This window comes from Hibiscus syriacus, unplaced genomic scaffold, assembly GCF_006381635.1.
Source record: "Hibiscus syriacus cultivar Baekdansim isolate YM2019G1 unplaced genomic scaffold, ASM638163v2 tig00112759_pilon, whole genome shotgun sequence".
NCBI classification, from domain to species: Eukaryota; Viridiplantae; Streptophyta; class Magnoliopsida; order Malvales; family Malvaceae; genus Hibiscus; species Hibiscus syriacus.
In genome coordinates, this window is record NW_024063397.1 from 1 (window position 1) to 64,509 (window position 64,509).

Consider the following 64,509-nt stretch of genomic DNA (forward strand, 5'->3'; position numbering starts at 1 on the left):
GCTCAGGAAAAACCCGGGATAGCCATGATGGGCGGGTAATATGTCTAGTGTACTGACCTACATCATCGTGTCCGAAGCGTAGACCGTGATTAAGCAAAACTCCTCCCGCCCAAAACACGTATACGCGGTGGAAAATCAAACCATATCTCTTCATCATGACGTGTATAGTATCTGGTAGATCGCTAGTCATGGTTTGAAGAAATAGGTGTGTCAACATCACATCTCCACCGGGATGTTGTACTTTCAGCCATGGCCCGATGCAAGTATCCTCAAACATTTTTCTTTGTGCAGGTGAAAGCTTCGACGCAATTGTTTTGGCCAGACTTACTTTATTTCTTAAGGTTAATTGAGCCGAATAAAAGTTCTACAAAAACAATAAACATACTAAGTTAGATATACCAAAAACTACACTGTGAAGATATACCAAAAACAATAATAAACATAAATAGTAGTAGTTTATTCTTCAAACTTAAATTTGCAACACTGAATTTCGTATTTGTCTTTGTTTTTTGGTTGAAGTAATGCAATTCATTCAAGTTTCAATTTGCAGAAGAAGAATAGTTTCTGAAAATGAAAATCGCAACACGAAAATGACTATCGCAACGCGAATTTGACTATCGCAACGAGAGAATCGCAACGCGAAACTAAAACCGCGTTGCGATTTTCATTTCGCGTTGCAATTCTCGGTTGATTTAATAAGCAATCTAAGTGAAATGGTTAATCTATTATTGAAATTACCAGTAAACTTATCATCAATTTCAATATGAAAAACCTAATAATAATGCAAAAATTTCAAAATGAAATAATTAAAAAACTAACCCTCGGTGGTTGATTTGGTTGATTTTCCATTTCTGATTATGAGGGTGGCTCTGAGAGATGGAGATAGACGGATTTCGCCGGAGATGGGGACGGATTTCGTCGGAGATGGGGACGGATGTCGCCGTAGAGAGTGAGAGATGGAGATGAGACTGAGTTGTGATTTTAGGTTTTAGGTTATGAGTTGCGATTACGGGATATACTGTGGACGGTTCAGTGTTCCAATATATTAATATTCGTGTTTGGAATTTGAAAATAAAATACGCGTTGCGATACTAATGGTGCTTTGAAAATCGCATTGCGATTATGTATTATCGCGTTGCGAAAGTCAGTATCGCGTTGCGAAAGTAAGTATCGCGTTGCGAAAGTCAGTATCGCGTTGCGATAGTCAGTATCGCATTGCGATTTTCCAAATTCGCGTTGCGATTTACTTATTCGCATTGCGAATTGGGAAAATCGCAACGCGAAATTGGAAAATCGCATTGCGATAGTCATAATCGCGTTGCGAATCTGGAAACTGATTTGCGATAATGGAGATCGCGTTGCGAATTAGCGATCGCATTGCGATTTTGTTGGTCATTTTGGCAAATCCGGAAAAAGTTGGTTAAAATCGTATATTATTTGAGATTTTTGATCACTGAGGTTATTTTCTCTTATTATTATTATTTATAGATCCAACAAACCCATATCCAAATCGAGCCCTGCTGCCAGCCACTCTCCCGCCACAACCACTGCGGTCCACTGCAGGTCATCCCACGTGAAGCAACATCATCATCCCTGCAAAAACAATTTGTCAACCAATATTAATGTTTTACTATATTTAGAAATACAAAACCGGTATAAAACCAACAAAAACAATGTAAACAGGGGTTCCTCCCTTCGAGATTCAAAAGGCAATAAAAGAGCATAGGTTAGAAATTTCTTTGAGGTATTTTTTTTACAGATTTAAAACAAAATAAAAAAATAAAATATAAAACCTTGCATGTAAATAAAACCGAGAGCCTAGGAGATTGATTAACTTACCTGAGTCGGAGCCTCTTTGTGGCGGCCAGAGGTCCAAGAAGCCGAAAGGTTAGGGACCTTTGGGGGTATTTAGGTTCATTTTAGCCTAAGGTAGGGTCCTAGGACTGTATATCTAGACGAAGGTTGGTGTGGTTCGATGTGGCCGGCAGTGGGCTGACCGAACTTTGTTGGGAGAGTGTTCTCTCTCCCTCTCTCCTTATTGATATATATAAAGGAATAATTTTGGAGTTAATTACATTTTAAATCCCCCTTATTTTATGCGTGTTTTACAAAAAGGTCACCTGTAGGGACCGAAAATACTATTTATTCATTTTACGTGTGCCTTAATTTTTTTGGTTTAATCACAGTTTAGTCCCTATAACTTTAGCGCATTTTTACATAATAGTCACCGAGGGGGACCATTTTCATAATTTGCTCATTTATATTCATGCTTTGCAATATTTGGTATAATCTTAATTTAGTCCCTGTATTTATTTTTTTATAATGTTTTTTGAATGTTTATTTTCATTTTTACCATGTATATTTGGATGTTTCCTTTATTTATTAATATATCTCTTCCGATTTGGCTAATTTCTCTTTGCACCTCTTGAATTTGTAGATAGAAATAAAATTGGAATTCTATCTCTTAGATCTTAAATATTTGTGCTAATTACATCAATTACATATCAGTTTATTATTGAATATATTCTTTATGGTATATAAAACCGTTGACATATGTTTCTATTCTTTGAATATTAAATTTTATTATATATTTATTTTACTATTTGAGATTTCTTAGATAGATTTGTATACATTTAAGTTCGGTGTTATGAGATTATAGATAATTATATTATTAAATGTGTTTATATATGGCTTTGTGTACTTTACGTATGTATGGTATATTTATATATGTTGGTGTATCCCATAGATGGATTTTGTATTTTATGAGAGGTTGTGACCTGTACGTATATGCATTATTCTAATTATGGTAATATGTAAATATACGTACTAAACACGTAAACATGTTTTTTTTGTAGGTTTACATTAAATATGTAATTAACAAATAGGCTCAATTTCCATCCATTTTAGAATCATGTTAACATTTACTCTCATTTCCTTTAATATATGTCCATTAAAAAATTTATTCTCCATATTTACGTGAATATTTACTTCATTACGATATATAACATTAATTGCATAGTATATATATATTTATACCATATATATATATATATATATATATTTGTATTAATTGCATAGAATTAAAGTTTTCGTATATTGTTTTATATGTAAGTTATTTGTTCCTTCATGTATATATATTTGAAGCATTAATTCATAAATAGATTTTGACATAAACACTACTTGACTCGAAACGAAATAAATTGACTAAGGGTAATATTCGATCATTTTAATATTGTCGTAAAGTGAATGTCTTAACGTATAAGAAAGTTACTTTCAATAATTTTAAAATGAAAGTCTATCCCACTAAATGACACCAATTAAATCGAATCCATTTTTAAAATTTAGGAATTGAGGAAAAGATTGTATTCTTTTAATTAAATTCATTGAGAAAAGATTGTTAGATCGAATTTAAGGTATCGTCTCGAAATATTTAATTAATTGAATATCCTTATTCTCATTAAATATTAATAAAATAAATAAACAATTTTATTTTTTTACGTATGCCTTTTGCTTTATATTTGCATGGGTTTGCCAATTGATTTTTAAAACAATAACATTCAAATCGACATTGAAAATAGTATTATCTTTTCATTTCGATCTAAGTGATAAATGATTGCTCTAACATATGAGAGATTATTTACTCTCGATTGAAAATCATTAGATATTATTGTTTTCAATTGAATCGTTGTTGAACTTTAGAATGGAATTTGAATATTTATTATTTCGATTGGAGTAAGAATCGATTATTTCAAAATATGAAAGATCGATTCTCCTCGATAGAAAATAATTAAATATTATTATCTTTCATCCGAAATTTCAAATAATATTATTTTAGGGGATCTTAAATTAAATTAGACTTGAACTTGTACATTTTATTGCAAAGACAATTAATTAATCGACTAGGTACCGATTTAGGGCGTTGTGAGGTGCTAATCCTTCCCCACACGTAACCGACTCCCAAGCTCAAATTTTGGTAACACAGACCCTAAGTTTGTCGTTTTAATTAAAATTAATATTTTATTAAAATGACAAATGCGTTTTGAGTGCCCAATCACACCCTAATCAAAGATTGGTGGTGACTCCGCGAACCACGTTTTTATCAAAACCGATCGTTCCAATGATCATTTTCTAAGCGAGACCCCCCTTTTCCTCCCTTAGGGAAAAGACCGTTTCGATAGCTTGGCGACTCCGCTGAGGACTTTTTTTAGAGAGTCAGGCCATTAGTCGACTAATAAATTGTCTTTGCAAATAAAAATTACAAGTTCACTCTAATTTGATTTTTGACCCCTGTCTGGTTTAAATAAGTGTTTATGATTTGATTAACCACTAAATAGTTGTATTGATCTGTTTGCTAATGTTTTCAGAGTAAATAATTGTTCAGGGTTTTAAGTTTTATGTTCAGTGTTATTTTCGCTTTTCCTCACACACTGCACAGCTGCATTTGCATAACATGAGCTAAAACCCCGCTCAGTCCAATTTAATTAGGAGTGAGAAACTACTCCCTCGTGTGGTTTTCACCTCCGTACGGGATAGTGGATCGCTCCTGGGCTCACGCCTTATGGTCATCATGATGGTTTTCACCTCCGTACGGACATAAGGAGGTGTGTCCCCTCTAATTGAACTTGATCCGAAAGCCTGTGATGGGCCAGGATTGAGGGTTCGGTAGCCCAAGGGGCATCGACAAAGGATAATTAGAGGACCTCTTATTTTAGAACCAAACCCGACATATAGTAAACTTAGAACCAGATAGAGCCTTACTCATATCATATGATCATGTGAGGAGTACATAAGGAAAAACTTATTTGAGCATTTTTAGTGTAATTTTAATTTCCCGAATAAATGTATGCGAACTAGAGATCATGCGATTAGGTTTAATTTCTCGAATAAGCATGCGAACTAGATGACATAGGTTAGGATGTTCTATAATCGAAGTATGTAGGTAAATCCTGTCTGGGTAGGATCTACTGAAGCATGATTGGGTAAACCGCATGTGGGGTAGGTTTTATCAACAAATTATATTATATCTGATTAACTCATTTATAATTACTAACCAATTTTATCTTGTCCTTTTGTTTAATTTTGTTACCATTTTGCATTGCATTATCATCCCATGGTGTTGATCCTTGAACGATGTTCATAGAATGCTAGTAATATGGAACGAAGGATTCAAAAGAGGTAGAAAACGATACAGATGTTCTAAGATGGCCCGAGCAGTCCCTGCTAACAAATGGAGACAATTTAAAGATTGGCTCAAATCTGACTGGGCACACATCAATGACTATCAAAATGACTTGATCACTAGCTACCTTCAACATGCTCAAGGAAGGGCTCAGTACTTGGTTGACTTATCACATGATGTTGATGTTGTAAGCGAAGGATTGTAGCCCGAGACTAAAGAAGCTCATAGGATCCTGGACTTATTGGGGCACATCCAACAATTAGGAGAGATAGCTCAGATTTATATGTGATCTGTTTAATCCTTGTAATTGAATTTCGTTTCTAATATGAAAAGTTGTTCTAAGGACTCATTCTAGAATCAACACCTTGCATTGCATTCACGTTGCATTCACATCGGATTCACATCATATTTACTTTTTCGCATTGTATTTTAATCATATTTTTTCACTCATTAACAAAACACCAATATTAATAAAAAGATTGCGTGGCAGAATACTGAACACTTCCAAGCATCCGTACCACACTCGAAAAAGGGCAATGGATGAGAGAATTGCCCAAATAGAGAAGACTCAAACCGAAATGCAAGAGAATTTCAAGAAAGCCCAAAAGGATATGCATGAGTAGATGATGAAAGCTCAAAATGGCATGATGGAAAAACTGGCCAGTTTGATACAAGGAATTAGTATAAACCGAGAAGAGACTCCAGTTATCGGTCATCCTACCGAGGAGCAGGTGTATCCCCCAGGTTTTGAATCATGGGCTAACAGTGGAAAAGCCCCAGTTGGTGTTCTTCCGAGGAACTCTTGTATCCCACCGGCTTTACACCACTACATATCCGAACATAATAATCAACGATTGTTCAACCAGAAAAAATACAAGTGAAACTACCTAGCTCTTCTATAAACCCGCAACCGGTTGAAGACGTCCCTGATCTCGATGAGGAAGGCAAGAAAGAACATAATAAGGAGCTTAAGAAAGAATTAGAGCAAATAAAGCATGAATTCTGAGCTATGAAAGAAGATGCTAGCCTATATGGAATCGACACCAAAGAGCTAAGTCTGGTTCCCGATTAGTACTGCCACCAGTTCAAAGTTCCAGACTTTGAAAATTTTGATGGCACTCGTTGTCCTTCAGCACACATTACCATGTTTTGCACAAAAATGATGGGCTACGTGGGAGACGATCAACTGTTAATTCATTTCTTTCAAGAGAGCCTGACAAGGTCAGCTATCCGTTGATACAATCTGTTAAGTCGGGCTCAGATTAAATCCTGGAAGGACCTAGCTAAAGCTTTTCTAGAACAGTATAAGCACGTAAAAGAGGTAAGGCCAAACCGAATCCTATTACAGAACATGGAGAAGAGGTCCAACGAAAGCTTCAGGTAATATGCCCAAAGGTGAAGGGATGTGGCTGTGCAAGTTTATCCACTACTAGAGGAAGAAGAAACTAACATGCTCTTCGTGAACACTCTGAAAGCCCTATTATTTGGCCATCTCATAGGAAATTCATCCAGGAACTTTGTTGATGTGGTCACGGTAGGAGAAATGATCGAGATGGCGATTAGGAGTGGGAAACTAGATGGAGGAGAATCTAGCAGAAAACCACCAGTAAAAAGGAATGATAGTGAGGTTAGTAACGTAGGGAAGTATGACTCCAACAACGTTATTGTGTCCCGACCTCAAGCCACCGGGTCATCCATGTAGAACCATGTCTAACAAGGGACAAGTGAACTAAGGAATGAAAGGAAATGGATTCAATTTGACCCCATCCGTATGACCGACAAAGATTTGTTCCAAATCTTGTACGACAAGTGTGTAGTGTCACCTTATCATACTTCACCAATACAACCTCTTTACCCAAAATGGTTTGACATCAATACCTAATACGAATATCACGCAGGGGTTCTTGGGCATTCAATTAAAAATTACTTTGCCTTTAAAAAGGTTGTACAAGGATTAAAGCAGAGAAATGTCATCAACTTCGGTGACAACGAGCAACCCAATGTGGCTCAAAACCCACTACCAAACTATACAGGGGTAGGTGTCAATGCAGTTATCGAGAAAAGAGTAGCAAGTGAGGGTAAAAACCCTAATACAACTGGGCACCCATCATTATAGGAGAAATAGGGCGTTCTGGCTAAACAAAGGAAGGTTGTGCTTCACCACAATCGTATTTTCCTTTTGCAGCATCATGTTTGAACTTGTTTTTTGTGCTTTCTTATCTTTCTTTTTGTAAGTATATTTAAATAAATTTATGCTTCTTTTAAATATGGAGATCATTTAATCAAATTTGCAATCTTGCAGTTCTTCAAATATCAACTGAATTAAAAACTCTTTAATTAATCAGAGTTATAAATCTTTGACAAAATGATAAGATTAAAAACTGATAAAACAATGACCCTGGACCTTACCCTAAAATATACACTCGAACACCATACCCTTATCTTGCAGGGACCAAGCTAGTTTTCTCTCTCGCGTGAAGCAACAATTAAGGTCTTGGCATTCAGGTATATAAAGATGCGGACAAAATGGGGCATCTTACACATTAGATTGCAAAGTTGATTGGTTTCTACTTTTGTTGGCGACGTTCAATGATGATCTTGATCTTCACAAAGGGAATAGTCGAGTGGGTGAATCTAGTTTAGGTCAGTTGCTTAGAAATTGAAATCTAAAGAGGAGATTTTCTGAATTTCAACAACACCTAGACTATAACATGTTCTCCTTGACAAGCTTAAGAAATTGAATTCGTATACCCATAATATAATTATATATGTATACAATAAAGTTGAGTTATTTCGCTAAAGCAATTGGTTATAGAGGAAACTCGAAAGCCCTGGCTTTATGAATAGATTATATTCAAACCATGACATTGATCGGGTACTTGAAATTCGTGTTTGCTCCATTGTGTTGTCAATTCAATCTGTGATGACATGGGTAGCCGAACAATATATATATACAATAAAGTTGAATTCAACTAGTCAAACAATGGCAAATTAAATTAAATTTACTAAATAAGGAGTTTCGGTAAAGATGGACTAAGGGAGTTAAAGAACACCTGTTATAGTCAATTTCACACAAGCACTCAGAAATTTTATTTTTAGACCGATATTTATGTACTGTCTTTGTTAGAAGAGTCTACAAATCTTGAACAAATACAAGATTTCAGAGAACTGAAATAGAAGTTCCAAAAAGACGAGCGATTAAATATGCTCTTCATTTTGTCTACGTACACTTAATATGCCAAGCCGAGAAAAAAGGGCATGTCACAAGGTTCACACAGGCGTATAAAAAAATGAAGATGTCTCAAATAACTGAAACCTTAGAAAATAAGAAAACCAACCTGAAGTCAACGATCAATTTTGATACTTGTCAAAGAGCTATAACTTTGAAATGTTAAAGAGCAATTGATTCTTTTAATATTTTGTGAAGTCATGATTGTGGGCCTGAATTAAGGGGTAATCCTTTACAAAAAATTTTCATTATTTGATTTCTAAAATAAAAGAAATAAGAAAACATTTTCAAATAGGACAGTCTCAATGCGAAAAGTCCTTGAAGCAGTGATCCATCAAATAAGCATATGAATGCCTTGTTTGAAAGAGGCACGTATCCCAACGCATAGCAAAAGTACAAGAATGCGACCAATCAAGGATGAATTTTGGTACCCAAGTAGGGAGGAGCCATGAAAATACCCACTTTGGGGCATGACCAGAAACCCCGATCACGTTGAGATAACAATTTCAAACTGAGAAGACATTGAGAGTGTGTCTCACAAAAAGTGTCAGAGGCAAACCTTGGATATGAACAGAGCTTACCTTGTGAAACAAATCAGTCAAGCATCAATTAATGGCAGAGTCTTGAACAATAACTCTGAAGCGCATTTGAGCCAAAAGTCAGAATGGGACATCAAGATCATATTACTAATCACAACAAGAAATGAAGCATATCTTCTGAGACAAATGCATATGAGGGGAAAATAAGACACAAAGCCCAAAAGATGATTGGCCAGATCTTCAGAAGTTGCAAGATGTTACACTGATATCTACGTGAACCCTAGAGAAGAATAATCAAGAGGAATAAGGCCTGGTTCCCCATTTTGGAGTCAAAGGAAAATTGAATCAGCATTTACAAATGCATGAGAACATCATTTGCATAAAAGAAAATGCATTGCATTGCATTTACATTTCACACATAAACATTTGGTTTTTACATATATAAGGAAAAAAAGGATTCATGGTATTAAAATCCCAATAAGTGGAAGCTAGAATTCAAACCTCAAATACAGGATATCATGTTTAAGAAGACAAAACTTGAAGAACAAGGTGGGTCCAATCCATAGAGGAAACATTACTTTGAAGTGAGGCATGCTCCCCAACCATTAATTGTTTTATAAGTAAAAAATGAAATGAGAAAGGTTTCTCATTCAAATCTGAAAATTAAAATTGTTGAAAAATAGAAAGGTTTCTTACCTAGTCAACTATTTCTAAAATTTATAAACCCTTCGGGTCATCAGTAAGTCTTTCGAGCGTGATGCTTAAATCCTTCAGGCCATCTGTAAGTCTTTCGAGCAAGATGATAAGTCCTACGGGCCATCCATAAGACCTTTGGGTAGGATGTTTTCACATGTCTATCAAAATATGAGAAAGGTTTCTCATTTAAATTTGAAAATTGAAATTTTTGAAAAGTAAGAAAGGTTTCTTACTTAGTAAACTATTTCCAAAATTTATAAGTTCTTCGGGCCATCAGTAAGTCTTTCGAGCATAATGCTTAATTTCTCCGGGTCATCTGTAAGTCTTTCGAGCAAGATGATAAGTCATTCAGGTCATCCATAAGTCTTTCGTGCAGGATGTTTTCACATGTCTATCGAAATATGAGAAAGGTTTCTCATTCAAATTTGAAAATTGAAATTTTTGAAAAGTAAGAAAGGTTTCTTACCTAGTAAACTATTTCCAAAATTTGTAAGTTCTTCGGGCCATCTCTAAGTTTGGTTCGCTGGAATGTTTCTGAGGGAATTGAAATCTGAATGTGAAACCTGTTTGGTTGGCAGGAAATTGAATTGGAATCCAATTCCATATTCTGTTTGGTTCACAGACATGTCAGATGAATTTGATTTCAGTAATGTAAAATGACAAAATTACCCTTCTTGTTTTTTTTTTTGCTTAATTTTAGTTTGTTTTATAACTTACATGTAGCAATATATTATGAAAATTAGAAACCCGACCCGAAATAATAAAAACAATATTTTTATTCAATAAAAACAATGACTTAATTGAAAAACATATATATAGAGAGGGGTATTATTGTAATTATTCCTAAATATATAAGGTAAAATTATATATTTTTTTCGGGTCGGGTATTTCACCCTAAACCCGAACCCGACCCGACCCGAATATTACACTTAAAAAAACCCAACCCAACCTCGATTTTTTTTTAAAAAAATCCGACCCGATCCCGAAATTTTTTAAAAAACCAGACCCGACCCTGACCCGAATATCACACTTAAAAAATCCCAACCTGACCCGAACCCGACCCGAATATCAAACTTAAAAAAACCCGACCCAACCCGAACTCAAAATTTTTTAAAAAAATCCGACCCGAATACCAAAAGATTGATGAGGATGGTCAAATTTCATATTCCCTCCTCAAAGAATTTCAATTCGATCATGTTATGGATGGAATTTACTTTCCCTCCCTTGATGGAATTGGATTCCAATTCCCCCTTTGAAAACTTGAACCAAACATGTGAAAGTGGTGGAATTGGATTCCAATTCCCCGTAATTCCAATGGATTCTAGTGAACCAAACACCACATAAGTGTTTCGAGCAAGATAATAAGTCCTTTGGGCCATCTATAAGTCATTCGTGCAGGATGTTTTCACATGTCTATCGAAATATGAGAAAGGTTTCTCATTTAAATTTGAAAATTGAAATTTTTGGAAAGTAAGAAAGATTTCTTACTGTAACATCCTCAATACCGGGTTAGTGACTAAATTGTAAAATTTCAGAAATTTGGTGATAAAAGTAGAATAGTTGAATAGTTCAATGATTTATGTGGAGATTTCCTAGAAGTTAGTAATTATTAAAGGAATTAAAGGGCAAAATGGTCATTTGACTTAGAAATGAATAAGATAATGATATATATGGGGATAAGGTTGAGAGATTTCTCCAGAAATCTCTTCACTCTTCATTCTTCATCTTCTTCTCTTCTCCAACGTGCCCAAACTAGAGCAAATGTGAGTTTTCTATTTTGTTGATTATTTGTTAATTTTAAGAGTAGGTTTTGATCATTAGATGATAACTAAGCTTAAGGAAAGCTTAAGTTATCTTAAAATCAAAGATGAAGAAGTTATGAAATTAAAGAAAATGGGTTTTTAAGTGAATTCTTGGAAAAGAGTTGATAAGTTGAATTTAAAACTAAATTTGACTTGTCATAGGTGTGAATAAGAAGTTATAAGTGTTAAATCAAAGTTTGGATAACATGGAAATTTTGGTATGATTCTTAGCCTTAAGAATTTGGATGAAATATGGAAGATTATAAGGTGTTGGAATGATAGGAATTTGTTAAAGTTGTTATAGATGAATTTTGTAGCATAATAAGGATTTTATACATGAAAATTGGTGAAGTGTTGATGATTTTCGGATGAAATAGTCTATTATGGGCAAGTGCATCGATGCATTAAATGGTGCATCGATGCATGGGAATTTCGAAGCTATTTTGTGTACCGATGCACCCATAGTGCATCGATACCCCCTAAAGGAAAAATGGAATTTTGGTTCATTAAATTAGCCTAAGTTATTAATACCAAGTTATAAGGTTTAGGCTTTTGATAATTGTCTCGAAAATTATGTTTATGTAGATTTTGAGCCTAAACAAGTTCCGGAACAATCAAAGAGTTAAGATCAAATCAAAGCAAGGCTAAAGTGAGTGCAATTTAAATTGTACTTATGTGATTGATCAAACATTGGCTTGCGATGAGCCAATGATGGAGTTACTATGGTAAGAAGTAACTTATAAAATGTTATGTGATTACTGTGTGCATTTGTACATAGAAATGGATGTATGATATATGTTACTTAATATGACATGCAAGGTTACATGAACAAATGAGAAATGATAAAAGCCATATAAAATGATCTATGTGAATACATGCATTTGTGATACGCGTTATATGATATTAGATATATGTTTACACATACATGTGGTATGTGAGATAAGAGAATGAACATGTGATTATAAGATCAATGATTACACGTACATGTGATACGTGACTGAAAAGAAAAGATATGTGTTTATAAGAGAAATGATATGAATAAGTAATGTGAACTATTATAAATGATAATGCCCATGTTATGTGATATGAGAGCTAGGGGTATAGTTGGCATGCCAAGAGTCGAGGGTTTACATATGTTCTACGGAACATATGGACAGAATTACCTATGTCTTTCGGGACATTTGGACAGTATACCTATGTTCTAAGGAACATATGGACAGTTTACCTAGGTTCTTCGAGACCTATGGACAGTTGCCGAGGTTCTTTATGACCTCTGGATAGGACCTTTGGGACAATTATACGAGCTGTGGTGACAGCATAATAGTGCACAACCTCAATGTACTCACATACCTTAAGTTCTCACTGGTGTACATGGGCTAATAAAGAGATTAAACAAATATACTGAAGGTGATATGCATATGTGATTTATTATATGGAATAAATTACAGGATTCATGTATTGGTTATATGAAAGCATATATGTTTCAATTATATAAACTGTATTACATGAATTATATGATGTTATGTGTATTTCGTTATGAAATGATATATGATGTGTACAAATGGTAAGTATATGATTATGCAATAAAGGTATTAATGATAATAATAGGATAATGAGAAAGAAGACATATATGTACATGTGTGGATTTGATATATGAATAGAAATATGATAGTATATGTGCATGTATGTAATTTAATATAAAATGTTTTATGATTTTTATTATATGTTTTATATGCCTCACTAAGTCAACGATTAGCGTGTGATTGTTTCACACGTAGGTTCAGAGAAGAGGAAGATTGATAAAAGTTATGCAAGACAGGTCAGTTCCTCATTTCCAAAGATCAGATCAGAAAAGAAATGTATATTATGTATTTTGTAAGGAAAGTGGTCGGCATGTAAATAAATGATTAAATCTGATATGTTCTAATCGGTTTTGAAAAGTCATACGATTGAGTTTTGTAATGTTTTAAATGCATATGTATTTGATAAAATTTATACGAATGAAAGCTTAGATTTTTACGAGATTATACGTATTTTTACGAAAGTTACTGTAGCAGTGCATCGATACACAATTTATATTCAAAAATTTTCACTGTTCATGGTACTGTTCACGGTATTGTTCATAGCGTATAGTATTGTTCACAAATATGTATTTTTTCTTAAATTTTTATAATGAAGCATAATTAATAGTATTTATGTATTTTCTTAATATAAGTTTCAAATTTCCAGTTATTTTGTAAAGAAATTGTTTTAAAAAGTCAATGTGATATCTCAAACTCGTATCTGGGTCGGGTACGGGTTGGGGTGTTACACTTACCTAGTAAACTATTTCCAAAATTTATAAGTCCTTCGGGCCATCAATAAGCCTTTCGAGCATGATGCTTGAATCCTTCAAGTATCTCTTTTCCAAGATTTGATATTCCCTTCAGAGTAAATGGAAAGTCTGCCCCGATTCAATTGATCAACTCCCTCAGATCTGATTTTCCCTTGAGAGTAAGCGGAACAGGTCTCTCTTTTCCAAGATTTGATAATCCCTTCAGAGTAAGTGGAACAAGTATGCCCCGATTCAATGGATCAACTCCCCCAGATCTGATTTTCCCTTCAGAGTAAGCGGATCAGGTCTCTTTTTTCCAAGATTTGATATTCCCTTCAAAGTATGTGGAACAAGTCTACCCCGATTCAATGGGTTGACTCCCCCAGATCTGATTTTCCCTTCAGAGTAAGCGGAATAGGTCTCTCTTTTCCAAGATTTGATATTCTTTCCAGAGTAAATGGAGCAAGTCTGCCCCGATTCAATGAATCAACTCCCCTAGATCTAATATTCCCTTCAGAGTAAGCGAAACATGTCTCTCTTTTCTAAGATTTGGTATTCCCTTTAGAGTAAGTGGAACAAGTCTGCCCCGATTCAATAGATCAAATCCCCCAATATCTGATATTCCCTTCAGAGTAAGCGGAACATATCCCTCTTTTCCAAGATTTGATATTCCCTGAGTGACAGTGGAACAAGTCTACCCTGATTCAATTTTCCCTGAGTGACGACGGAATGTATCAACCTCCTCCAAATTTGATATTCCCTTAAGAAGAAGCGGAATAGATCCTTCTTTTCTAAGATTTAATATTCCCTGAGTGACAGCGGAACAAGTCTATCCCGATTCAATCTTCCTTGAGTGATAGCGGAATGGATCAACATCCCCAGATCTGATATTCCCTGAGTGAAACGGATCATATCCCTTATTATATTTCAAACCATGAAATTGACCGGACGAAAAACGCATTGTCTCTTTGTCTTTTCCTTATTCTTGTTGACAAAAAATTGGACAAAGAAGGGCAGCTGTCGATACTCGTTTTTCCATCATATTATTATTATATTATTATTATTAATATTATTATTATTATTATTTAAAAATACTAACATAATATTTTATTATTATTATTATTATTTACAGATCCAACAAACCCAGACCTAAATACAAGCAGCCACCCAAAATCGGAGGCCCAACAGAAGTACTATGGGCAGATCCAGGCTCAAGAAGGAACCCAACAAACCTTAAACCCATTTAGGGTTATTACTAGGGTTTCCCAAGCACCTTCAGCCTCCTCTTTGCTCAACCTTCGGATCTAGACCCATCCAACGGTCCAGATCGAGCCCTACTGCCAGCCATTATCCAACCACTGCCACTACGGTCCACTGCCGGCCATCCCACGTGAAGCAACATCATCATCCCTACAACACCAATTTGTCAACCAATATCAATGTTTTACTATATTTAGAAATACAAACGGGTATAAAACCCAACAAAAACAATGTAAACAGGGGTTCTTCCCTTTGAGATTCAAAAGGTAATAAAAGAGCAAAGATTCAAAATTTCTTTGAGGTATTTTTTTACTTATTTAAAACAAAATAAATAAATATAACATTGCATGTAAATAAAAATGAGAGCCTAGGAGATCTATTAACTTACCTGAGTCGGAGGGTTTTCGCAGCGACCGGAGGTCCAAGAAGCCGAAAGGTTGGGGGACCTTTGGGGCTTATTTTGGGGATATTTAGGTTCGTTTTAGCCTAAGGTAGGGTCCTATGGCTGTAGATCTAGACAAGAGGGTGAGTTTGGGAATTTTTACCACCGCATGCGGTGACTAGAGCGGCGACCGGACGAAGGCCGGTGTGGTTCGTCATGGCTGGTAGTAGGTCGGCCGAACCTTGTTGGGAGAGTTTTCTCTCCCTCTCTCTCCCCATTTTTTAAGTTTGGTTAAAAATGAGGAAAAAAATAAAAGATTAATATATATAGGAATAATTTCGGGGTTAATTGCATTTTAAATCTCCCTTATTTATGTGTGTTTTACAAAAAGGACATTTGTAGGGACCGAAAATGCTAGTTATCCATTTTACGTGTGCCTTAATTTTTTGGTTTAATCACAGTTTAGTCTTTATAACTTTAGTGTGTTTTTACATAATGGTCACCGAGGGGGACCATTTTCATAATTTGCTCATTATATTCATGCTTTGCAATATTGGTATAATCTTAATTTAGTCCCTGTATTTATTTTTTTATAATGTTTTTTGCATGTTTATTTTCATTTTTACCATGTATATTTGGATGTTTCCTTTTTTATTATATATGTACCGTTTGGCTAATTTATCTTTGCACCTCTTGAATTTGTAGATAGAAATAAAATTGGAATTTCATCTCTTAGATCTTAATATTTCTATATATATACTTAAATATTTGTGCTAATAACATCAATTACACATCAGTTTATTATTGAATATATTCTTTATGGTATATAAAACCGTTGACATACGTTTCTATTCTTTGAATATTAAATTTTATTATATATTATTTTACTATGTGAGATTACTTACATAGATTTGTATACATTTAAGTTCGGTGTTATGTGATTAGTTAATTATAATATTAAATGTGTTTATATATGGCTTTGTGTACTTTACGTATATATGGTATATTTATATATGTTGGTGTATCCCATAGATGGATTTTGTAATTTATGAGAGGTTGTGACCTGTACGTATGCATTATTCTAATTATGGTAATATGTAAATATACATACTAAACACGTAAACATGTTTTTTTTGGTAGCTTTACATTAAATGTAATTAACAAATAGGCTCAATTTCCATCCTTTTAGAATCATGTTAACATTTACTCATTTCCTTTAATATGTCCATTAAAAAATTATTCTCCATATTTACGTGAATATTTACTTCATTATGATATATAACATTAATTCCATAGTATATATATATATATATATATATATATATATATATGTTTATACCGTATATATGTTTCTATTAATTGCATAGAATTAAAGTTTTCTTATATTGTTTTATATGTAAGTTATTTGTTCCTTCATGTATATATATTGAAGCATTAATTCATAAATAGATTTTGACATAAACACTACTTGACTCGAATCGAAATAAATTGACTAAGGGTAATATTCGATCATTTTAATATTGTCATAAAGTGACTGTCTTAACGTATAAGAAAGTTACTTTCGATAATTTTAAAATGAAAGTCTATTCCGCTAAATGACACCAATTAAATCGAATCCATTTTTAAAATTCAAGAGTTGAGGATAAGATTGTATTCTTTTAATTAAATTCATTGAGAAAAGACTGTTAGATCGAATCTAAGGTATTGTCTCGATAAATTTAATTAATTGAATATTCTTATTCTCATTAAATATTGGTAAATAAATAAATAATTTTATTTGTTTGACGTTTGCCTTTGCTTTATTTGCATGTGCTTGCCAATAAATTTTCAAAATAATAACATTCGAACCGACATTTAAAATAGTATTATCTTCTCATTTCTAAATGATTGCTCTAACGTATGAGAGGTTTTTATTATCGATTGGAAATCATTAGATATTATTGTTTTTAATCGAATCGTTGTTGAACTTTAGAATGAAATTTTAATATTTCATTATTTCGATTGGAGTAAGAATCGATTGTTTCAAGGTATAACAGTTCAATTCTCCTCGATAAAAAATAATTAAATATTATTATCTTTAATCCGAAATTTCAAATAATATTATTTTAGGGGATCTTAAATTAAATTAGACTTGAACTTGTACATTTTATTGCAAAGGCAATTAATTAATCGACTAGGTACCGATTTAGGGTGTTGTGGGGGTGTTAATCTTTCCCCATACGTAACCGACTCCCGAACTCAAAATTTTGGTAACGCAAACCCTAAATTTGTCATTTTAATTAAAATTAATATTTTATTAAAATGTCAAATACGTTTTGGGTGTCCAATCACACCCTAATCAAAGATTGGTGGCTACTTCGTGAACCATGTTTTTATCAAAACCGATCGTTCCAATCATTTTCGAAGCGGTACCCCCTTTCCCGTAGGGAAAAGACTGTTTCGACAAATAGGTTAATGTTCAATTGAGATTGACATCATTTTTTTAACAGAAAAAAACGAGTTTTGGAAATTTGGAGCATATGGATAGTCAATGACTATTTTGTAGCTTTTAATAATTGTAGGACTCAACAAAGTAACACCTTATAGTTGGGTACTCGACAAAGTAACATCCTATAGTCAAAATACTATTTACCTACTTTACCCTATAAATTAATAAAAGTTATATGATTTTGCCTTCTACGCTATGTGCCTATTAGTTTAGTTTCTTGCCTTGTATTTTCTAATTAGTGGACTTTCGACAACCCTAAAAGTCCAAATTATTTTACGTGAGGACACGATCAACGATTTCAATTGTTGAAATATTGAATTAACTGTTTAATTAAGCAAAGTAAAAACACTATCTTGATTAAATTTAGTCTTACACGTGGACTAATGAAAATCATGGGGCATGCATAGAGGTAGGTAAGAGGGGCAGAGGATTTTGGTTCACTTGGAGATAGCCTGAGTTTATCCCAATGCAGCCAGCCAGTCCCCTCAATATCTATATATACACCATTGAACCTTATGAAGAGATGAATCAATACCATCTAAATATCTCAACATTTTTCAGGAAAAAAAAATGAAAGCGTCAATTTCCACCATTTCCATTGTTTTGATGTTCGTTTTGTTACCAATTTCATTGGCGAAATGTAACGCGTCTCTTGATTTTGATAGTTTTCTTGGATGTTTCCGACACATTCCCACCCCTTTTTCGATTGCAGATGCCATATTAACGCCCAACAATTTATCTTTCGAAACTATATACCAGCAACGAGCTAATAACCTTCGAGTCGCCTTGTCTACAACCTCAAGACCTGCGGCCATTATAACCGCGCTGCATCCATCCCATGCTCAAGCCACCGTCTTTTGCGCCAAGCGTCATGGCTTTCAAGTAAGGATTCGGAGTGGTGGCCATGATTCGAGGGACTTTCGTACACTTCCAGCGTCCCATTTGTCATTCTCGACATGTTCAATCTCCATTCGATCAATATCGATATGGAGAGTGACGGCATGGGTTCAGGCTGGGGCCACAACCGAACTTTATTACAGAATTGCCGAGAAAAGCAATGTCCATGGGTTCCCATCTGGTGTAGGCACCACTGTCGGAATTGGTGGACACTTTAGTGGAGGTGGCTATGGGTTTCTATGAGAAATACGGACTCTCCATCGATAATGTCATCGACGCACAGTTAATCGATGCCAATGGTAGGATCCTTAACCGTGAAGCAATGGGAGAAGATGTGTTTTGGGCGATCAGAGGAGGTGGAGCAACCAGCTTTGGGATCATCCTTTCATGGAGGGTCAAGCTGGTTCGTGTTCCACCTAGGATTACAGTATTCACAGTGCAAAGGACATTGGAACAAGGCGCAACGGAGCTTGTTTGTCGTTGGCAACAAGTTGCACGAAAATTATCAAAAGATCTCTTTATTAGACTGCAGCCTGAGCCTATAAACAATGGCGGCAACAATAGAACCGTTAGCGTTTCATTCATCGGCCATTTCCTAGGGCAAACTGATGAACTTATACAATTGATGAACGCAGACTTTCCCGAATTGGATTTACAACGAAGTGATTGTTTAGATGAGTTGGGTCGAATCAGTTTTTATACTGGGCAGGTTTTCCGAACGGAACCACAATCGATGAGTTGCTCAATAGAGTGCAGGTTACCGATTTTTTTCCAAGAGCAAGTCGGATTATTTCAAAGCAGTGATTCCTAACAAGGGTTGGAGACGTTATGGGAGGCATTGATGGACACTGGAGATATTTCCGTCCAAATGAACCCTTACGGCGGGAGAATGGAAGAGATTTCGGACACAGAAACTGCTTTTGCGCACCGTGGCGGAAACCTTTTCATGGTGCTATATAGTGTGACATGGTCCGAGTCAGATGGAGGAATCAACGCCACTGCACGATACGTCGAGCTATCGAGGAGGTTGTACCGCGCAATGGCGCCGTACGCATCAAGCAACCCGAGGGAAGCATTCCTCAACTACCGAGATCTCGATCGGTAGCAAAGAAAGTAACGGGACAGATTTAGAGGATGCCAAGGAATATGGGGCAAAATACTTCAAGAACAATTTCATGAGGCTGATGAGTTTGAAAACCAAGATAGACCCCGAAAATTTCTTCAGAAACGAACAAAGCATACCGCCATTGTCAACACGATCAGACCATTGAACAATTGTCTTCTACGACTACCAACAACAATAAACGAAATATCTTCTGGAATTTAAGTACTTGCTATTGTTGCTTGTAATTTAAACACATGGTGTTATTCCATGTATAATAAATAAGAATGTATTTTCATTTCTTTATAATTTGGTCTTTAAAATTCTATTTCACTTTTCAATTCTAAATTAAGATCATGGATCGAACTTCATTTAAATTAAACAAATCAAAATTTTGAGAAACAAATTTTTAATATTAAATGATAATAATATTTAAATTATTCTTTTCAGTTATCGTTTTGAAAAAATTTTAAATTTAATTTAGGGAAATTACAGAAGTGGATTAAGATTTTGTTAGTTATTAAGGATTCAGATTTGCAAACTACATGGAAGATTTGACTAGAGAAGTTGGAAAAACTTTGAATCTAGGCAAAGAATCGGGGATTCAAATTCAAGGGAGTGAAGAAGAAGTGATTCGAGATATTGCTTTATTAGAAGAGTTGAAAAGCGATTCACTGGTTGTTTTGGTAGCAGAAGTGCAAAAGGTGAGCGTTGATTGAAGAATTTGTCATGGTTTCCAGACGTACAGGTTCGGTGTTTAATAGCTTCTGCATTTTATAAGTTTTTAAGAGCTTTTAACGTTAATGTGGTTTAAACAAGACACGGAGGAGTTTAAATTGGAAGTCATCATTTGGAAAGTTTGGTTATTGGTATGATGCTGAGTTTTGAGCTCTAGGTCTCTGAAGCACCTCGAAAGACAAGAGGATAGTTACTATATGGGTTACAAGCAAGCTTCATTTCGTGGTTTCCTATGAAAGCTTGTTCCCGAATCCGACAATTCTCTGGTAATTCGCAGATCTAGTAATTGGGCGAAATCAAGGTATGAGATCTGCCTCATTCGAAATTATCGGTGACGACTCCATCATGATTCCAAGTTGAAACGTGAACTCGTGACCACCCCGAAGGACTGTTGCGACATTTATGATAAATGATTTTAATGATAAAAGAAATCATATGTTTAGATCATTTAAGTTCAAATAAATTCTATGTAAACTTATACAAATTTATCTAAATTTAAAATTAAATATAAGATATGTAAAAAATGTAATTTGTGTGTGTATATATATAAAATAATCAATGTATGCATAAAGATTTGATTTATTAATAATATATAAAACACATAAATTAAACCATATATTTATATTTGTCGGTGTAAAAGGTATTATAAAGTTTTTATTAAATTTAAGAAATTTCAGAACAAAATAATTTCTGTTTGGCCTTGATTCGCCGTCGATCGTGTCGCCATGAGTCTCATCGCTGGCATCATTGTGCTTGTCCCATTTTCGTTGATCGTCTGGTGGTCTCAATGTGTCTATCGTCGTCGACGTAAGCTTTTTTGAAGGAGGAGAAATTTCAAGTTTTTCTAAAACACCATCTCCCTTGGTCTTTTCGAAAAAATGACATTTGTAAGTAATTCCCCGTAATCTAACATACTTTTTTGAATTTTTTGGAATTTTTTTTCAGCGTAGCTAGCCCTACGTGTCGCTGTGTGTGTGGGATTGTTCTGCTGGTTCAGACAATGAATCAATCTGATCTTGAATCGGTCTGACCGAATCGTAGATGCTGACTTTGACCATTGACCGTTAGCCATTGATTACTACCCCAAAAATTTGACTAGTGGCTAAAAGGCAATTTTTTAAAAGTTTAATGCTAAAGTAGAAACTTGGAAAAGTTTATGGACTAAAACCATAATTTTTAAATGATATATATTTTGTCCCCATAAATAAATAGTTCGTCCTTAATAATATTTCCTATATGGAATTCAATTTCAATCCGGAATTTGTGTAAAGAGCTATTAAACGATAAAATTCGGTAAAATATTCAGATAATCGAATCGAATTAGAAGTTTACAAAACTTTAAAGGATGATAGTATGAAATTAGTAATATTATTTATATTTTAATCATAATTTGATGTGGATCAGTGAAACTAAGTAGAATTTCCATGTTAAAGTAGAATAGTGCAAATTAAATGACTAATTAAAATTTTAGAAAGTGCAAGGGCCAAGAAAAAATTAATCAGATAAATATTGATACTTATATATGATGATGAGTATGAATGGTGATGAAAGCTTGGTAAAGTGGTAAATATCAAGACTCATTAAGGGTAGAAATGATTTTTTGACTAAAATAAATTTTTAAATTTATTTTAATTAGAAATTTAAAAAGTGTCAAGAGATATTTATCATGAATTGTCTAGAAAAAAAATGGCCTTCTCCCTTTTAAATTGCCGTGGGGTTCATGGAGAGAAGAATAAGGCATGTTTTCTTCTTTTCTTCATTTTAGTCCTTTTTCCTTTGTAGATTAAGTTTTGAAAAGGAAAATAATCCATACCAAATTATCTTTCATTTGATGATTATATTTAATTTTTTATATGCTTGAATCATTGGATTGATTATTAGAGTGGATAATAAATAAGCTGATTTTTTTATGATTTAAGGATATATTTTTATGTGTTGTCGATATTATAGAATTGTTTCTAAATTTAAATAATGATCAAAATCAACTAAAATTCGCTTATATATTATTCGGCTAGTATGAGAAATTCATGGAAATGAGTTGTTTTAATTATAAGTTGATATGGGATTGAATTGAATTGAATTGAATGGAAATTTTGTTAAAAGGGTGATTTCATGCTTGAATCTAATTGGAAATTTCTTGAAATTTTACTTTATACCATTCGGCCATAGGGAGGAAAATTAGGAAAAATTTTACAAAAATTTTCTTAACGGATATAATGGATTGAAGAATGATGTTACATACTTTGAAATAGGTTTGGACCATTTGGAACATTGTAAGTTATAGGGACCTTATTACAAACTTTGAGGAATTTAAGGATTAAGATGTAAATGATTAAAAGTTGATGAATAGAAGTTGAATATGATGATTGGAATTTTAGGATTGACCTTATGATGTTTAAAATTGGGATCAAATGGTAAAAAGATTATATTGAATAAAATAGAAAGTTAAGATGAATTTTAAAGAATTTATCCTATGGTTAAAATTATGGATTTGGAATCGAATTTGGAAAGGTTATAAGAGTAAAAGGACTAAATTGTAGAAATAAAAAAATAGGATTTAAGTAGCAAGTGTGCAATTATTTAGATACTGTAGTGAAATTGAATATTAAAATGTTGATTTAATATTGAAATGTTGATTTTGGACTAATTTATAATTTTGTTAAAGTTTAGGAACTAGAATGTAAAATGTTTAAATGGTGAGCTTAAAAATTACATAATAAATATGAATAATCAAATTACTTGAGTAATAAATAATAAAATGGTGATTCTGATATTAAAATACTAATTGAAACTGATTCAGAAATATGTATAGTCAAATGATCAAATTGAAAAAATAGAGAAATTGTGGGATTAAAATAGAAAGTGAGTGTAAGAACTAAACTATTTAAAGGACACGGAAGATAAATTTGTTAGAGCCAAAGTTAGTTATAGATTTGGTGGAAGAAATTAATATTTAATATACATTAATGATATTTTAAATATATTTATACGAATGTGAATTTACTATGTTAGTTAAATGTACTAATATGTGATTGAAACAATATATCAATGTGATAATTTTTTGTGATAATTTTTATATAAAAATGTATAAGATTTAAATAAAAGTCCAGTGTATAAGACTTGAGAGTCATTGGTATATGACGTGGAATGATTCTGTATATGCATTTGTGTACATCTGACATGCACTATATGTGCATTCTAGCAGTTTATGTGCGTTTTGACACTATTTATGTATTATGGTTTCACGATGTTTCGACATTGTGAGATACCATATCAGATTCTGATTCAGTATACTGATGTTGTGTTCTTCAGTACTTATAATTCTATTTAGCACTAAAAGTATTATCTATTACAGACATGTTTATGTTGCATATAGGGCACCTGTGGTGCATATAGGGCACTAAACGTGCCATATTGATATAATAGTTATACTGCACACGATGTCAAACACTTGTTTTTCGACTCATATACCACGTATTCCCATGATTATACATTGGGCTATAAAATGAAACTAAAAGTTATAGTACAGTAATAGATATAGTACAATGAAAGGAATTGCATTGGAAAGAGGAACAATACAGTGAAAGGGACAATATAAGAAGAAAGGATTGTATAAGTTTAATTATTGTATTACAATAAAGTCTTATATGCAAAGTTTGATTTATATTGAATGATTTATAAATGAAAGACTATCTTGGTTTGGATTGAAATATGAATGATAAGTACATGTGCATAATATGGATATTATAGTAATAATTGTTGTACGCGTGTCGTCGTGTGGCGGTAGTCAATAACTATAAAGGTTGTGTGTTGAATAATTATGATTATAGACGATACAAATATTTTACAAATAGTTAGATAAAGGAGATTATAGAGTTGAGCTAAAATGTGAAATAGTATAGTACGAGAAAATATAATAATAAAGGTGAAAATATGACAAGTTGCTAAGTGGTTTTGTATGAATACGGTAATAAATTGCGATATAAAGATTAATCAGTTGAATATTAAATTAGGCAGTTTTAATTATGACAGAAAAAAAATATTAAAATGCTTAGTTGATGTGCAAAATTAAATATAAAATGGAAATTAAAATATATCAATACGAATTTACGTGATTAAATAGTATGATAATAAATGATAATTATGAAAATTTTAAAAGAAACAAAATTTTATCGGTTTCTAAACACTAAATGTTATACAATTTGTATGACATTATGACTTGTATTCGAGCATGAATACAAAGTTAAGGTTGTTACAGTTGACCTTTTCCATTGACCACAACCTTTATGTTTTTTGGCATCTCGAGTTTGTTGTCATAGTTCGTTTTGCCAAATTTTGACATGAAAGCCTTGATTTATGTCATTCTATCACCTAAAGTCTTGATTATGTTAAATAAATTGTGAGATTTTGAACTAATTTTTTGTTATTATGTTCTGAAAGTGAACGCGAGTCTCTGCATCGTTCTCTGGTAGATTTCGACTGCCCCTTCTTAGCTCAATTCAATTTCGCTCTTTTGTCTCGAGATACACATAAGTCTTATTTAGTGACTCAATAGTCTGTTTTGCTTAGATAAATGATTTCTGTACTTATACAATAGTGTCATTATTAGGTCCCATGCCACATTGTAACACCTTTAATCCGTATACGTACCCGAATACGAGTCAAAGATAGCACATAGCTTTACATGCATTATAAGTTTGAAAATCCAGTAAATTTTGAACTTTTAAAATTTATTCAATTTAATCTTCAATAAATAATGTAATCACGTAAAATCATATTATAGTATTTAAGCCTCAAAATCAATATCAGTCTCAGGCAACAACTAGACAGTTCTATATTGTTCCATATCATAAGATAAATTGTCTAAATACCATCTAATTTAAAATATTTCTTTACTTTGTCAAAATATAATTTTTATCTAAAACACAAAACTTAAATTCGTATTTATATCCATAATAACATATCTTAGACTTTTCTTATTCTTATACATGTCATCTAGAAAATTTAAAATAGTAGGATGTCATTACAGATACCTGTAACTTTTTCTTTATTGATTGAAGCCCACTCAACTCCTTACTTCACTTGTTCTTCTTTACCTACACATGAAAATCATCACACGCTAAGTATACACTTAGTGAGGCATTGTAATCAAACTAAAGTGATACAAATATCAAACAACTTAACAACATCTGAACAACATATTCACTTATATAAAACTTAATAATATCATAATAATTTAAAATATTAACTTAAATTCCAATAAAATCACTAAATATCCAAACTGATTTAGTCAAGTCATTTATCCTCATCAAGGACCTAAAAATCACCATCTCATGATTTTATCAAAACCATGATAAACAATATCACACATAATAGTCATATCAAAGCCATGATAAACAATATCATACATAACAGACATATCATGTTCTTTTCATTCATATAAAATACAAAACTTTCATACCTCATTTTCATCTTTCAGTTTCATATTCACTTTAACATTTCATTTTCATAATCCGTACTTTCACATTTCAGAACTCATTCTCGATTCAGAACTTGTTTTCGGACTCGTAACTTATTTAAGATTCATAACATAATTTCATATTCATAGCTTATTTTCAAGTTCATAGCCCAATGCATTTTTTGAGAATGCAAGGTACGTGAGTCATACATAATGTACGCACTAGGCACCTCACGGTGCCAATCATCATCATAAGATGCACTCCAAGTGCAGAACATATCATATGCACTAGCGGTGCCATACGTAATGTACACGAATGTACCATAACTTGACTTGACTTGAACTTTACTCAACTTCTTGGCATGCCAAGTGTACCTACGACTCTCAATGCAACATACAATGGGCTATTCCATTAACTATTATATGTTAATGAATATCAAAGATATCAATTTATCGACATAAATGATTTTTCATATCATAACATAATGGGCAATTCATACCCTAAACATTCATTTCCGCATAACATTTACATATCATAATCATCATCATTACCTTTCTTGAACATAAACACATCATATTCTTTATGAAATAAATAATCTTAACCATCATGCCCAAATGTAATAAAGTTGACTCATTTCTAACATTTATAATAGCATATAACATAGGAGTAACGTGAAATAATTTATGACAAGTTTCATGTGTTGACAGTTTGCACTACCTTTAAAGAAATATTATTTTGTATTAATATAAACAATTAAAAATTATTCCATTTATATCAATGGAAACTAAACTTGAATATGAATCTAACCATATAAGTCACTCCTTCTAGTTCATCTTGTACAATTTATAGTGATTTTTCAATGTTGACTTACAGAAGTTGTTTTGAGAAGAATCTGCTGCCCTATTTTCTGACATATCGTCTATTAAAAATTCATATCTTTTTGTATACTTCTTGAACCTAGTTTCCATTTGTTCTCAAAAATACTAGACTGATATAAAAATCCAACGACATAAAAATAATCCCCTAATAATTTAATAAAATTTATGATGATTTTCTAAACTTACTGTTCAGAACACAAATATGGGCATATTTCACTAACTTATATTTTCAGCTTATTCACTAATTCTATTAGCATACCAAATTAACATATATGCATGAATCACAAAATTTCATAACATTTATGAGTCACTACTTACCATAGTCACTCCGTCACTGGCTCATCACAAGCCAATGTTGCATTATATCAAAAATACAAATTAAATATGCACTGTCCTGGAGTCATTAGCTTGCAACTTTCCTTAGAAATTCGCATTTCATCCTTAAGCTCTCCTTAGCTTTAACATTGCTTGATCTTGCACGCAATTTAAATGAACATCATTTACAAAACATGTACATTTCAAACTACATGTTAAAATCTCACTAACATAGGCACACAATAGAAAATAAATTCCTAAAAATCTTTGATGCCTATTCGATACTAATTCCATGTCATAACATAAATATTGACTTTAACACTTTAAGTTGACCATTCAAGTCCTTTTTATCCAAATTCACCCAAACTTCACATAACCTTTTTCAACTTTCCATTTTAACTACTAATTATGAATTCTTTTAGAATTCATCTCAACTTTTCCATTTTATTCTAAATAGTCATTTTCCCTTTTACTTCAATTCAAGTCTCAAACAACTTAATTAAATTTCCAGCCCAATACCTAAAAAATTCCATTGTTACCACTTAAGTCACTAACTATCTCAATATTTGCCATTTATTACTCAAACTTTGACAACTTCCCCAAATAGTCAAATTTCACATTCTAACACCAAATTCATCACTATAAAATTAATTTCCAGTATAGTACTTCATGTATTGAATAATTACACATCAACCCCATAACTTTTCAAGATTGCCAAATAGGTCTCCCAACTTTCTCAAAATTAGAAATTGGTCCAAATAACTTTCTATAGCTTGTAGGATCATTCTTACATCATTTCTAACCCTTGTATAATTTTTCCGTAATTTTTCTCACTTCCAAAAGCTTAGGCCGAATGTTAAGGGGTAGGGTTTCATGATTTCACTTTATTTGAATTTGATTTGAGCAAGAAACAACCTCTATTCAATATTTTAAAACATCTATAATCAAACCTCTAACTCAATTTCATCAAATCATAAACTTTCCCTAATTTAGGGTTAATACCAAAAATCATATAGCATTTCTAGGTGGTTTCGATCATCAAACAAGCTTGGAAATGATTCTACAGCCTCAACAACCTCAAAATCCATCACCAATTCATAAAAATCTAACATGAACATAAACCCTAAAATTTGGGAACTTAATATTCAAGCAAGATTAGCATGCAATACTGGTACCAAATGATAGAGCTTTTTGAATCGAACAAATTTCTATTTCACGGTTCGATCCAAAATCCAAAGGAAATTGCTCAAAAATGAAAAATAAAATTTCTCTTACCTAGGTTATAAAGAGAAAGAAATGGAGGTTGAAGAAGGCCTTATTTTCATGAAATTCCTAGTTAATTTCATGTTAATTTGTCATTTATTAAGCTTAAATGAATTTAAAATTCTTTTATTTAGGAAATGACAATTTACCATTAATGAAACTTGATAATTACATCCATACCAAGCCACATGTTGGTTATCATCTTCCAAAGTCAAATATGAACAAAATATTATTCTCTTGACAACTTCATCCAAGCAACTTTCCAAGAATTTCAATCTTGCCATTTTCATTCGATGGTCCAAATTGAACATGGAGATAAATTCTCAAATCCAATGGTCCATATTATTTTCCATCATTTTAAAATATGTAAATAATATTTCTAAGCTTAATATAATATCCTTCAAATTTTCTCAAAATTTATGTTCGATCCGATTTACCGAATTTTACCAAACTTTAACACTTTGCAATTTTTAACATAAATTCCGGATAAAAAATTTGATTCCCACCAAAACGTCATTCTTGGGGTGAACTATTCATTTATGGGGTCAAAAGACCTAGATTTTTAAAATTATACTTTTGGTCCCTAAACTTTTTAAATTTACACTTTTGGTACTTAAACTTTCTAAAATTTATACTCTATAGACACTAAACTTTCAAAATTTACATTTTGGTAACTAACCAAAATTTTGGGTGTTACACATAGGACCTAATACTATCGATTGTGGGAAGAGTGGAGCTTAGCCGACATCGATTAGCTACTATAAATGTGTCCCTTTGGCATGTTGTTACATTTAATATTTTATTTTGATATGCTATATGTTAATATATATATATACACAGTAATCTAATTATATTTATCTCTAATATATTTGAATTTTGATTAATGTTGCATCATTTAATTTGAATATTGATGCATTTCTGTCATTCTACATGGGATTAAATCCCCATCCTCATTCTGCATGGGATTATATATTCATCCTGATCATGCATGGGATTATATCACTGTCCTGTTTTTACATGGGATCATATTCTCGTCCTGTTTTGCGTGGGATCATATCCCCAATTTAGAGGTGGCATTCAGATCGAGTTTGATTCAGGTCATTTCGGTTTAGACTTAATTCAGGATAGTTTTGGGTTGAATAGGGTCATTTCGGGTTTTGATTTATTTGAGTCTATAGTAAGTCAGGTCTGGGTCGAGTCATGTCATTTTGGGTTTGGTTTTATTCGGGTCTATATTAATCAAGTCGGTTCGAGTATCGGGTTGGGTCAATATCAGATCATTTGATTTTGGGTTGGATCAAATCGAATCGGTTGATTTTCAGATCAACTTAATATCCGATCAATTATTTTCAATTTAGATCAACTTTGGATCTTCATGTCAATTTAGGTTGGGTTGGGTATAAGTCAAATCAAGTATATATATAATTATTAATATATTTTTGTAATAAAGATCAGGTTTGGGTAAATTAAATTCGGGTTAATTTCGGTTCAGATTATTTTCAGTTTGGTTGCTTTTGGTTCAGATTACTTTTGGTTTGGTTAAATTCAGCCCAGTTTCAGTTCAATTTAGGTTAATTTCAGTTCAGGTTACTTTCAGTTTGGCTAAAATTTGGGTCGTTTCTATTCAATTCAATTTTTTGAGTTTCGAGTCAAATTTGGGTCATCATGTTCGAGTATATTTCGGGTCTCAATTCGAGTCATCGGGTTCAGGTCAAATTTTCCAGGTCTAATCCCCACCCTGATTCTGTTTAGGATCCTCTTTCAGAGGGTTAAACCCCTATTTTGACTTTTCTTCTAACTGGGAATATCTACGGAGGGTAACATCCCCATCCTATTATCTGCGGCGAAAGGTAAAGTTGTGTGAATTCCTGTCATATCTTTCTAGTAATGGTCAATTGGTTTACTGTTGTCTGAATTTAAATTACATCATTATGAATATTTACTTTACTTTCTAGTTTATGTCTTTTTCAGATCTATTCAACTTTTAGGATTACAACCGATACTTAGAGGATCATTTAGTGGCAAGTTTACCTTTTGAACACCGTATGGACATTTTTAGAATTTATATTATTTATTTTTCGTTGATCTTCTATATATATTTATATGGGACTTTGAGATACTATGTTTTTACATATTTTGGGCTTTTAACTTGTATTATAGTACGAATTATGAACTCATATTCTATTTACAGATTTAGATCATATCATATTTACAAATTTAGATCGATTTCTTGACGATGCATGTTATAAACTGAAAGTTCATGACTTCTGTTAACCTGAATTAGTTTGGTCTCCAAGATTTGGTCGAAACATACAGGCCGAGTATAGGAGGTTACATATAGGATGTTGCTTTATTGAGTCCTCTGATTATTAAAAGTTATGAAATGATCATCCGACTATAGGGTGTTACTTTATTGAGTCCCTCAACTATTAAAAATAACAAAATGACCACTCGACTATTCATATGTTCTAAACTCATCCCTTTTGGTTAAAAAATTGATGGTCGTCTAAGTTGAACGTTAACATGCTAACTGTGATATGATTGTCAATTGAGATTTTGAGATAATATTTTATTATATCTTAATCAATAGGTTAAAGTCCAATTGATATTAACATCAAATTTTTAACATAAAAGAAAGAGTTTGGAATATATGAATAGTTGAGTGATCATTTGTAACTTTTAATAGTCGAAAGACTCAACAAAACAACATCCTATAATCGGGGATCACTTTGTAACTTTTACTAGTCGGGGAATCAACAAGATAATATCCTATAGTCGATAGATCATTTGCCTACTTTACCCTATAAATTAATACAACATATGATTTTTCCTTCTACCGTATGTGCCTATTACTTTAGTTCCTTTACTTGTATTTTCTAATTAGTGGACTTTCGACAACCCTAAAAGTCCACATGTCACATCTTTTACTTCTGGATACGGTTAACTATTTCAATTGTTGAATTATTAAATTAATTGCTTAATTACGAAAAGAAAAAACGTTATATAGATTAAATTTAGTCTTACACGTGGACTAATGAAAATCATGGGGCATGCATAGAGGTAGGTAAAAGGGGCAGAGGATTGGTTCACTTGGAGATAGCCTGAGTTTATCCCAATGCAGCCAGCCGCCGCTCCCCTCAATATATCTATATATACGCCATTGAACCTTACGAACAAATGAATCAATACCATCTAAATATCTCAACATTTTTCAGGGAAAAAATGAAAGCATCAATTTCCACCATTTTCATTGTTTTGATATTGGTTTTGTTATCAATTTCATTGGTGGCATCTAACAATTCAGTTGATTTTGATAGTTTTGTTGCATGTCTTCCTACACATTCCGACCCCTCAGTTCCGATTGCAGATGTCATATTAACGCCCAACAATTCATCATTCGAATACATTTACCAGTTACGTGCAAATAACCTTCTAATCTTCTTGTCTACAACCTCTAGACGGTAGCTATTCTTGTAACACCTATAGTCCATAAAATCTAAAAATATGAATCGTATATGACACATCAAACTGACCAATATTCAATATTCACAATTACTAAATATTTTTTAAATATTCATTTTTCAACTTTGAAACTATTTTTATCTACTTGAATTTCCATCTCATTTAAAAACATAATATTATATATTCTATGCATACCAAATACTAATAAATTAAACTAGTCAAAATAAACAATTCTAATTTACTATTACAAACCATTTAATCAAAAACTGATAAAGCATGCTAATAACATAATTATACATGCTACTACTAGTCAAAAGAAACATCGATGATGCCTTACTGATACTAATATTATAGATGATCTTCACAAGATGCTCGGGAGGCTCCTCACTGCACGTTGGGTTTCCTATAATATCCTACGCATGAAAAATCATCACGCGCTAAGTACAACTTAGTGAGACAATAATTTTAAAGGTGAGAATAAATATATAAAGTATCAAAATATATAAAAATATTTAAAAATAATTCAAACAAAATTTTCAAACTGGATATCTCGTGTTGTATCTTTATCAGAAACCTGAAAGGAATCATCTTATGACTTTAATAAAATCATATTAAATTATATCAGACAGAATAATCAGTCAATATTTCTTTCCAATCAGACACTTTTCAAAACTTTCATATTCTATTTTTGTAGCCCAAAGTATATTTAAGAGAATATAAGGTATGTGAGTCAGATGAGTGTGCGCAATAAATATCTCAGTGCTATCATCAGAATCAGAACAGATAAGCACACACAGTGATGTCAACTCGGAAATTGCAATATGCACACAAAGTGCAATCCCATTGGAATAAATACTAGTGTACCCACCGATACACCACAGTATATCAGAATCATAATATAATCACTCCACTTCATGACATGTTGATTGTACCTATGACTCTCAATACAACATACAATGGGCTTTTATTTCAATTTATAATCATTTAATAAAAATCATATCAAAACCATTTTCAGATCATATTCACACAAAAATATAACATGGCAATTCATACCCAAAATCATTCATAAAACTTATTAAAATATTTCGGATATAATTTCAAAAATCAAAACATAATTCATAACTTTGAAATAAATAATACGAGGTTGACTTATCACAAGTCGTCCTAGATCAAAATAATTAAATAAACAAATTGCACTCACATTTGCCTTACTACCGAACCTTTATATGCTAATTCTTTGTTCGTGTACTTTTTCCTTTCCTTTCGGATCGTTCGGATCGCTAGGTTTATAGTAGTTTGACAATATAACATCATAACAAATCATATTTAAACTATATGTTAGTCTCAAACTAACATAATCGAATCTTAAAAATATAAAAGTCTATGAAATAAAAATCAATACGATAATTAAATCAGACTTTACTTAAAATTCCAAACTTGTCAAAATACTCTTAAGCTCTCACATATTCATTTCCAACTTAAATCCCTCGACTTTTATCAATTTCTAAAACCAAACCATTAACTTTGAGTTATTCCTAGAATTCACCTCAATTTTCCATTAAATTCATAATAGACCTTCACTATTATGATCATATCACATTAATTACATAAAATTTCAGCACGTCCATAAAATATTCAAATCACCACTTAAACATTCAAAAGCTTGCAAATTCATCATTAACTTTCTTAAACTTTGTAAATCAACCTCCAATACCTATAAACTTGTAATTTATTCAACTTAATAATTAAACAAAAATTTCAGCAAGATTCCAAAATTTCCAGAATTGTCCTAATATACCTAAATGATACTTCTACATTTACTAATTTACAAACAAGTCCCCATTTTCTTTGGACCTTTCGAATTCTAACCCAACTTTTACCGAATTTGCAATTTGGTTCCACATAACTTTCAAACTTAATTTTCCTGCATTTCAATACTAAATTTTATCATTGAATACTCCAAATCTCACATTTATACAATAATATCCCACAATCCTTAAATCTTGTAAACTAGCCCTTTTTCACTTTCAAGGTTCCAAATCAATCTCCAATTCACATAGAATACTTGTAATATCATTTCTAAACCATAGGAAAATTTTCAACATTTTTCCCTTAATATTTTCCTGGCCGAATACCCCATGTCACTTTAGGGAGACTTTTTATTCAATTTCAAGCATGAATTCAACCTCCTATGATAAATTTCATGTATTTCAATCATCAAAACATTAAATTACATCAAATCCCAACATTTCAAAAAAAAACTAATTAAGCCAAACCTTATATATGCATGTACAATTAATTTTAATCATCATACATGCTTTAAAAATAATCACCAACATCAAAAACATAAAAATCCTTCATCAATTCTTCAAGATCACTAAACCCCCTTAAACTTTAATAATCAAATCTCAACAAACAAGCATCCTCACCATGAAATATTTATATCAATTGATAGATAGTTTCATGTAGGTTAATTCTCTATCTAATAACTTAATTCAAAAATCAAATATTCATCTTCAAAAATAAAAATAAAGATTCATACCTTGGAGTTTGGTAAGTTTCATCAATTCTTCAAGATCACTAAACCCTAATCATAAAATCTAAACACAAGAATCCTCACTATGAAATATTTATATCAATTGATAGAGAACTTCATGTAGGTTAATTCTCTATCTAATAACTTAATCCAAAAATCAAAATAAAGATTCATACCTTGGAGCTTGGTAAGTTTCGGCCAAGAGAGATGAACAAACTGAAAATTAGGACTTTATCTTTAGTATTATAGTATTTAAAGGATAATACACATGGCATTTATCTAATTTAATTGAATTTAAAATTTAATTAATGAGAAATTATAAAAATACCATTAATAAACCTTGAAAATTTTCCAAATGCCATTGTATTATCTTCCATTAGAATATTCTTTGGTCAAATATGAATAAACTTGGCTTTGCCTTTCTAATTTGACCATGAAGTTTTCAAAAATTGCATTTTAGTCACTAAAATCTCACAATTCAGTCAAATTTGAAAAATTACACTGTTCTGAGCCAAATTTATCTAATCTAAAATATGGAAATAATATTTCAAACCAATTCCTAACATCCTTCAAATTTTTGTAAAATTCCGATTTGATTCAATTATTCGATTTCAATACCGACCTTTATCGCTTTATAAATTTTAACACAAATCACATACCAAAAAAATGATTACCACAAAAATCCTTATTTTAAGCCAAAATGTTCATTTAAAGGCTAACAAAAATATATAACCTTTCAAAATTTCTTTTATGGTCCCTAAACTTTTAAAGTTTACAATTTAACCACCAAACTTTCAAAACTTATATTTTAGTCATTAGACAAAATTTAGGGTATTACAATTATAATTGTCCTACATCCATCTCATGCTCAAGACACCGTCATTTGCGCCAAGCACTACGGTTTCGAAGTCAGGATTCAAAGCGGTGGTCATGATTTCGAGGGACTTTCGTACACTTCTGGCATGCCATTTGTCATTCTCGACATGTTCAATCTCCATTCTATCGATATTGATATGAAGAGTGAGACGGCGTGAGTTCAGGTCAGGGCAAAAACCGGTGAACTTTTTTATAGAACAATCGAAAAAAAAGTAATGTTCATGGGTTCCCATTTGGTATTTGCACTACTCTCGGCATCGGTAGACACTTTAGTGGTGGTAGTTATAGGTTTCTTATGAGAAAATACGAAATCTCCATTAATAATGTCATCGACGCACAATTGATTGATGCAAATGGTAGGATCCTTAACCGTGAATCTATGGGAGAAGATGTATTTTGGGCGATAAGAGGAGGTGGAACAACCAGCTTTAGAATCATCATTTCATTGAGGGTCAAGCTGATCCGGGTTCCACGTAGGGTGACAATATTCACCGTGCAAAGGATATTGGAACAAGGCGCAACGGAGCTCGCTTATTGTTGGCAATAAGTTACGCCAAAACTGCCAAAAGATCTCTTTGTTAGACTCCAGCCTCAACCTATTAACAATGAAGGCAATAATAGAATCATTAGCATTTCATTCATCGACCATTTTCTAGGGAAAACTAATGAACTTATACAATTGATGAACAAAGACTTTCCCTAATTGGGTTTACAAAGAAGTGATTGTTTAGAGACGAGTTGGGTCGAATCGACTTTATACTGGGCAGGTTTTCTGAATGGAACCTCTATTGATGAGTTGCTCAATAGAGTGCAAGTGGACCGATCATTTTCCAAGAGCAAGTTGGATTATTACAAAGCTGTGATTCCTAAAAAAGGGTTAGAGACGTTATGGGAAGCGTTGGTGGACATTGAAGAAATCTTCGTCCAAATGAACCCTCATGGCGGGAGAATGGAATAGATTTCATATTCAGAAACTGCCTTCGCACTCCATGGTGGGAATCTTTTCATAGTGCTATACAGAATGACATTGTTTGAGTCTGATAATGGATATTGACGTTGTTGGCCGATACATCGAGCTATCGATAAGGTTATATAGTGTGATGGCCCCGTACGCATTGAGTCGTCCAAAGGAAACATTCATCAACTACCGAGATCTTGACATCGGTAGTAATAAAAGTAGGGAGTCAAACTTTGAGGTTGTCAAAGAATACATGAAAAAGTATTTCAAGAACATCTTTATAAGACTCACCAGTGTGAAAGCCATGATAGACCCTAAAAATTTCTTCAAGAACAAACAAAACATACCTCCATTACTGGTGCGAGCAATTTATCACGCCCTTGGAGCCTTAAACTCGGGAATTTATGGCCTTAGATGCTTCAAAACCACCTTGGGCGTTTTTCACCTAAGTTAGCCTGAAAAACACTAAGCTAGAAGGCTTAGTACAACACAGAAGCACAAAAGAACTTGGGAAGGAGATAACTCAAACAAACAAGAGAGAGAGTTGGGTTAATTCTCTTTGTATTCCACTAAATGAAATGAAAAGCAAAGTGAGTACAAATGAGGTGGGGAAGACCTATATTTATAGTTGAATTCCGTTAAAATGGATGGATAAGATCAATATAAATCAATGGCTAAGATGAGCCCTATTAATTAAAAATCTTTGTATTTAAGGAAACTCTATCAATCACCATCTAATCAAATCCCCTATTTAAGGGAATGTACCTAAACCACCATCTCATCACATCAATTAGTATGATTCTTTCCTTGGATGGCTGATCATACTTTATATGGTATGATTCCCCTCAATCTCTTTTGATTTGTTGTCACTTTCCATATTTGCGCTGCTTATGTGGACACAATCTGATAAGGTTCCATTTTCCTTGTTTGTATGGTCAGTGTGAACAAGCCCGGGCCTTTTTGCACTTTTCACGTTTTGGGCCAAGTCTGATGGACTACTCAAGCCCAAAACCTTCTTGATAACCTCTGTCCTGATCTTTAACGCACATGTCTTGGGTCGAATCTCTAGGAGCGTGACATTCTTCCCAACCAAACCTAGCGATGCCCTTGTTGCACTATTGGAATGTACTTGGATTTGCCCATCTCGATTTCTTTCCGCGGTCTTGGCTTGTTACGGTCCCCCCATATAGAGTACTTACCTTAGATTTTTCCACCATGTAACCTTGTACTCTTTTGTCTCATTACATACACCTCCATTGTAGGAACCTTTTCCTACCCGTCAACACTTTCCTCCGAACGGACCACCTCGATCATTTGGTAAGGCTTGGATGACTCCCTTGGTCATTTCTAACCTTTGATTGTTCTCATTTTATGGTGAGGTTCTTCTTAACCTAGAATCACTAAAGATGGGAAATTAGACTTAACAACACAAGAGTTGTGTTCGAGATGTACCTTGTCTCTTTCGATTGTATTCTCCCAAAAAATGCATCAGCCCTTCTCTCTCCTAAGAGTCTGATGCTCCATTCATCGACACTTCTCCTTTGAAGTTCGGTGTCCCTTGTTGCAGTAGATCTTCCACCTTAAACAGGCGCCTCTACCACCTCACCCATTAGTGGTGACTCTATTTCCTTTGAGAGCTCGGGCCCCATCATCCCTTCCAGGATGTTCGCCTCATTTGGAACATCTTCAACAAACTGGATGGTTGTAAATCCCTTGATCAATTTTCCCTTATCTCGTTTCAAAGGCGTAACGTATTGTTGTTTGGGATCAAGGATGGTTAAAATATTGATGTAGGGGAAAATGAAAGCTTTAACACAGTCAAGAAAACTTAGATCGATCACAAAATCAAAATCATCCAATGGGACTACCTTCAAGTCCACACTTCCATTCCCCAATATGTAGTTCAATCTTTCGTACCTCTCCAGCAACTGATACTCCCTCGGAGTTGAAAGTCTTAATCATCCCATTTGTCTTCTCCACTCATAGACCAAGATTATCAACAGCTCTCTTGGACATAAATAGATCGGTTACCCCAGTGTCCACCAGAGCACTCTTCGACCGTCCCGCAACATTGATGTCCACATACATCAACCCTTTTTTACTTCTGACTCCCATTCGCCTTGACAGAACTTAGGATCATCGTGCCAAGCCTCATAACCTCATCATCTGTAAGCTCGTCCACCTCCTTGGACACCTTGGATCGATCCCTACAACCATGTAACCCCTCACCTTGGTGGTACCTCGGTTGCTCTACTTCTCCTTTCGGCTTGGTTGCCTTGATACTTCTAATTATGCCAATTGTGGCTACCTCTGGCTTGTCCTCCTTACTCAAGATGGCAGCCAACTTGTCCCTCTTCGGGAAATCCCTTAACATATGCTTGCCCCCACAAAGGTAGCTCGTAAGATGTTATATGTTCTTCTCTTGGTCTCTGTCTCTGTCACCAGATGACCTGAACTTGCCTTTTATATGGAGTCATTCGGATCATCCATTCCTTAGCGGTCCCTCGTTCTTTTGACGATATTCGGATTCATCTCTCGATGACTTCTCTCTATCTCCCCCATCATTGCACTTGTATCTCTACTTTGGATCACTTTTCACAATCTCAAACTGTGTTATAGCCTCGGCTATGATTAGCACTTTAGAAAGGTTGTGGACATCCATCCGTTGGATCTCCATCTCGACCCATCGTTGTAAGCCGACCATGAAGGCGTAGAATCTTTCATCTTCGCTCATGGTCGGGATTTGCAGTTTGAGTTCTATGAATCATTTCACATACTCCTGAATGGAACCATCATGCATCAGTTGTTGTAGCTTTTTTAGTGCCTCAAGTTCGACGTGCTTGGGGTAGAACTGTTCCTTGAACTCTAATTTGAACTCCTCCCATTTCTTCATTGGGATCTCTTGGTCCGTCCCCTCAGAGTATCTACGTATCCACCATAAAAGAACAACATCAGTTAAGTAATTGGAAGTCGTATTTACCTTAGTGGCTTCATCCTCGACATCCATTCCTCGAAAGTATTGTTTCATACTCTAAATAAAGTTATCCACTTCATGTGTCGAGTAGGTTCCCCTGAACTCCTTCGGCTTCGGAACATCGATCTTGGGTTTTACCGTTGGTGCTTCTCCTAGCGCCTCATTCATCACAACAACCTTGTAAACCAATACCACACTTTGGATCTCCTTCATCTCTTGCATCATGTCCACTTTCATGGCTAAAAAACATGATATTGAGACCCTTCGTCTGCTCATCAACCTTCTCGGCCATGTCATTGATGACTTCTTGAGTCTCTGCATCGAGTCCCTCCTTAGCAGCCTCCAACCTTAGGATGCGTTGAGTTATATCCTCCATGGTGTTATTAACTTCACTTATCTCTTGCCTTAGAGCCTCCACCTCGACTCTAATCGACTCACATTCACAAACCGTCTTGTCACTGAACTCGTCGAGAAGCTCTTGCACCTCTCATCGGGTCTGGCTTTCCAATACCTCCAACTTGGTGACCATTTTCTCCAAAGAAGAAAGAGTATCCCTACAATTTTCTCGCTTCTTCTCAACAACAGCACGAGTCTCGACTTCCACAACAGAAATTGGGACCTCCTCTTGGTTTTATGATTTCATCTCTTTTAAAACCAACTTGAAAACTTGGCGTTTACTACAACAAACTCACTCTGATACCATTTGTCACGCCCTCGAAACCTTTAAGCCCAACTATCGCAATATCAGAGTTAAGGTCTGACGTACGTGCAGCCTTAGACGCTTCTTGATACTTCTAGATCTTCTTTGCAACTAAGTAATCCTTACTTAAGCCTAGTGAGCATGCAAACTCACTAAGGTTGGAACCAAGCCCTCAAGGCTTCTAAGATACAGAAGCTTTAACACCAATGTAGCTACTCCAAGCCACAAAGGTTGAACTATGGTATGGAAGTGAAAACACAAGCGTGACTACTCCTAGCGACCAAGAGAGGTAACAACAAAAAGAGACTTGAGAACAAAGCACGCAAGAAATAGAATAAATGTCTCAGAACTTTATTACTCTCCCAAGAGAATGAATGGAATGAGATGTTACAAATGAGGAGGAGAGACTCTCTATTTATAGTTGAGCTCCCTCTAAATCAATGGCTTAGATCTATTTACATCAACGACTAAGATAAATCTAAATCAATGGCTAAGATGAGCCCTATTAATTACAAATCTTTGTATCCAAGAAAACTTAATCAATCACCATCTAATCAAATCCACTATTTAAGGGAAGGCACCCAAACCACCATCTCATCACATCAATTAGTCTGATTCTTTCCTTGGATGGCTTATCACACTTGATATGGTAAAATTCCCCCACAATCTCTTTTGATTTGTTGTCTCTTGCCATATATGTGCTGCCTATGTGGACACAATCTGATAAGGTGCCACTTTCCTTATTTGTACAGTAAGTATGAACAGGCTCGAGCCCTTTTGCAATTTCAACATTTTGGGCCAAGTCTGATAGACTAGTCACGCCCAACACGTTCTTGAGAACCTCTGTCCCGATCTCAAGCGTACATGTCTCGGCCTAGTCTCTAGGGGCGTAACAAAATCTTTGAAACATTTGTCTTCTATGACACAAAACAATAAAATAAAAGCAAAATATATTCTAGATTTTAATTTCTCTTGCCTCTTATTATTGCTTGTAGTTTAAACACATCGTTTTAATCCATGTATAATAAATAAGAGTTTATACACATCGTGTTAATATTTTTATAATATTATTAATTAGTTCAAATCTTTCCGATTATAAGTTTCCAACACATAGTCAACATTTTGTTATCTCTTGCTTGAACTTTTGTCTTTCGTGTTAATACGAAACTATGACCACGCAAGATAATAATTCAACTTTATACTCATAATTTATTATAGTTTTAATATAAAAATAAGTGTCCAAATTTTCCTTAAAAAACATTTTAGTGTCTAAAGATTTTTTTCGTAACAATAGATGCATCATGTTTCTAACGTAATACTTTTAAATGCCCGCCGTTAAAAATCACCATTAAATGACCGTTAAAAACCGTGTCACGTTTTAGTGATTTTGAGAATTTATTTAAAAGTAAAAATATTTTTGTAAAAAAACCAAACACCTAGCTCCCCCGTGCCTTCTCCCCTTTCCCCTTCTATGTCGGCCAACTGGACGGCGGTGACAATCACCGCCAACATCAACGGAACCGGTGTCGACCCTCGATCAAACCCCCGTTCACCTTTCATCGTAACATGCCACTGTTTTCTGTAGAGAAGTATTCAAAGGTTTGTCGATTTTTAAACAACCGCCATCGTTCTTCGTCGATTCCGGTCAATTTCTACATCTATAAGCCACATCGTTGCCACCATTCGAGCGACTGTGCAATTGCGATCAAAATCCAACCATTCGACGTGGCCGAAGATGGTCGACGACCGTTTTAGGGGGTTTTTATATTTTTAGTAAAAAGTTGGGTTTTTTAAATAAATTAAACTTTTTATTTTTTTAATTAAAAATAATATTTGTATTGTTAAAAAATTAAAAAATAAGTGATAGGCACCTAAAAATATAACTGAGAAAACGTTAGATAACTAATTTTAATAAAAAATTCTTTAAATATTAAAACGTTTTTCTAAATAAAATTTAATTACTTATTTTTATATTAAACCTTTATTATATAGATTTGATACAAATTATATGAATTTCATCCCTACTCTAGCTGAAAGCTGCTGATCAGGTCGGTCCAAGGCTCATATCTATTTGTAGATACAATCAATAATGCTAATTGTATAAAAAAAATTACTTGTTTAATTAAAAAATAGAATAATGCAAGGAAAATTGTAAACGATCCGCCACTTATCAAAGTTCAATACGTAACTTTCAAGAGTTGTACATGCCTCGTCATTAGGCGTAGGTATAACATGAGTTTGATTGATGTATAATGTCACGGGGCTAGACTTCTGCTAGACGATTCGTGCGGCACTTAGACGATTTCCAGGTTGAAATGGCGCCTAAGTCAGCCTTATCCACGTCCTTGTGAGTCTCTGGCTCACTAAGCGACGAACAAACCCTCAAGGGTTAAACAATAATGCGGAAATAACACTTAATCGGGGCTAATCCAAGCCACCTGGGTTGAAGCAGATCTCTGAAGCACGGGCGTTGTGGGAACTTTCTAAGTCACCAAGACTTGAATCACTTTGGCACTTTGAAAGAACTCGGAAAGAACACTCCCGAGGCTATCTCAGCCCTCCCGATCGGTAACACAAGCCACAAGGCTTAAGCACAAAGGAGATCAAGCCGATAAGGCTAGAAAGCGGCAAGCTAGAAAGCTAGAAAGAAAGAACTCAGAGAGAGTAAGAGTAAATGCCTGAGTTTTATTACTCTGAAGAGAATGAATGAAGTGAATGATTACAAATGAGGGGAGGAGCTCTCTATTTATAGTTGAGGCCCTCAAGATCCAACGGTCTAGATCAAAGTACATCGACGGCTTACATTGAATCCTACCTTAACAGAACTCTATCTCTAAGGTATTTGAATTCAAATAAAACATTATCCATAATTAAATCCTTAATTATTGGATAATAATATTCTTTCTGGAATCTTCCAAGGAACGGGCCAGGTCTGATGGTTCTGGGCAAGCCCAACACTCTGTATTATTCTTCTACAGAAATTTGCTCACACATGTCTCGGTCCGAATCCACGAGCCTCGACAAAATTGCCCCCATCGAACATGTAACACCCTCGTCGCTTCTCTCGGACGCCTCGGACTTGATCCTTCACGATCTCGAGCCTTTACGGACCCGCAAGCATTTTCCAAGAACCAGGCCAACTCACCATGCCCGACAAGCCCAAAGTCTGCGTAATTGAACCCCTTCTGTGAACCTTTACGCCAATGCCCATGGACCCAAAAGTTTAGTCTGTGACAATCTCCCCCACTTGATCTAGCGACGCCCTCGTCGCTAGGTGAGAACACTTGGTCTTGATCACCTTGGACGCTTTAACAAACACCTTGGCTTCCTCGCCTTGGTTAACACCGTCATGTCTTATCACCATCTAGCACACCTTGGCATTCATCTCGAACGTAGGAAATCCATCCTACCCGTTTGCATTCACCCAAACAAGGATATTTTTTTATCCAGCGGTAAAGAATTGGATATTCCGGCAACATACAACACGACAACTCAGATTCATCGGCAACACTCGCTTGTCCCTAAGAACTCTGAAAGTCTCAGATGTCCCTTCCAACCTTTGATAACTCCGTAAAAAGATGGTTAGGTCCTCGACCTATGCTCATCAACGATGGTGAATCAAACTCAACACTTGGAATGTATTTGAGATGTCCCTCGATTTCCCCCAGCACATTTACTCTACGTGTCAGCCCTTCTTACTCCATGAAGTCTGGCACTCCACACACCAACACTTCTATCCGGAAGTCTAGTGTTTCTACTCGCATCGGAACTTCCTCACTTGAAGTCCGGTGCGACTTCCACCCTCTTACATGGGTGGCAAGTTCTCGCCCATCATGTCTCTTAAAGGCTTAGACTCCATCAACCACTTCTCAGTTGTCTCTTCGATGGTAGTCCTTAAAACAACATTCCGCTCCATTGGAACTTCTTCAGAATTGCCAGTCTTGATTGCCCCCTTCGGTGGTTCGGCTTTTAAACCAAGATTGTCGGCATCCTTCTTTGACATGAATGGATCAGTTGCCCCTGTGTCTACTAAGGCAACTCCCGATGGTTCGGCAACGTTGATGTTCGCACACATCAACCTATTCTGCTTTCGGCCTCTACTTGCCTTGGCAGAACTCAAGTTCATTGAGCCAAGTCTCGCAGCCTCGCTAACCTTATCTTTACCCATGTCCTTGGGTAACTCGATCCTGGGCTTCTCCATCCTCTCGGACCACTCGGCTTTATCCCGGCAAACTTGCAACTCTTGTGGCCCCTTACTTCGGTGACCCTTCGTCTGCTCCTTTCTTGCCCTCGGTGTAAGGCACTTGTTCGCTTTACTTGTGCCAACATCATCCATGTCTTTTCTTGACATGTGCTCACCACTTGAACGATCAATGCTCAAATGCTCACCATTCGAACAAACTTCACTCGAACAAGCTTCACTCGAAGAGCCTTGCTCCTCATCATTGTTGGACTGACCCTCATCTCGAATATTTTCGCCATTACCCTCGGCTTTCAACTTTTTCTTTGATGTCTTCTTGAATCCAAGTTCTATGATGGACTCGGCGGCTATCAAGGCTTTAGACAACTCCTTGATTCCCCTTCTCTCCATCGTCGCCTTTGCCCATGGCTTCAATCCATCTGTGAAGGTGAAGAATGCATCTTCTTCAGTCAACTCTGGGACTTGGAGCATGAGTTCCTCGAACTCTCTCACATACTCCTTCAACGTCCCATCATGTCTAAGATTCATCAACTTAGACCATGCCTCACTCTCGGCATGCACTGAGCTCGATTGCTCTTGAAAGGTCTCGGACTCTTTTGGTCCTTTGCCAACTCCAGCTTCAACAGCAACGGCTACCTCCTCGGTATCCTTGGAAAGCTCCTTGGCAAAATTGGGTTTGGGCAACCCGTTCTGCTTTTGGTTTTGACTAACCTTGGCAGTAGTAAACACCATTGAACCAAGCTTGGCAGGCTCGCTACTCTCGACCTTGTCCTTTCCCTTGGACTGCTTGATTCGGTTTGGGCATTCCCGCACTATGTGTGGACCTTTGCACCGGAAACACTCCAGTTGCTCTCGCTTATTTACCCTCGGCTCTTCAGCTTGGCCCTTAGCTTTCGCACCGAGCTTTACTTCGGTGGTGCAATCTCGCACCTTGTGTTGTCCACCGCATTGGAAACACTTTAATGGCTCTCGCTTCTTTACCCTCGGCTTAGTTGCTTCGCCACTCGCATTGTCACCGAGCCCTGCTTCATTGGTGCAATCTCGCACCTTGTGTTCTCCATCACATCGGAAACACTTCAATGGCTCTCGCTTCTTTATCCTCGGCTTAGTTGCTTCGCCACTCGCATTGGCACCGAGCTTTGCTTTGTTTGGGCAACTCTTGGCCCTATGTGCTCCTTGACATATGAAGCACTTCAGTGGATCTCGCTTGTTTACCCTCGGCTTTCCTGCACCACTAGCATTCGCGCCGAGCCTCGCTCCTGGTTTGACTGCTTCGACTCCCGCAGTCGCACCATCATCGGCTACTTCCCCTTTTGACTTGCCTTCTCCTTTGACAATGGCAGCAAGGCGATTCTTCTCGGGGCATCCTCTTATCAAGTGAGGACCATCACAGAAGTAGCATTTAAGAGGCTTGTTACTCACCTTCTTCTTTAACACGGACTTGGCCTTGCCATGATTCCCCGATGGCTCTATCCGACCACGATCAGTCGATACCACTTCTTGGCTACTCGAAGAGTTTTCTCTGCCATCTATCCACTGTCCCTTGTCATGGTCTCCCCCATTTTCACCACTATCTTTGGGCATGGGTCTGGATGACTCATCTTCGGTTGGCTTGGCTCCTGCAAGCTCGCACCTTGACTCGGCTACAGCTCCGGCTTCCGAATAACTCTGGGTATCACCTTGCTCACTGGCAAGCATCACCCCTGGTCTAAATCCTTCGATGAAGGTATTGCACGCACCAATATAACTCATTACTGTTTTGCGCATGAGTATCTCACTCTTGAGCCCATCCATCTCTTCCCTCAAGGCCATCAACTCGACCCTGAGCGCATTACTCATCTCTATCAACGTCCAACCGTGGAGACTCTGTTGCGCCACATCCTTGAACCCATCCCTCATGGATTCTAACTGTTCAAGACGGGACTCCATAACTCCTTGGACCTCCTTGGCTTCTTCCGTGAAGCTCTCAAGGTTTTTGATCCTCACCTCCAGTGATCCTGGGGTAACTCCCACACTTTGTTTCTCTAGCTCAAACCCAACACCACGGCTCTCCGCGCCATCCTCTATGGGAACAACTCCTTTTTGTTGTGCCATCTCGTTTCCTTTCCACAACCTGTCTGGAACACTCGTTGAATCCACAACGGCTTCCATCACCTCGCTAAAATGCTTCTTGTCACAAGACAAGCTCGGATCACTGTTGAATCCACAACACCTACACTCCGACTTGCTTTGACTTGCTTCCCCAAACCACGTACAAAACGATCGTTGTTTGCCAGTAACAACTCGCTCTGTCACTGCATGCCACTAAGTCAGACGGGTAAACTACTTACACCGACAACTCGTTCTGACACCACTTGTGTCGGGGCTACAGCTACAGCAACGCTCTGATACCACCTGTCACGGGGCTAGACTTCTGCTAGACGATTCGTGCGGCACTTAGACGATTTCCAGGTTGAAATGGCGCCTAAGTCAGCCTTATCCACGTCCTTGTGAGTCTCTGGCTCACTAAGCGACGAACAAACCCTCAAGGGTTAAACAATAATGCGGAAATAACACTTAATCGGGGCTAATCCAAGCCACCTGGGTTGAAGCAGATCTCTGAAGCACGGGCGTTGTGGGAACTTTCTAAGTCACCAAGACTTGAATCACTTTGGCACTTTGAAAGAACTCGGAAAGAACACTCCCGAGGCTATCTCAGCCCTCCCGATCGGTAACACAAGCCACAAGGCTTAAGCACAAAGGAGATCAAGCCGATAAGGCTAGAAAGCGGCAAGCTAGAAAGCTAGAAAGAAAGAACTCAGAGAGAGTAAGAGTAAATGCCTGAGTTTTATTACTCTGAAGAGAATGAATGAAGTGAATGATTACAAATGAGGGGAGGAGCTCTCTATTTATAGTTGAGGCCCTCAAGATCCAACGGTCTAGATCAAAGTACATCGACGGCTTACATTGAATCCTACCTTAACAGAACTCTATCTCTAAGGTATTTGAATTCAAATAAAACATTATCCATAATTAAATCCTTAATTATTGGATAATAATATTCTTTCTGGAATCTTCCAAGGAACGGGCCAGGTCTGATGGTTCTGGGCAAGCCCAACACTCTGTATTATTCTTCTACAGAAATTTGCTCACACATGTCTCGGTCCGAATCCACGAGCCTCGACAAAATTGCCCCCATCGAACATGTAACACCCTCGTCGCTTCTCTCGGACGCCTCGGACTTGATCCTTCACGATCTCGAGCCTTTACGGACCCGCAAGCATTTTCCAAGAACCAGGCCAACTCACCATGCCCGACAAGCCCAAAGTCTGCGTAATTGAACCCCTTCTGTGAACCTTTACGCCAATGCCCATGGACCCAAAAGTTTAGTCTGTGACAATAACATGAGTTTGATTGATGGTTGACTGAGAGCTATATGCGAAGAATTTTATATATTGTTATTCAATATAATAGTGTTTTGTTTCTTGTTATTCAATACAACACAATACGAATACAATTTGATTTTATTTGAAAAAATATTTTATTTTAATTTCAAATTATTTCAGTTTAACTATTCGAGTCGATTCAAAATTTTAGTTTTGTTCAGATTTTTTAAAGTATACTATATAGGAATTATTAATTATTTTTTAAAGTATTTATGAAAACATTAATTTTTTCACATAATATCAATAAGTTATAACTAAAGTTATTTTTCTTGAAAATTAATTTTAACAGATTAAAAATTAAAATTAAAATTAAAATTAAAAAAGTTAAGAATTAAAATTACATCAAATTATCATAAACGATTTAAATTACATTTAAGTTCGATAATTTTCTTTATGATTCTTAATTGATATAAAATATAAGCTATAACTTTTCCTCTTACATGAGTACGCATCTCCAAACTTTTATGAGACGCATCACTATAAATTATAGAATCCTTTTAAATTTGGATTGCACTTACACCAGACGTTTGTTAGTATTCTCTTTAATGTCTCAAAATTCCTTGTCACTTATCAGTCTAAATAAATGAAACATCGAAAAGTTCTTTATGAACCTTCAATTCAATAGTAACCAACAAGTTTCAATAAACTACGAATCTCGAAAACACTCTTTAAAATTTATCATTCGACTATAGCTTGTATTTTCTTGAGATTTATTCTTATCCCTTATTCTAAGACCACCTGGTCGAGGAATTCAATTTTAGACAATCAAAATTTACACTTTGTCAACTTAACATACAACTTTTTATCTCGAGAAGTTGAGAGAATTATGCAAAAAAAAAGCGCATTGTATTCTTTCTTAGTGTTAAAATAGACCAACTTATCATAAATACTACAACCAATTAATCCAAGTATAACTGAAATACTCAGTTTATCAAATCCATAAATGTCATAGGAACATTCGTTAAACCAACCGACATTACCGTAAACTCATAGAGTCCATAATGAATTCTGAAAACTATCTTAGGAAGATCTTCTTTTTGAATCTTTAACTGATAATATCCAGATCGACTTTGAATCTTAGAAAATATCAATACACCTTTTAACTGATCAAAAGATCATCAATCCTCGAAAAAAATACTTATTATTTATTTTTTCTTATTTTGACTGACAATAATTCATACATAATTGCATAGACTCGTCTTTCTTTTTCACAAATAACACTAGTGAGTCCCAGATGACACACTTGGTATTGTAAATATTGGATCTTAATAGTGCTAATAACTATGTTTTTATCTCTCTAGGCTCAATCAGAGTCACTCAATACGAGACTATAGAAATAAACGTAGTACCTAGTAACATCTCTTTTTTATATCTTACATCTCAATTAGAAGGTAATCCAAATAATCCTTCTAGAAACATATCTAATACTCTCAATTAGTTTGAATATATTCCAACCTAACCTTGAAATTCTACATATCCTTCATATTGATTAAGAAGACTTAACAACTTTATAGGAATAACTTCTTGACAGTTACTGCTAAAATTACATCAATTAACGGATTTACTTACCGCTACAATCTCATAAACTTTCGAGTTCTTTGAATCAATCGCTTTAAGCGATAATTCATTATGGCATGGTGGGAAGCAACCAATCCATGTCAAAATTACCTTCGAAAGGTAATTCTATCAAGTCCGTCAAGACTCAACCATTTGAACCTTTAACAGATAGTTACTGGCTACAAATATGACTTACCCTTGCACTCTGGACTAAAGGTTTAGTCGTGCACATATCACTTAGAGTCTATTCTATCAAATTATCCTTTTCTTTAATCAATGTGGTACTTGTAGATGAACAAGAGTTTATTAATCTTATATTGGCACTTCATATTGTGTCGGTGCATCATCTTAATCAGATTAATCAGGAGGATTATGATTAACTATATTATTATCACCAGCTTCCTATTCTCGAACCTTTTATTCAATCATTTACCTTAAACCTTCTATTTCAGACATTTTATACATGTACTACACTTATTCAGTTTTGTTAGTAATGAGTGACATCAATCAAATCACATAAACATTATATTAGTAATAATAACATCCTAGTGGCATGTATAAACTTTTCGACTTAAAACAAGCTTAGTTTAGGCCTAAACTCGGTTAAACCTACAGCTCTGATACTAATAAATGTAACACTCTTAACCCGTATACATACCCGAATACAAATCAAAGATGTCAATAACTTTACATACATTCTAAGGTTGAAAATCCAGTAAAATTTTAAACTTTTAAAATTTATCCTATTAAATTCTTTAATAAATATTGTAATCACGTAAAAACATATTATAGTATTTAAGCCTCCAAATCAATATCAGTTTCAGGTAACAATTAGACGGTTCTATATTGTTTCATATCATAAGATAAACTGTCTAATTACTGTTTAATTTAAAATATATCTTTACTTTGTAAAAATATAGTTTTTATCTAAAACATAAAACTTAAATTCGTATTTATATCCATAATAACATATCTTACACTTTTCTTATTCTTATACGTGTCATCTAGAAAGTTTAAAATAGTAGGATGTCATTTCTGATACATGTAACTTTTTCTTTATTGATTGATGCCCACTCAGCTCCTTCACTTGCTCTTATTTATCTATGTGTGAAAATCATCACACGTTAAATATACACTTAGTGAGACATTATAATCAAACTAAAGTGATGTAAATATCAAATAACTTAACAACATATTCACTTATATAAACTTAATAATATCATAACAATTTAAAACATTAACTTAAATTCCAATAAAATCACTAAATATCCAAATCGAATTATTCAAACCATTTTTTCTCATTAAGGACCAAAAAATCATTATCTCATGATTTTATCAAAACCATGATAAACAATATCTTACATAATGGTCAGATAAAAGCCATGATAAACAATATCATACATAACAGTCATATCATATTTTTTTTCATTCATATACAATACAAAACTTTCATTTCTCATTTTCATCTTTCACTTTCATGTTCACTTTCACATTTCGTTTTCATAATCCATACTTTCACATTTCAGAACTCATTCTCAGATTCAGAACTTGTTTTCGGGCTCATAACTTATTTCAGATTCATAATTTAATTTTTAATTCATAGCTTATTTTCAAGTTCATAGCCCAATGCATTTTTATGAGAATGCAAGGTATGCTAGTCATAAATAATATGTGCACTAGGCACTTCACGGTGCCAATCATCATCATAAGATGCACTCAAAGTGAAAAACAAATCATATGCACCAGCAGTGCCATACGTAATGTACACGAATGTACCATAGCTTGACTTAACTTGAACTTTACTCAACTTCCTGGCATGCCAAGTGTACCTAAGACTCTCAATGCAACATACAATGGGTTATTCTATTAACTATTTTATGTTATTTAATATCAAAGATATCAATATATCGATGTAAATGATTTTTCATATCATAATATAATGGGCAGTTCATACCCTAAACATTTCATTTTTGCATAACATTTACATATCATAATCATCATCAATTACCTTTCTTGAACATAAACACACCATATTCTTTATGAAATAAATAATCTTAACTGTCATGCCAAATGTAATAAAGTTGATTCTTGTCTAACATTTATAATAGCATATAATACAGGAGTAACATGAAATAACTTATGACAAGTTTCATATGTTGGCAGTTTGCACTACCTTTAAAGAAATATTATGTTGCTTTAATATAAACATTTAAAATTTATTTCGTTTATACAAATGGAAACTAGACTTGAATGAGAATCTAACCATATAAGGAACTCCTTCTAGTTCACCTTGTACAATTTATAGTGAATTTTCAAAGTTGACTTACAGAGGCTGCTTTGAGCAGAATCTGTTGTCTTGTTTTCTGACATATCCTCGATTAAAAATTCATATCTTTTTGTATAATTATTGAAATCAGTTTCTGTTTGTTCTCAAAAATAATAGACTGATGTACAAATCCAATGACATAAAAATTATCCTCTAATCATTTTTATAGAATTTATGGTGATCTTCTAAACTTAATGTTTAGAACATAAATCTGGGCAGATTTCACTAACTCATATTTTCAGCTAAGTCACTAATTCTATTAGCATACCAAATAAATATATATGCATGAATCACAAAATTTCATAACATTTAGGAGTCACTTCTTACCATAATAACTCCTTCACTAGCTCATCACAAGCCAATGTTTGCACGATATCATAAATACAAATTAAATATGCACTTACCTGGAGTCCTTAGCTTGCAACTTTCCTTAGAAATTCACATTTCATCCTTAAGCTCTCATTAACTTTAAAATTGTTTGATCTTGCACACAATCTAAATGAACATCATTTACAAAACATGTTCATTTCAAACCACATGTTAAAATCTCACTAACATAGGCTCATAATAGAAAATAAATTCCTAAAAATCTTTCGATGCTCATTTGATACTAATTCTATGTCATACAATATATATTGACTTTAACACTTCAAGTTGACCATCCAATTCCCTTTTTATCCAAATTCACCCAAACTTCACATAACCTTTTTCAAATTTCCATTTTAACCACTAATTATGAATTCTTTTAGAATTTATCTCAACTTTTACATTTTATTCTAAATAGTCATTTGCCCTTTTACTTCAATTCAAGTCTCAAACAACTTTATTAAATTTCCAGCATCTAATTTCCAGCCCAATACCTCAAAATTTATATTATTACCACTTAAGTCACTAACTTTCTCAATATTTGCCATTTATTACTCAAACTTTGACAAGTTCCAAAAATAGTCAAATTTCACATTCTAACACCAAATTCATCACTCTAACATTAATTTCCATCATTGTACTTCATGTATTAAATAATTATACATAAACCCCATAACTTTTCAAGATTTTCAAATAGGTCCCCTAACTTTCTCAAAATTACAAATTGTTTCAAATAACTTTCTATAGCTTGTAGGATCCTTCTTACATCATTTCTAACCCTTGTATATTTTTTCTCACATCCAAAAGCTTAGGTTGAATGTTAAGGGGGTAGGGTTTCATGATTTCAATTAATTTCAATTTGATTCAAGCATGAAATCAACCTCTATTCAATATTTTAAAATCTCTACAATCAAACCTCTAACTCAATTTGATCAAATCACAAACTTTCCTTAATTTAAGGTTTAGGCCAAAAATCAATATAGCATTTATAGATGGTTTCGATCATTAAACAAGCTTGAAAATGATTCTACAATCTCAACAACCTCGAAATCCATCATCGATTCATAAAACCTTAATATGAAGATAAACCCTAAAATTTGGAAACTTAACATTCAAGCAATATTAGCACGCAATAAAGGTACCAAATGATAGAGCTTTTCGAATAGAACAATTTTATATTTCACGGTTCAATCCAAAATACAAAGGAAATTGCTCAAAAATGAAAAATAAAATTTCTCTTACATAGGTTATAAGAGCAAGAAATGGAGGTTGAAGAAGGCCTTATTTTCATGAAATTCCTAGTTAAATTCATGTTAATTTGTAATTTATTAAGCTTAAATGAATTTAAAATTCTTTTAATTAGGAAATGACAATTTTACCATTAATCAAACTTGATAATTACATCCATATTAAGCCACATGTTGGTTATCATCTTTCAAAGTCAAATATGAACGAAATATTATTCCCTTGACAACTTCATCCATGCAACTTTCCAAGAATTTCAATCTTGCCATTTTCATCCTACGGTCCAAATTGAACATGAAAATAAATTCTCAAATCCAATGGTCCATATTATTTTCCATCATTTTAAAATATGGAAATAATATTTCTAAGCTTAATTTAATATCCTTCAAATTTTCTCAAAATTTATGTTCGATCCGATTTACCGAATTTTACCAAACTTTAACACTTTACAATTTTTAACATAAGCTCTGGATCAAAAAACTGATTCCCACCAAAACTTCATTCTTGGGGTGAAATATTCATTTATGGGGTCAAAACACTTATCTTTTGAAAATTATAATTTTGATCCCTAAACTTTTGAAATTTACCTTTTAGGTCCTTGAACTTTTCTAAACTTTATACTCTGGACACTAAACTTTCAAAATTTATATTTTGTTCACTAACTAAAATTTTGGGTGTTACACACAGACCTAGTACTATATATCGTGGGAAGAGTGGAGCTTTGGCATGTTGTTACATTTAATATTTTATGTTGATATGCTATATGTTAATATATGTACGCATTAATCTAATTATGTATATCTATAATATATTTGAATTCTGATTAATGTTGCATCACTATTAATTTGAATATTTATGCATTTCTGTCATTCTACATAGGATTATATCCCCATCATGATTCTGTATGGGATTATAAATTCCTTTTGATCCTCCATGGGTTTATATCCCTTTCCTGTTTTTACATGGGATCATATTCTCATTATGTTTCTGCATGGGATTATATCCCCAATTTAGAGGTGGCATTCAAATCGGGTTCAATTTGGGTCATTTCGATTTAGACTTAATTTGGGTCAGGTTTGTGTTGGATCGGATCATTTCGGGTTTCAATTTTATTCGGGTCTATAGTAAGTCAGGTTGGTTCGGGTATCAGGTCGGGTCAATATCAGATCAGTTGATTTTGGGTCAGATCAAGTCAAATCGGTTGATTTTCATGTTAGTTCAATATTCGATCAATTATTTTCAATTTAGGTCGACTTTGGATCTTCATGTCAATTCAAATGGGTTGGGTATAAGTCAAATCAAGTATATATAGAATTATTGATATAGTTTTGTAAAAAGATCTGGTTTGGGTAAATTAAATTCTGGTTAATTTTGGTTCAGGTTATTTTCAGTTCGGCTTCTTTCGATTCATGTTACTTTTGGTTTGGTTAAATTCATGTCGGTTTTGGGTCAATTCAGGTTAATTTTAGTTCGATTAATTTTGGTTTGAATAAAAATTTGTGTCACTTTCTGTTCGATTCGGTTTTTTAGGTTTCGGGTCAAATTTGGGTCATCATGTTTGGGTATATTTTGGGTCTCGATTTGGGTAATCGGGTTCATGTCAAATTTGCCAGGTCTAATCTCCATCCTGTTTCTGTTTAGGATTCTCTTTCAGAGGGTTAAACCCCCATTTTGACTTATATTTCTGATTGGGAATCTCTACGGAGAGTAACATCCTCATCCTATTATCTGCGACGAAAGGTAAAGTTGTGTGAATTCCTATCATATATTTCTAGTAATGGTCAATTAGTTTATTGATGTATGAATTTAAATTGCATCATTATGACATATATGCTTTACTTTCTAGTTTATTTCTTTTTAAGATCTATTCAAGTTTTAGGATTACAACCTGTACTTAGAGGATCATTTAGTATCAAGTTTACCTTTCAGACATCGTATGGACATTTTTAGAATTTATATTATTTATTTTTCGTTTATTTTCTATATATTTTTAAATGGGACTTTGGGATACTATGTTTTTACATATTTTGGACTTTTAACTTGTATTATAGTACGTATTATGAACTCATATTCAATTTATAGATTTAGACCGATTTCTTGATGATGCATGTTATAATTTGAAAGTTCATGACTTCTGTTAACTTGAATTAGTTTGGTCTCCAAGATTTGGTCGAAACATCCAGGCCGAGTCTAGGAGGTTACATATAGGATGTTGCTTTGTTGAGTTATCTGACTATTAAAAGTTATGAAATGATCCTATGACTATAGGGCGTTGCTTTATTGAGTCCCTCAACTATTAAAAATAACAAAATGATCACTCGACAATTCATATGTTCTAAACTCATCTTTTTTGGTTAAAAAATTGACGGTCGTCTAAGCTGAACGTTAACATGCTAACTGTGATATGATAATCAATTGAGATTTTGAGATAATATTTTATTATATCTCAATCAATAGGTTAAAGTCCAATTGATATTGATATTAACATCAAATTTTAACATAAAAGAATGAGTTTGGAACATATAGATAGTCGAGTGATCATTTGTAACTTTTAATAGTCGGAAGACTGAACAAAACAACATCCTATAATCGAGTATCACTTTGTAACTTTTAAAAATCAATAACTCAACAAAATAACATCCTATACTCGAGAGATCATTTGCCTACTTTACCCTGTAAATTAATACAACATATGATTTTGCCTTCTACTGTATGTGCCTATTAGTTTAGTTCCTTGCCTTGTATTTTCTAATTAGTGGACTTTCGACAACCCTAAAAGTCCACATGTCATATCTTTTACGTGTGGATACGATTAATGATTTCAATTGTTGAATTGTTTAATTACGAAAAGTAAAAACATTATCTTGATTAAATTTAGTCTTACACGTGGACTAATGAAAATCATGGGGCATGCATAGAGGTAGGTAAAAGGGGCAGAGGATTGGTTCACTTGGAGATAGCCTGAGTTTATCCCAATGCAGCCAGCCGCCGCTCCCCTCAATATATCTATATATACGCCATTGAACCTTACGAACAAATGAATCAATACCATCTAAATATCTCAACATTTTTCAGGAAAAAAATGAAAGCATCAATTTCCACCATTTTCATTGTTTTGATATTGGTTTTGTTATCAATTTCATTGGTGGCATCTAACAATTCAGTTGACTTTGATAGTTTTGTTGGATGTCTTCCTACACATTCCGATCCCTCATTTCCTATTGCAGATGTCATATTAACGCCCAACAATTCATCATTCGAATATATTTACCAGTTACGTGCAAATAACCTTCGAATCTTCTTGTCTACAACCTCTAGACCAGTAGCCATTATAACTGCCCTACATCCATCTCATGCTCAAGCCACCGTCGTTTGCGCCAAGCGCTACGGTTTCCAAGTAAGGATTCGAAGCGGCGGTCATGATTTCGAGGGACTTTCGTACACTTCTGGCGTGCCATTTGTCATTCTCGACATGTTCAATCTCCATTCTATCGATATAGATATGGAGAGTGAGACGGCGTGGGTTCAGGCTGGGGCAACAACCGGTGAACTTTATTATAGAATAGCCGAGAAAAGCAATGTTCATGGGTTCCCATCCGGAGTTTGCACTACCCTTGGCATCGGTGGACACTTTAGTGGTGGCGGTTATGGGTTTCTTATGAGAAAATACGGACTCTCCATTGATAATGTCATCGACGCACAGTTGATTGATGCCAATGGAAGGATCCGTAACCGTGAATCAATGGGAGAAGACGTATTCTGGGCGATAAGAGGAGGTGGAACAACCAGCTTTGGAATCATCCTTTCATGGAGGGTCAAGCTGGTCCGGGTTCCACCTATGGTGACAGTATTCACCGTGCAAAGGACATTGGAACAAGGCGCAACGGAGCTCGCTTATCGTTGGCAACAAGTTGCGCCAAAACTGCCAAAAGATCTCTTTATTAGACTCCAGCCTCAACCTATTAACAATGGAGGCAACAATAGAACCGTTAGCATTTCATTCATCGGCCATTTTCTAGGGAAAACTGATGAACTTATACAACTGATGAACACAGACTTTCCCGAATTGGGTTTACAACGAAGTGATTGTTTAGAGATTAGTTGGGTCGAATCGACTTTATACTGGGCAGGTTTTCCGAATGGAACCTCCATTGATGAGTTGCTCAATAGAGTGCAAGTGGACCGATCGTTTTCCAAGAGCAAGTCGGATTATTACAAAGCAGTGATTCCTAAACAAGGGTTGGAGACGTTATGGGAAGCGTTGCTGGACATTAAAGACATCTTCGTCCAAATGAACCCTTATGGCGGAAGAATGGAAGAGATTTCAGATTCGGAAACTGCCTTCGCACACCGTGGTGGGAATCTTTTCATGGTACTATACGGAGTGACATGGTCCGAGTCCGACGGCGGCATTGACGCCGCTGGCCGATACGTCCAGCTGTCGAGAAGGTTGTATGGTGCGATGGCCCCGTACGCATCGAGCCGTCCAAGGGAAGCATTCCTCAACTACCGAGATCTCGACATCGGTAGCAACGAAAGTGGGGAGACGGACTTTGAGGTTGCCAAAGAATACGGGGCAAAGTATTTCAAGAACAACTTCATAAGACTAACCAGAGTGAAAGCCATGATAGACCCTGAAAATTTCTTCAAGAACGAACAAAGCATACCTCCATTGCCGGTGCGAGCAAGTCATTGAAACAGTTGTCTTCTATGACACAAAACAATAAAATAAAAGCGAAATATATTCTAGATTTTAATTTCTCTTGCCTTTTATTATTGCTTGTAGTTTAAGCACATCGTTTTAATCCATGTATAATAAATAAGAGTATATACGCATCGTGTTAATATTTTTATAATATTATTAATTAGTACAAATCTTCCCGAATATAAGTTTCCAACACAATAGTCAACATTTTGTTATCTCTTGCTTGAACTTTTGTCTTTCGTGCTAATACGAAACTATGACCACTCAAGATAATAATTCAACTTTATACTCATAATTTAGTATAGTCTTAATATAAAAACAAGTGTCCAAACTTTGTCTCAAAAATATTTTATTGTTTAAAGAATTTTCCGTAAAAATAGTGACATTTGTAAATTTCCCAACAACTGATATCATGAGTTTTGGTTGTGAATTTTGTCAATTTTTCTGTGAGGTTACTATTTACGTGAATAGTAAATTTTGTGAATAGTGAAAATTGAGATGTTGAATGGTGCACTCAAGACCTTCTTGGAAGGATTAGACCAGGGGCAATGCTCGGGGGAGAGCAAGGTGATGCCGAGAGACTTTCGGAGGTCATAGCTGTAGCCGGAAAGCTGACTGAGCTTGCAGGTGTCAAGCCAAGTAGCGATGTGTCATCCAGGCCCATGCCCAGAGATAGTGGCAATAATGGGGGAGAGTGCGAAAAGGTGCAGCGGGGAGATGATAGAGGAAGCTCTTCGAATGGTCAATGTGAGCCATCGATTGTTCGTAGCCAAGGAAAACCATCGGGAAAGAATGGCAAGGCTAAGTTTGGTGTGAAGAAGAATGGAGCAAGGAAAAATTAAAATGTTACTTCTGTGATGGTCCTCATTTGATTAGAGGATGTCCCGAGAAGCGTCGCCTTACAACCATCACGAAGAGGATGGGAGAAGGAGAAGTAGCGAGAATTGGCGCTGTTGCAAGTGTTAAAGCTGCCAAGTCAGGGAAAATACTTGGTCCGATTGAGGGGATCAATGCGGCCAAGCAAGGAACAAGACATGGTGCGACTACAAGTTCTCAAGTAGTCAATCCAAGATTGAGACGTGACGAGACTGCGGGTATCAAAGCAGTCGAGAACAAGAAGGGACCTGGTGCGATAGCAAGAGATAAAGCCGTCAAGCCGAAGGTGCAAAGTGAGTTGGGTTTCTCAACTACAGAAGATAGTTACTCTCTCTACAACTGAAGTAAAATATGTCGCTGTTACGGAAGCCAGCAAGGAGATGGTTTGGCTCCAAAGTTTCTTGGAAGAGTTAGGCAAGAAACAAGAAAACAATGTCTTGTATTGCGATAGTTAAAGTGATATCCATCTAGCAAAGAATCCGTCTTTTAATTCCAGGACGAAGCACATATAATTGCAATATCATTTTATCTGGTCTCTTCTGGAATATGGGATTTTGAAACTTGAAAAGATTAGTGTAGCTCAAAATCCGGCAGACATATTAACAAAGACGGTGACTACGGACAAACTGAAGTTGTGTTCAGCTTCAGTTGGTATGCTTGAGTAACAAGACTAGAAATGTTGCTACATTGATCGAGGTGTGAAGACAGATTAAAATCAATCTTCAAGTGGAAGATTGTTGGTTAAAGAAAAGAGCTAGCAGCTGGCGACTGCTTAAAAATTCAAAGGTGGGCTTCCTAATTTTGTTGAAATTGGCAAAGGGATAATTACCAAATTGTGTCATTGAACTTTAGGGTATTTACAAGATTAAAGAAGAGCACGATGGGAGCAAACGCTACAAAGCAAGATTGGTTGTCAAAGGTATTCAGCAAAAAGAAGGTATTGACTACAATGAATTTTTCTCTCCAGTCGTGAAACTGTCTACAATCCGACTGGTGTTGAAAATTGCAGCTGCAGAGAATCTACATCTTGAGCAGTTAGATGTAAAGACAGCTTTCCTTCATGGTGATTTGGAGGAAGAAATCTATATGAGGCAGTTAGAAGATGAGGAATGTTGTTTCTCGAGTGACAGAGAAAGTTCACTCAATGATGAACCAACAAATAGGTACCTCATATTTCTAACGTAATAATTTTAAGTGTTGGCCGTTAAAAATCATCGTTAAGAACCGTGTCACGTTTTTGGTAATTTTGAAGATTTGTTTAAAAATAATTGGATGAACTTTAACTTTAGATAAAAGATATAATTTAAGAATAAAAAAATAAAATTATATAAAATAAATTAACTGAAATTCACAACATATATTAAAAAAAGTTATCAGTGACACGACAAAAAAAACTAGAAAAACATTAGAATGGAAAATAATAATGAGGACAAACTTCCGTTAGTGTGCTGGTTAGTATTATTACACATGTTTTAATTTAATTTAATTGGTGGGGCACTTATAGGGGCATATAATGGGGCAGGAGAATTTTATTCCCTCCTTTAAGAGGCCGAAGCAGATCTCCACCCATACAATGCTAATGTTCTTGTAATTGGGTTGGTTGGTTGTTATATTAGTCCATAATTCAAGAGTAAATCTATTAGATACCCATAATTATTAATAGTCAAATCATAGTAATACTATTTGCCGATTTTCTGCATGTAAGAATCAGAATATCATAATTTTGATACCATAAACTTAAATATCGTTTGATGTCAGAGAAGCATTGAATTCCATAAATATTATTCAAAATCATATTGTGGTAGAACATACCATTTCTCATCACAGACAATGGCCAACCTCGAGAACATTGTCTTCTTGCTGCTGGTGCTCTTGACGACGTATCCATGGGCACTTGCAGTGAGGCAAGATATGCTGTTCAAAAACTACCATATCATCATCACCAATGATTTGCCTAAAGATACATTTCATTTACCTTCACCAGACGCGCCACAGCTTTTTGTGCATTGCAAGTCCGGTGACCGAGATATTGGGCCCAAAGCCATGTTGAACGGCGAGGTCTACACCTGGGATACGAAGATCAACTTTTTCCGAACCACACTGTTTTTCTGCTACGAACGGTGGGAGAATTTTCTCAAGAATGGAACTTTCGATCTTTTCAAGGCCACCAGAGACGAAGACCGGTGCTTAGAGCATCAAGACACCTGCTTTTGGTCGGTGAGGAGCGATGGGTTTTACTTCAGCAATAATAACCAAACTTGGCGCAATGAATATCCATGGTAGGGATAAATAGTTTTCTTTCAGTGAACTTATGGAATAATTTAGAATGAATCTATATTTCATGCATTTATAGTTTATCAATACCCGTTCAATACACTTTATAATTTAGAATGAATTTATATTTCAATGTTCACTTATAGAATGTAGAATCTTAAAATGTACCCTTTCAAAGCACTTGTACATGGGAGCAGCAGCAACTGAGTCAGCAATAAAGTACACTTTATACAAGTTGTGGACATTAACACAATTGCAAACAAGCAAATGATCTAGTGGCAACCGACAGTAAGTCTCTGAGAAAAAAAAATACAAGGAAACATATCAAGCTCTTCGTCTACTAAGCCGCCAAGAATTTGGTTCGTGATATCTATCATAAAGCGGTTCGATTCGTTCTTGACATTTCCGCTTGCTCATTTTTGTGGGATCGGCGACTTAGAAGAACCTAGGTGCAAGTTCAACCAGCCACTTCGGATCTACCACTGTTACCTCTCACATGTACTCCTTTGTAGTCATTACCAGTTCGTGGTATATCACCCAGTCCGGTTGTCTCTGAAAAAGGGCACTGCTTGGGTGTGTATATAAACAGGTTGATTCTCCACCAGTGTTTTATATCCTCCCTGTGGGTCTTTCCTGGCAGCATGGAAAAAGAATCCTGCCGTGATAGTTTTCCTGATCTTTGTAAAGTTCTTTCCAGCACTCACTACGTCCAATTTGTACCTGAAAAAAAAACATCAGCTTTCCTGTTACAACTTCAAACTCGAGTAATAACTTTTAACGACTTAAAAGGATAGATCAAGAATCATACTAGTGAACATTAAAGATTCGAACAGAAGAATGAATCAAATGAATGGGAAAATATGATTGGTCAATGCTAACATTGAGTGTGTCCAGATTAGTACTAGGAGGCTACCATGATTCATAAAAAGCAATAAAGAAAGTTCAAAGAAGACATTCACAATTCAATTTGCATTTTTCTAAGGGCAAATCCACAGTTCCTAGCATATAGCACCCAAAAGTAAGAAACATAGAAAGCGTGTAGCTTAGGAATTTGGTGTTACGTGCTTATCTTTGTAGTAATAATCATGTCAAATATAAGTAAGGTTTGTACAACTAGGGGTGACAAAAAATGTTAAAAAGAGTAAATAAGCCCTAAACTATGCAAGAAAGTAACCTACAAGACATCAGGACACCGTTAAAATCATAGAACCTTAATCATGAATGGAATTATGAAAACCAGAGACAATTTGCAAAGGCAAAAACTAGATGAACATACTTGTCCATGATGTCAAGCTGTTTTCTGACATCCTGTGCCCTCGTCAAGGATCTAGACTGAACAAAATTTTCGAAACACCAAGGCCCTGAAAAGTTCTTTTCTTTCCAAGCTTCATTTACATCAAGTAGAATCAAATGATCTCCCTCGGGATGGAAAATTTTGGCCCTCTTCTGATCAGCCTGAGCTTGCTTTTCCCGTTTGGATCATTGCAATAATTGTTAATATCTCATCGCTACACTCAACATCTTGCATAGTGGAGGATCAAGAGGAAATTCTGCCGTTTTTCTACCCAACTTAGTCAAAAGTCCCTCCTCATCTAGAGCTCCTAGACTGTACAACTGCTCCATGGCAGAAATGAGAGCTTGGGGTGCAGGGGGATCCATAAAATCAAAAGAAAGGAGATCATTTATGCCCATGGCCTTCAGTTGTAGTGTTACCGTACCAAGATTAATCCTCTGGATTTCTGGAATTGTGGTAGGTGACATCTCATTTCGTTATGCACTCTCAGTGTACAAACGGTAGCATTTGCCACGTCCAGTACGTCCTGCACGTCCAGCATGTTGCTTTGCTGATGCTTGCGAGATTGGTGTTATGACCAGGGAATCAAGCCCTAGTTTTGGATTATAAACATTTTGCTTTGCAAAACCAGGATCAACCACATAATATATGCCATCTATAGTTAAAGAAGCCTCAGCGATATTTGTTGCAACCACCACCTTCCTTTTCCCTGGAGGTGTAGGATCAAAAATCCTAGACTGCATTTCACTAGGAAGGGTGCTATAAACTGGTAAAATAATCAACTCAGGTACATTTTTACCTAGCCTTTTCATCGTTTCATAAGGTGACTGGCATGCAAAATCAATTTCCTCTTGACCGGTCAAAAAGAGGAGAATGTCACCTTCAGGTTCAGTCAAGTGTATCTGTAGGACTGTTATCGAAGCAGCATCAAGGAAGTCACTCTCAGGCTGTTTTGTATAGAGTATCTCCACAGGGAACGTTCTCCGAGGAATTGTGAATATATTACAGTTGAAAAAAAATACCCTAAATTAAAATTTCTCTGCATTATTATGAGGACGGTAAATCATACGGTTTAAGCTATTACGCTGGTAATTACGATAGGTTGGTTTCTGTTAAGACCAAAGTTGATCCCAAGAATTTCTTCAGGAATGAGCAAAGCATTCCTCCTCGTTCCAAATAAGATTCAAACATCAGGTGGAAATACTTCACATATTGCTGTGATTTTAACAAATCACTGCAGCCTTAAATGTGGCATGCTTTGTAATTAACTCTTGGATTTTACTTACTCGATGGTTTGTAAGTTTTTTGATTTAATAAAATAATAATACTGACTTTTAAATAATATATGAGATTTCAATTAACTTGAATCCAATTCAAATCGAATTTGAATATATTTGCATGTGGTTTTAAAAAATTACGTGTGTTAATACTCTTCTAGTCCGATAAGAATCTTTGTTCTCAAGGACAAAAAAAAATATCTTTTTTTTTTTTTTGCAAGCCCGAAGAAAAATTCTCGGAATTCAATTTCACTTGTTTCTTACCTTTTCCACAAACTTTTTTTTATTTTATTAAAGCTGAACCAATATTTGAAATTTTAACGAGTCAAAACGAATTATTTAATATTGGATTTGAAAAGTTTACGATCTATTCGAAAAGCATTATATTATATTTATTTGATATCCGATTTAAAAGGTTTACAAACAAATCGAAAAAAATAGTCCAGATTACATTCCTAAACTTAAGGAAGAATGTGACATGTATCATAAAATATCCTAAAAGAATTATAATAAAATATAAAAAATAAATCAAAATATAATACACTAAGAAACCAACACTAATATCCATCTTTGAACACTTAAAGCTTAAGTACAAACAAGTAATCAAATATATTAACTAATCCAGAGTATGATAATAAATATCTTATCAATGGAGCAAATATTTTAACTGATTCAATTACATAATTAAATAGATATAGTCTCTTAATTGCTTAGTAATTATATGAATATATGAATTGAACACATGTACATCTAATGACTCGAAAGCCCCAATATTCGCATCTTTTTGCAGTGTGATGTGCACAACAATCGTTATTTATTTATTTATTTATTGTTTGAAAATTTTATTTAAGTTACTCACACATAAACAAACATAAACTTTGAGAATTACTAGCAAAAACAAAGAAAATAAAGAAAG

At 34.6% G+C, this 64,509-nt stretch overlaps 2 protein-coding genes and 3 pseudogenes across 2 annotated transcripts; 4 read left to right on the forward strand and 1 right to left on the reverse strand.

Annotated features, from left to right (window-relative positions):
- The first annotated feature begins 18,459 nt into the window (after positions 1 to 18,459).
- LOC120183381 lies at positions 18,460 to 20,057 on the forward strand (annotated as a pseudogene).
- Positions 20,058 to 31,745: 11,688 nt separating this feature from the next.
- Positions 31,746 to 36,827, forward strand: LOC120183382 (annotated as a pseudogene).
- Positions 36,828 to 56,223: 19,396 nt separating this feature from the next.
- On the forward strand, positions 56,224 to 57,924 carry LOC120183380 (berberine bridge enzyme-like 4). Its single transcript, XM_039188093.1, has one exon. The coding sequence runs from the start codon at positions 56,250 to 56,252 to the stop codon at positions 57,861 to 57,863; it is 1,614 nt and encodes a 537-aa protein (XP_039044024.1). The 5' UTR covers positions 56,224 to 56,249; the 3' UTR covers positions 57,864 to 57,924.
- A 2,654-nt stretch (positions 57,925 to 60,578) lies between these two features.
- On the forward strand, positions 60,579 to 61,031 carry LOC120183383 (S-protein homolog 29-like). Its single transcript, XM_039188095.1, has one exon. It carries the CDS (start codon positions 60,579 to 60,581, stop codon positions 61,029 to 61,031), a length of 453 nt encoding a protein of 150 aa, XP_039044026.1.
- A 458-nt stretch (positions 61,032 to 61,489) lies between these two features.
- Positions 61,490 to 64,509, reverse strand: part of LOC120183384 — a 4,179-nt pseudogene continuing 1,159 nt past the window's right edge.

What these genes read in the sequence shown, in the direction of transcription:
- LOC120183380 (XM_039188093.1), top strand. Translation starts at nt 56,250, where the DNA reads ATGAAAGCATCAATTTCCACCATTTTCATTGTTTTGATATTGGTTTTG.
- LOC120183383 (XM_039188095.1), top strand. Translation starts at nt 60,579, where the DNA reads ATGGCCAACCTCGAGAACATTGTCTTCTTGCTGCTGGTGCTCTTGACG.